This window comes from Panicum virgatum, chromosome 4K (genome assembly GCF_016808335.1).
Source record: "Panicum virgatum strain AP13 chromosome 4K, P.virgatum_v5, whole genome shotgun sequence".
Classification (NCBI taxonomy): Eukaryota; Viridiplantae; Streptophyta; class Magnoliopsida; order Poales; family Poaceae; genus Panicum; species Panicum virgatum.
In genome coordinates, this window is record NC_053139.1 from 38714216 (window position 1) to 38783859 (window position 69644).

Here is a 69644-nt window from a genome sequence, read left to right on the forward strand (position 1 = left end):
CATGTCAGAACATACCTTTGACCCACTCGTACGGCGCCAGGCTACTTCAACACTACAGAGTGACGACCTTGTCACATGTGGACGCTTTCAAGGGAAATAAATAAATTTAAAATTGATTCTCCAAATAATGGCGCGCCAACCCGTTGACATTTAGAGTCCAAAACCCTATTATCTTTGTTATTACTTGACAGTGATGATTCCATTGTTTACTATCTGGAGATTTATTGATGAGTTAAATCTATTTTATAGCACGCCCTGAGCGCGCTCGCATACTTTAGCTATATAAGATTTGATCAACTCCCATGGGAACCAAGATAAAGATGTTCTGTATATATGGACTGGGTGATGTGTCACATCTAGAAGAACAGTTTGTACTTACCTACTAATATCAATATAGTTACAGTATCACATATGAGGTAACCAACAGTTTAACACAGTCAATGAAGATTCAGGAACGGTGGTCAATTCAACATGCGATATATATAGCTAGCATGACCGCCGCAGCTGGCCGGCCGGGGGATATCTGGTAGGTACACATTAGGTAGATTTTGTGAAATCCTAAAGAAGAAGCTGTAGGTTACTACATCAGGGCAGCATGATCTATATCTGACTAAGAATGTTTAATTATTTGTAAGCTATAGTCCTGATGACTACTAGGATTATTTGAGATCAAGTCAAGTTTATGACTTTATGTGACGGGTATATGTATGTAAAACATCCGGTGCCTGATAGAGATAGAGGCATACGCACGCACGCACGGGCCCGCATGTTGGTGCACCGACAATGCATACTCATGGCACTGGAGACTTTTCTGCCCCCCGTTTTTTTTGTATGACTAGTTCGCCACCATGTCCAGCATTTTGTTGCCTAGCTAGCTCACGTTGGTGTGACTAAATTTCGAATCAAGTTTTAGGTTTCAAAGATCCACTCCGATCCGATCCACGACGTGTTCATCTCTCTCTCTCTCTCTCTGTGTACATACATGTGTATATATATATACACATGTTCAATTTAAAGTGGGGTTGGCTAGCTAGGTTCAGTTATCATTTTCCCATTGAACAGGAAGTCTCCTATGAAAGTAGGAGAGGGACACCATCAGTAATTAACTATCAGCACGAACATCACGCAAAAGCGCTAGATTTCTTTCGGTCTAAAAGAAACAAGATTTCGGGAGCCCCCTTGCACTTCCACTCTTTCTTTGAGCCGTTCACCGTACTTTATTTTCTGTGGAGAATTTTAACTCCATCATTTTCTATGTTTCTTGTTCTCATCAGCATATTCCAGTGGGCATCCCACTGGTGTGTCCCCCCCCCCCCCCTCTTTCCCGTTTCATGCGTCAAAATAGGCCCTCAATTTTTTTTACTTTACTTCATGCTTTACCACTCATGTTTTTTCAAACATCACCACATTGTAGTGCTACTTCCTCCGTCCCAGAATATAGCTATGCTTAGACTTTAAAGTACAATATTTTCAATTTTAACTACAAATAGAAAAATAATCATAGAGGCTAATAACATTGAAATTATGTTCATAGATTTATTGTGAAACCAACTATTATAACATGTAATAATATTTTGTGTTTGAAATAATTTATTTTTAGAGATATTGTTGGTCAAAGTTAAAAAAATATGACTTTAAAAAGTCTAAATGTAGCTATATTCTGGGGGTGGAGGGAGTTTTTTTTTATAGAAATTTTACAATGGTTGAAAAAAATAGGAGCCGTCCATTTGATAAAACTCCACGGTGGTGAAGGTAGGAAGTACCCAGAAATACCTAGAGTAAAGTACCTGGTATTTACAAAATGTGGGACCAAATACTAATTTAATTTAATTTTTATAAATATTTTCCATAGATCAATGGCTAGAAAAAATTTAAGATAAAAGTACATGAAAGTACCCTTTGGTACTTTATAATCATTGTAAAAGAGCTTTTTTTTACGTAACGAGAAATTAATTGAGGCATGTGTTATTGGTGCTATGGCTGACCTAGTAGGAGGTTCGGAGAATCGAAGAGATGGCGGTCAATTGTCAATCTTCTAGTACCTCGTCCACTACCAGCAGTGTATGCTAACATGCTATGTACGTGTCACTACGCAACCAACATCTCACAGTCACTAGCTAATTATTGTATTCCCATTGATAAATAATAATGTCACCTTCTTGACCTGTTTCATCAATACCCTTTTTATGATATGTTTTTTTTTGAAGAAAACCTTTTTATGATATGGTTCGCCACAAACCTTAGTGCCTGAAGTAAAAAAAAAACTTTATTTGAAATCTTTGGGTGTAGATAGTGTTTACAGGATTTACAGTAGAAGTATATATAGACGTATATATAGTGAGGTTAATTTGCACGCGGCAAAGAGTGGCACGTCCAAAGTGAATATCGCAGGGGTCGAGCAGGGCAACCCCCCACCCCCACTAAGGAAACATGCATGTGTGCATCTTTTTGTGCTGTCAAAACCCAAACCCAAACTAATATATACACGGAAGAAATCTTAGCAACTCAACCAAAAAGGGGCTAGTAGCTATCTAACGAGACATTGAAACAAATAAAGTGAAATGCGTAAAGAGATAAAAGGGACCAAAATTTAACATGTGCAAGATCATATATATCAGTCACCAATTCAAGATTATTCATGGCTGAAAATATAGATTTACAGTAAGACAGGGTATCGATAAAAACGAAAAAAAAATGTTTTAGCAATCAAAGGTATCTGGGAAACATAGCACGATCGAAAGTCCCTTTCGCCACTGTCCACACCACTTGTCTGCTATCCTTGGCACTACTCGACCGTCCTCCTTGCAACATCAAACTCTTTGTATATTGCAAGTGCCGACATGCCTTTACCCCCATTATCTTTTCCAATTTAAAATTGATATCGAGGCGGATAATAAAAAACAATAATATTTTCTAGGCTTTTGTTATTTACATTTAGGGTCATCATAAGGAAAATGCCACTATTAAATTAATTTATTCTAAAAGTTACTTTTATATATGGTTATTGCAACTGAATAAAAACTTGAGCTTTGTTACAATGATTGTAAAGTATCGATTGGGTACTTTCAAATACTTTTGCCTTGATTTTTTTTCTGGCCGTTGATTAATGCAAGGTATTTATAAAAATTAAATTAGTATCCGATCACATTTTTTGGTACTTGGTCCCACATTTTTTATCACCAGATACTTTAGTCTAGGTACTTCATACTTTGACCACCGTATGATTCTATTAGATGGACAACTCTTATTTTTTCAATCATCATAAAAATTCTCTAAAAACTTTTGAGAAACAAAATAAGTGCTTAACTAACATAGTTCAGATTGATATCCATTCACCCCCAACCTGCGCTTAAACACTTCGATATGACAAATTAGGTCTTGTTTAGTTCGAAATTTTTTTTGGGTTTTGGCACTGTAGCACTTTTCGTTGTTATTTGGTAATTAATGTCCAATTATAGACTAATTAGGCTTAAAATATTCGTCTCGTGCTAATCAGTTAGATTGTATAATTAGTTATTTTTTTCAACTACATTTAATACTCCATGCATATGTCCAAAAATTCGATGTGACAGGTACTGTAGGAAATTTTTTTGGAACTAAACAGGGCCGTATTCCGTGCTTATGCATGGCTCGCCCCTATTGAACTGAACATTATGTTTCAACACAAATTAATCAATACTACATGGATTTCTGACTGCTAACAGTTAGTTGCACATGCAAGAAACTTAAATTTAATTACTGTTAAAATTCTTGCAAATATTTGGCCAAATAATGTAGCCAAAGGCGGCACCGGTCAAGAGGTCCCACGCACCAGTCAAAGCAAGAATTTGCCATGCGCTAGCTAGTGGCAATCCAAGTACAACTTCCAACCACAGGTTAGTTTGCACTAGAAAAAAATATTCTGCGGGGTGCACGCTGCTACCTGAAGCCAAAGGCCTGTCTCAGGCTGTGGCAACAGGCAGCCCGCCTGTCAAGGTGAACTAGTATTTATATATTAACCAAAATAAAGAGAACAGGACTTGTAGACACTCAAATTAAGTACACAAACAAGCAAAGCAATTAACAACCACAGTGATTATTTAACCACCAAGGCAATCTATGACTTAACTTGCAAAAGCTGCTGCCCAAAAAGGTCAGCTTTGGTATCCCACTACACAAAGCAAAAGTGGCCTATCTAGACAATATACATGATGCATACATGTAGTATCGTCACAACTTGTTTCCCCTTCATCACTCCTTTTTCTATCTTTATTATTATTTATTTATTTACTTATTAATTTATTTATGACAGCACGCCATAATTCGTATGATTTTTAATTCGTATCATATACTTCGAATATAGGTTTTTTACTTTCGTGAATAATGGTCAAAGTGTGTGCCGTGTCGTCGATGTCCAAAACATCGCTCTTCTGAAAGTGGGCCCAATCTGTGTTACTTAGTAGCCTCCTTGCTGACTCCATCTTCTCGTCTGAAACTCTCTCTCTCTCTCTCTCTCTCTCTCTCTCTCTCTCTCTCTCTCTCTCTCTCTAGGTGGGACACAGCAACATGCATGTAACGGTAGCATGATGCATGCGAGCTTGTCATGGTGCCACATCATCTAGCCTATCTTCTTCTCTGTGATTATCTCTGTTTGAGCTTGTTTAGGACTTGATGCATGCATGTGCACGTTATAGTACTACCCGTCTAACTTATTGCTTTGTCGCGGTGCAAATTTTAGTGATTGGTATGATTACACACTTGAATATTTTTTCCATCTTGCCATTTTCACTACGCATGCATAGGATGACTTGGTGTTGGTGTATTTTTTTAATTTGGTACTATATCTATAGCTAAATTTTACAGGAGTTCATGCATGTTTGTTTCAACGTCCGTGTGGTGTAAGTTTTGTCTTTGGTCAATGAATTATTGCAGGGAGAATATTTGGTTCCCATGCTGATGCTTCCATGGGAATTGAAGAATTCATGCTTCCAAGTCCCAAGGTTTTTCACCATGCATTTACTACTGAGTACAGCATCCTGATTCATCAGTGTGAGCTCCTCAAACCTTTGGTTTTGTTCCTACTCGCCATCAACCTTGATCGATCTTTTTCTCTCTCTGCTGTCAGCCAGGTGCGATCACTGATCTTTCTCTCTCTAGAGAACTTCCCTTTCATCCACGCTACAACCTCATTTACACCTTTAGGGCTGCAAGCACACGCCTCTCTCTCTCTCTCTCTCTCTCTCTCTCTCTCCATGTAGCTAGTAAGTGTACAGCAGCGGCTGCAGCCCCTTCTCTCTCTATAATAGTTCCTCCTCTCCCTCCCATCCACACCTCTTCTTCTCTATCTTCAGCTCCACTCCAGTCCAGCTGCCTCCACCATGGGAGACCCCTACACCAATTTCCTCAGAGGCTACTACTCCTCCCACTTCCCTCCCTCCAACCCTCCCTCCTTCCCCACCAGCGGCAGCTACGCCTCCTCCTACCTCCACCCGCCTCCCCCCTCCCCTCCCATCAGGGAAGCCCTCCCGCTCCTCAGCACCCTCACGCCATCGTCGTCGTCGGCGGCCACCAACCACCAGCAGCACCACGACGACGTCGCCGCCCGAGATCACAAGGCCGCCTGCAGGCGCGCCGCCTCCTGCAGCGGCCAAGACGACACGGCCGATCAGGCCTCCGGGGAGGTCACCGTGGCCTTGCACATCGGCCTGCCCAGCCCCGGCCCCTCCGAGTCCGCGGCGGGCGGCAGCGAGAGCCGAGAACCGGCGGCGGAAGGGAGCAGCAGCCTGCAGCAGCCAGGGGACGGCCATGAAGGAGGAGGGGACGAGGAGGACGGCGACGACGCGGAGGACGCCGCCATGGCGGTCGGCTGCGCGTCCATCGGCATCGGGAGGCTGACGAAAGGGCAGTACTGGATCCCCACCCCGTCGCAGATCCTCATTGGGCCCACCCAGTTCTCCTGCCCCGTCTGCTACAAGACCTTCAACCGATACAACAACATGCAGGTCTGCTCATCGGCATCGATCTATCTGCTGTTCTTGCTCTCTGCCTGATTCTGATCGATCTGCTGGGTTTCGTTCTTGTTCATCATGATTGCCATCACCTGCACGATGATCATCCACTATATATCTTGGTGTTTTATTTGATCCGTCTGAATTTCTTCTCTGATTATTTTCTTTGTGTTTGCACGCGTGCTTCATGGATTAGACCATGAGAGAATTGCATGCATCGATCAGAAGAGAAGCTTACGACTTTCGTGTGTGCCGTGGAGTGGTGGATCTAGGAGGGAGTGCCGCTGCTGTAGGAGTACTACACCTGCAGCTTTCTCTGATCCCTTCCCTCTGATCCGGTGTACGGTGTGAGCCATATCTTTGATTTGATTGAACCGAGCAGGAGCAGCGGCGGCAGAGGGTCATGCAGTAATGGCTGCCGTGCCGAACGGCCATTGACATGGGGACGAACTCTGAGCCTGAAGCTATTGCTACCTAGTATAGTGTTCTTGGAGTCTGCGCTCATGGCGCCTTTTCAATTCGCGTCGCAGCGTGTGAGGACGCAGAGACCAGGCCGCAGAGAGAAAGAGGTGAGAGAGAGAGAGAGAGAGAGAGATCTGGGAAGAAAGATCTGGCAAAAAGGCATCTTTTCTTTCGCCGATCAGTTCCTTCAGGCTTACACAGATGTGCATCTCAAGCAACAAATAAACGCTTCTGTCTGCCTCTCTCTAAAATTCTCCCCCTCTCTGAAATTCTCCCTCCTCTCACACTCTCTCTCTAAAGTTCTCTCCCTCGGCTGCAGCGCAACAACAAACCCCACCACGAGCAGTGCCCCTCAGTGTTGCACAGTCCCTTTGCTCAGACCCCTTCCGTAACATCCCTTTTGCTTGCTCGATTCATCAATCGCCTGCCCCTCTCTCTCTCTTCGAGGGATGCAAGTGGGTCCACATATAGATTAAATTTTCATAGATTATTGCGGCAACCCATTTAATTAAGTCTATATGTAGATTTTGCGGGCTGCCGCTTGCATCCCTTCTCTCTCATAGATTGACGCATCTATGAGTGTAAACGTACTCGCTCCAAGGTAGCCATGCTAGTACTTGAGTAGCCTCAGCCAGTGTTATTCAACAAATTGTCCAATTGTCCATGCTGCTTGCAGCTACCCTAGCATGGAACTCGATCGATGATCATTCATGTCGATCATTCATGCTGATGGAGTAGTACAGTACTGATGGGTATTAACTAACTAACTAATTCTAATTGCATATATCATGTATATGCAGATGCACATGTGGGGCCACGGGTCCCAGTACCGCAAGGGCCCCGAGTCGCTGCGCGGCACGCAGCCGACGGCGATGCTCCGGCTGCCGTGCTACTGCTGCGCGGCGGGGTGCCGGAACCACATCGACCACCCGCGGGCGCGCCCCCTCAAGGACTTCCGCACCCTGCAGACGCACTACCGCCGCAAGCACGGCATCAAGCCCTTCATGTGCCGCAAGTGCAGCAAGGCCTTCGCCGTCCGCGGCGACTGGCGCACCCACGAGAAGAACTGCGGCAAGTTCTGGTACTGCGCCTGCGGCTCCGACTTCAAGCACAAGCGCTCGCTCAAGGACCACATCCGGGCCTTCGGCAGGGGCCACGCCGCATGCGGGATCGACTGCTTCGACGACGGCCTCGACGACGACGACGGCGACGGCCGAGACGACCGCGACCCGTCCATCTCGTCGGAGGTCATCGACCACGCCGCCGGTGGTGGCGGTACTGCTGCTGCTGCCAACCGTAGCAACACTGCGGCTAGCGCCGCCGCTACTGCCACCGGCGCCGCCAGCAGCTCTTACCGCCACCGCCACTGGAAGCCGCCGCCGCCGCCGCCGCCGCCGTCGAGAGGCTCCGGCGGGCTGCTATAGGGTGAGTACGCACGTACGGTACAACAATATCGTGGGTCGTCCATCTGATCTACTGTAGCCAGATGCAAACGTATACTAGCTACTTGTGCGTGTAACAACAGCCGTCTGATGTGCGTGTGTTGCCGGGGAGCTAGACAGCTGATTTAATTAGTAGCAAGGGTTTCCGGCCATTAATCAATCGATGAACTGAACATACACATGATATATATATATATATATATATATATATATATATATATATATATATATATATATATTAAGCATGAAGCAGGAAGGGTTGATGTGTGTGAATGGTTAATTAAGGTTCTAATCCTCTCAGCTGGGGGTAGCCCGTAGCCTAGCTAGCTAGCTTCATTGTATGTGTGTAGACTCTCCATATCTCTGGTACATTGTGAACACGGTGAAATATACAGGTTGTCAATGTTAATAACTTAACTTGAGGTAATAACAATAATCGTGCACCATATTCATGCATATGCATGCAAGTGGTGATGAAGACACATTTTTCTTCTTTTAATTGTTTTATTTAACATGTTAATTTGGGGTGTCATGCATGGTACATATTGTGTTGTGAAGTTATTGGGAAGAATGGATCCTTATTTATCATACTATTTTCTTTATAGATGAAGTGTTTTGGTTTCATTGGGGGATATATATATATATATATATATATATATATATATATATATATATATATATATATATATATATATATTGCGGTATGTGATGGATTGGTTATTTTAAATTGTAGCAAATTAATTTCTTTATATTTTTACTTCTTTTCCTATGTCGGAACAATTGAACGCATATATACCAGATATAAAGCAAGATGTTAATTTGAGGTTTTGTTTGTAAATTCGTGCAGATAGAAGATAGTTTTAACCTGTGCATGACTACAAAGCGTGAACCAGTTTGGTCCCTGGAACACTAAAGTTTATACCATGGTCATTTTGATGTAATTACATAAATTTGCTGAAAATTATATATGTCATTTCTGCTTCGTTGAGAGGAATTATACAGGACAACAAACGTTTGTGTCTGCTCCCACGCATCATTGTTGTCTTGAGTTTATGTGCTCATTTTTTTTCTTAAGAAAAGTAATTGGTTTTCAATGCCTTTGAGAATATATTTCTATTGAGCACATGAAACTACATACGTTTGGTAGAGTCCATAAATATTTTGAACATGCTATTATTTTTTCCAGGTTTTCAACAAACAAATTAGGATGCACATTGGCTTTTTTGGGACATCAAAATGGAAATTGATTTTTTGAAGTTTTCTTCTAGGTCATATCAGTATCCAGAACTACTAATTTTACCTGCTGTTTGGAGAATTTAAAAAAAAAACAGACTTTGGAGCGCACAAAGATAAGGAGATTTTTAATATTATATTTCTACAAATCATAACCAACCATTCCTTTATTACCAATACCCTGCAAAGTGTAAGTTTTTTGTCTCGCCGTGGTAGGTTTTTCTTGCGGCAAGTCAGGGGTGAACTAATTTCTACATATATATCCGCTTAAATTTATTAAAAATTAATAATATGCCTGTAGTTAAAATTGTATTGAGATTTGATTTTTTTTTAAAAAAAGAATTTTTTACAACGACTGAAAAATGAGAGAAAAAGGTTTGCTGAAGTTACATAAGGAGAAAGCAATTTTTATTTTTAAAAAATTGAGTTTGTATAGGAAAATTAAGTAACTAGCCACTTATATGAACGAAGGATGAAATTAAAATGCATGTGTGTGATTAACAAATAAAAGTGTCCAATGGAAACAAATAATTCACATACAACCATTTTTGTACCGTTCAAGTACAACGAACCATATGCATGCATCGATGAATTTTCATCTTGGTAACTTGAACCGTTAGATGATCTTGAGCTCTATTTCAATTTCAACTTGGTGGTTCAGTGCATGCGGAAACAGGTTGTCTGAACATGCAGAACACCTGGTGGATCCCAATGCATGGGAATCTCATAGCTAGTTTTGCTTTAATCCTCTCATCTTTTGCACAAAGATGTGTGTGCTTTGCTAAAGTTTATCCCTTTGAGCAACCTCCCCCCTATGCCTGGGATAACCCTAGCTTTCAAGACTGTGAAGCCCATGCATGCTTTGCCACCAATGGCAAATGCATTGTGCTTTCCAGCATGTTAAGAAGAATCACGAGAGAGAAGGGTCTATTTATCCGTGCCTAATAATATGGTCCCTGGATTTGATTTTTAATTAACTACAAAGGGACGAGGAAAAGGTAATGATTATACGAAATCTAATGGACGATATGCGAACTATGCTTGTCGATCCTACAGCTAGCTAGTAGTTTCTTTCATCTGCAGTTTGCCTACCCCTGATTACGTTCACCATGCAATGATCAAAGTAACAAAAGAAGGCTTAAAGTTTGCCCTTTTTTGCTATTGCCTGAAACCTTAACCTTTGGTTTCTTTACGTCGCCTTTAGCTTTGCTAGGTACCTTTCTCGTTTTTCAGCTGAAATTAGTTTCTGGAGATATAAATATTACAGTTGAGCTTTCTTGGATCCATATTAACTTTATCATAAGTTTGGATCCCTAGTAACTTTATCATAAGTTTAAACTTACTGCTGCATATTAATTAATGTGTGGAGTATACTCTCCCCTCCGTTCTGGTCAGCTTTGTTCGAAGTCAAACAAACTAATATATGTTTGACCAAGTATATAAAAAAGTGCTAATACATATATAATACCAAATAAGTATCATTAGATTTAATTGTTTACCTATTCGATGTCATAAATGTTGTTGATGCTATGATCTTCTTTATAAATTTGGTCAAATTTAAGATAGTTTGAATTAGGATGAAGTTAAAAGAGCGCTCTTTTAGGACAGAGAGAATATACATGTAGATGCATTGATTAGCTAGCATGTTATATATTGCTTACAATCATGGTTAAAAAAAAGATTCAATAGTACTTTTTGACAAAATGGTTTTTCCAAAGAAATGTACTAGACTAACTGTATATCCCCAGTGGAAACCTGTTTACTTGTCGGCCGCCAGATGATGACGAATGAAATGGCAATGTATAGTGGTAGGGGCTGGTCCTATAAAATTTCTCATGATAGCATTTGATTGCTGGCCTTTAGTTGCTCTTTTATGACTCAATGACTGCATGGCTGCATATAGTATACGTCTACGGCCAGCTCGATCTATTTACGTACTGCTTCGTTGTATCAACTTTTTTTTTTGACGAACAGATAAAGCCTTCTAGAGGGAGTAGGCATTATATGTCTCGAGGCTCATGCTTCTTTCAATTTTGAGGCCATGAGGCAGGGCCAAAATTAAATTCAATCCAAATCTGGCTAAAATCATTCTCTTGATCTCGAATTTTGTTTTACTTTTTTTTTTAAAAATGTTATCACATATAAGATTACTTGCAAACAATATTTTCCTCTAAAAATATAATGTTATCACACTAATAACTGCTGCTTCTAATTATTGGTGTGATATAACTATCTCTTGCCAAGTACTTTGGGCACTAGAGCAAACATGGAAAGTCCTATTAACGCTGTTGCAGGTGCATAACATATACTCCCTCCGTTGCAAAATGTAGGTCATTTTGACTTTTTTAGATTCATATATTTTGCTATGTATCTAGACATATGTTATATCTAGATGCTTAGCAAGCACTATGAATCTAGAAAAGCCAAAATGACCTGCATTTTGGAACAGAGGGAGTAGCATTTAAATAGATCATCGATCGTTTGTTCAAATACTCATAAATAAACAAACCAGAATACAGTGTTTTGTGAAAGGATCTCTAGACTAGTGCTTCTGGGTAGCACCCAGCAGCGTATTTATAGGGCTGGTGTTAAAAAAAATCCTTTCGTCGCAAAAGTCAGCGTTCGGGGATTTTCTTGATCCGTGATCAAGGTTGTCTTCTACCTTAATTCGGGGAGGTCATCCCCCGGCGGATCAAGTTTTTTTTATAATGCAGTGTTTTCCGTTGCTGCATTTCGTTTACTTGAATCTTTTCTATTATAAATAAACTGGAAATACAAAGTGCCAAATAATATCAGTTAACAAGCCAAATACCCCATTTATTTCCTGCTCCATCATATAGCCGAGTTCACAAATCAATGCAAGGCAGTCTGAATAGAAATTGTTGCCATCGATATATAAGATCATGTGTGCTCATTTCCTATCCAATTTTAGTTCCCAAAATTTTTTCTGCGCTACAGTAACTTCGAATGTTTGATCACTAATTAGGAGTATTAAATGTGGATAACTGACAAAACGTATTCCACAACTCCTTGGTGAAATTGTGAGATGAATCTTTTAAGTCTAATTGGACCATAATTAGATAATGTCGTGCTACAGGAAACAAACTCTAATGACGGATTAATTAGACTTAATAGATTCATTTCATGATTTCCCGTCCGTCCATATATAATTAGTTTAATAATTAGATTATGTTTAGTCTTTCTAATCTTCGATTGAAAATTGCTACAGTAAATTTTATCTGAATTTTTCCATGATCTAAACCAGTTCTATCCACCACTCTACTCGTCCCTTTTGCTATTGCTTCTTCCATGATCAGTCACTAGATTCTTTCAGACAAGGCCAAGTACATGTCATAATTACCTGAGCACACAGGTAGAAACTTTTTCTTACAACCAATATACAGAAAGCTACCCTCCATACTCATTTCTCTGCCCCATTTCTTTTCTTGAGCGCAACAAGTTAGCACTTTCAACCTGCTCAATTACACTCCCTTCTGTTCCTATGCTTGTTTCTTCCATATGTCAGCCAGCGCCACACCCTACAGTACAATGGTGTCAGGGAGGGAGGGAGAGAGAGAGAGAGAGGCGAGGTATATGGTGTCAGCATACCTCTCTCTCTAGCCCCCCAGCAGCAGATGCAGTGCAGGTGATTGTGGCTTTTCAACCCTTCTGCCTCGCGAAGCATTGATGCCAAGGCAATGGGCAATGGCAGCTTTTTTTATTATTCTTGCTGCTTCTGCAGCTTTATTAGCATGAGTTCTGGCTGGATGCAAAGCTTTCTATTAGATGCAAAATGTGTGCAGCACATACATAAAGTATTGAATTTAGATGAAATAAAAAACTAATTGCATTTTTTTTTAAAATTACGAGACGAATCTAATAAGTCTAATTGGGCTATGATTATAGACTTAATTTGCTACACTAAACATGTGCTAATAACAGATTAATTATTTTTAATAAATTCATCTTGTAATTTACAGATGAGTTCTGTAATTAGTTTTATAATTAATTTATGTTGAAAACTTCGAATATGAAAATATTTTCTTTCAAAAATTTACACGGTGCATCTAAACAAGGCAAGCTGTGTCGTTTGCTTGTGACGGTGAATCCTTTTTTTGCTCAATCGAGACATCGAGTTCTTTGTTTTCAGAGTGTGTGCTTGGCTGCTTTGCATAGTAGATCAGCAACTCAGCAGTCATGCAATATTAAAATTCGAATGATTAGCTTGCCTGAAGGATAAACTAGTCATTCCTGCAGACAGAACGAGAGTGGCACAACAACTAATGTGTCTACATGGTATACCAAGTACTCCTATATACGTACCAGCAGCATACATGCATGACAGCTTTACTGTTCACTAGTAAATTTGTCTGGTTGGTGGGTGCTAGTAAATGCTGGCTCAAATATTCATCCGTTTCACTATAGTACGTAGAATATATTGCTTTGTTCTACGTACTATAGTTTCTAGCAGTTCTGGTCTCCAACAGCTTTGCACGTACGAATATAATTACATCCTGGCCCTGCGGTAAATTTCATCCTCGCGGCCGGATGATCTCGATGTGTCGTGAGCACTGCTAGTGATTAGGACAGAGCTAGGCTGAGGTCATTTGAGGCCAGGGATATGCAAGTCGATCAGTGAGCTGCTGCTGCTCCCTACGCTCAGACTCTAGTTCTTTACATGTAAAGTCAAAAACACCGTAAACGCATTATTTTATAATGGAATCTTGCTAATTTGAAGCACTAAATGAAGTCTATTTATAAAACTTTTTGTATGGATGGGCTGTAAATCGCGAGACGAATCTAATGAGCCTACTTAATCCATAATTTGCAACAGTGATGCTACAGTACCATCCGTTAATTATTGATTAAACATGGATTAATTAGCATCATTAGATTCGTCTCACGATTTACAACCCATCTATGTAAAAAATTTTATAAATAGACTTCATTTAGTACTTCAAATGACCAAGATTCCTTTACAATTTTTTTTTTACAAAATGAACTAAACAAACCATTTAGTACTTCAACTAGCATTCTTTGGACACGTCACACGTCCTATCAGACCAGAACAATGATACATCCATGTCGATGGTCAATGGATGCGGTCAGGGCTGGATCGAGCTGTGTAGTCTGTAGTGTAGTCGTGTAGGGCAGTGTGGATGCCATTTGTCTAACAAAAAACAATATATTTTGTTTAGCTAAAAAGAACATTCCATTATAGTACAGTCACTTCTTTGAAGTCAAATAGCAGCCTAGGCCCACAGGCAAAAGCCATACTCATGGTCACGCAAAATGGCCCTGTTTGATTTGTACTACGCTAGAAAAATAGTAATTTTGATCATTAATTAGAAATATTAAATAAAAATAGTTTGTAAAACTAACTTCACAACCCCTGCACTACTTCGCGAGACGAATCTAATGAGGCCTTTGACCGTACAATTAATGTGAGTGTGTGCGTGTGTATGAGAATGCAATATGTGATTGTGCTGTCTCAAATATGGTTTTGTGAAAAATATGTTTTAAAGCGTATGTAATTTTACAAAATGGAGATAGATGATGGAATGTTGTTTTTTTAAAAGAGGAAAGTTTAATATTAGCTTGCAGATATAAATTAGAGAAAAATAAGTTAAAATTAAGTATATAGCAATTAAATTTCAGTGGCAGTGTGCCACTTCAGCACCTTTAATTTGTATGTGATGCGTACGCTTCACATATATAATACTATTTACCATCCTAAAATAGGAGTAATGGAGAGTGCAAAGAAATGTCTGTTGGTGGTAGTGTTCCAAAGCCTTTTTCAGTTTTCCAAGGATAGTACATATAGTCTACAAGTATAAATCTTATTATGTCAATCTAATAGAAACATTTAAAATTTGATAGTCAAAGATTAAAAATGTTTGACTTATGACTAAGCTACAACAACGTACAGCTTGTGGAATGAAGAGAGTACGACAAAATAGGGATAAACGAACTAAGAAATGTGCAATTTTATCTAAAAATTGTTTTCGTGTGGTCAAAGCTGATTTCATCTCAATGAACCCGCATGACTTTCTTTGTAGAAGTAAGGGGAAAAGTTGATCCAACCAAGTTGTATCTGGTTGAAAAGTTACCGTGTCTCATTTAAAGGACTTATAAGCGGGTGTTTGAAGAAAACTTAGATACCAAAAGTATGAGTAGCTTTCGCAAAGATGCAATATAGTACATCTAGATAGAATTAGTGTGAGTTCCTTTTCAAAAAAATCCATTTAAAAAAAATTAGTGTGAGTTGCACACCTTCCTTTTTACTAAGCAAGGGCTTGCGAGGGGCGCTGGTTTTTAATATGCAAAAGCAGTGCACGAGTAAAAGTGGTAGCTTGATGATGAAGCCGGCTTTCATTCCATATATATATGTTTCTTTAAAAAAATAGAAATATGTTCGCATATATTGAGTCTTATATTAATATACATCGAAAACCATGCTATAGTGTCCTAGTAGTCCTCTTATTTTTCTGTCAGTATTTTTCTCTCATACAAAACCAGCACCAGCCACCAGCCAGCCAACAGTAATTTTCTCTTGCAACAAACCAGTACCAGCCACCAGCCGCACCCAGCGGAACAGAGTGATGGATGTTCAGAGGAAATATATAGCAAAATACTTAAACCTGGACTTTACCTTTTGGGTTTAACCGTGCTGCATTCTGAAGCAACGACGGCGACAAAAAACCCTTTTGACCCTTTTCTTTCCCCTACATGACAATGACAGCCCTCCTCAGCTCAGCTATAAGCCTATAGGGCCACGCACAGCATGGCAAGACATACTGTGCAGCAGCAGCAGCTGGCACTACAAGAATCTGGGTTCTCCTTGACAACCTCAGAGGCTCAGATACTACATCCTGACGACGACGACGCCACACCGTCAAGCGAAGAGGACATGGGGACACCAGCTGGGCGCACCCAACTCTTCCATTCGGCAAGCTAGCAGCTTAGGGTTAATCTAATGTCACAGGCCACAGTACACGATCGGCCTTGGAGGTTGAGATCTCGGAGGAGCGAACGAATACCCGCACGCGCGCGCGCGGCGGAGGCGACGAGGCCACGCGTGCGGGCGCGCGCGCGGCCTCGAGAGCAAGCAGGGCCTGCGGCGCGTGCGGGGGCAGGAGCGCGCGATCCGCGGCGCGGCGCGGGCGCGGGGAGCCTTTGCTCCCCCGCTGCCGTGTTGGTAACCGCCGGCCGTGTCGCGCCACCGCCCGGCACCCACCCGGAACAGCAGGTGCGTGCATGCTCGCGGGTGGGCAGCAGGCGGGTGCTCACATCGATGTTTTTTTTTTTGCTTGCCACATTCTCGTGCGTGTGGATGTGGCCCGTCCGCCGATACACACCCCCAGCATGCAAGAGACCCCAACTTGTCTAAAACAGACACATCCTCGTAGGTGTAGTCACTAGTCCTGACAGCTTGGTAATGATCCTTTAATCTTTTTTGTTTCCAAAACACACGGTTCAAACACAAGCAATCTCGTACACGTACTACCATGCACGTACGCACCCATGCTCATTCCGTTGAGCAGAGGCTAGGGTTCTGAACTATTTGGCCATAGCCCGCCGGAACTGGCAAATTTCTTCGGCCCTACACCGGTCCCACCGGTAAATGGACACATAACGGTAAGCCTATATTTTTTCAGAGGATATTCTTTTTTAGATTTTCGTATTTCTATCAAAATTTATCTAAAGTTTGAAAACTGTGGCTAAAGTTCTGGCTGGTTATCGTCCTTCTGATTTTTCCAGTTCTATACGAATTTATATCGTTCGAAACACATGGCCCTTCTGCAGCTGATGAAGTAAAGTATATTTTTTTAGAAATTTCAATATATAATTGTAGAATTTCAAATGACATTTGCATAAAAAGTGGACAATGTTTTGTAAAAAAATTAGCTACCGAGACCACCCGCATTCCTATAAAATTGGGCAACAAAATTCGAAAGAAGTCACATACTAGTATTCTTATAAATAATGAGCGCCATTGTGTGTTCTTTTTTTTTTCATGAGCATTCGATGGTTTTCTGTTTTAAGAAGAGGCTTGAGGGATAGTATGAAAGAAGGGCCGAGGAGATGGGGCCGGGATAGACCAAAGACAAAAGCAAAAGATAATTGAGAAAGGAAAGAGATGTGGCGAGCATTCCTTGCCCTCCCCCTTGCTTTCCACTTTATATCAGGCACAGGCACCATGAATTGAAGGGAAAGAAAGATGGCCAAGGTACGTGGCGCACACGGCCGGGGATCCCTTCTCGCAACAGATCAAGTCACGGGATCCGCTGGCTAGATAGAGTAGGATAACATGTAGCACCAGTAGCAGCTAGCTGCTGCGCTACTTGCAGAGACATGCATGGAGGAGGCCACCAAAAGGAAAAACTTAACAACCATCCAGGCTTATATATGCCTGGGGTCGTATCCACCAAAGCCACCCCGGGTCCGGCCCCAATGTTAAAAGCAAAAGCTATACCGGCATCTTTGAAAAGACCTTAGCTAGCGCTAGTGGGATATATGGCTTTCAGGAGTGATACGTATGTCGGTGTATATACGCGTTTTTCGGGCAAATCGATAATAGTTGTTATGTATGAACAGTTAAATTAGAGTTCAGATTGGAACATGTGGTCTCCTTGTTTATTCTATTTCGATGAACAGTTAAAATCATAATATATAAACATTTCTTCTCGAAGTAAATTGTTTTATAGATATTCTTATCTGAAGTGTCATTTTCAATTGATGGACTCATTTATGTGAAAATAAGAAGTAAATGTGAACAATTAAAATTATAGTTATTACCGTTACAAAATCATATATTCATCTTTCCATTTATGCATCGGGCGGAGCTTCAGGCTATTTTGTGCTTATATTTTTTTCTTCGGCCATTGATGGCACCAGTTCGAAAATAACTCAAAATAATGGAACACATATAGTTTCAGAACAACAGAAACCAGACTCATCTAAATTTAGCATCGATAGAAGAACATAAACAGGGCAATGACGGTTGATGTTTTTTTCTTGAATTAAGTAACTCGGAAGGAGTGGTGCGTGATCGGTGAAATATATGCAAATACATACCACTGTCGATGGTATATCCTGTATACAAGAGAGTTTCAAATTAAACTTTCATTGGGTGATGAAAAGAGAGACTGTATAGAGCTATCTCAAGGCAAGGGAATTTTTTTTTGGTGCATAGTATACCCGTGTTATCATTTCTGTTAATTAGTACGTATTTCGAATTATTAATAGGACGAGTAGATTTAGATTTAAGCCAGCGGTGCATTGGCCGTAGAAGATCCCGGGCATTCACCTGAGTCAAGGAAGAAATTTTACGAATTTTGACCTCTGCCGAAAGGCATCCCATGATCTCTTGTTGTCCAAATCATCGCTCCTGTACAAATGCACCGTGTGGCCCAACGGTTTAGTGGAAGTTACCAGAAAAAATCAAAGTTACTGCAAAGTAGAAAAAAAAAGAGGACACTGACGACGAGCTGTAGCGGTGATAGAATTGCGCCAGCACACACAGTAGTGGTCTTCAAAGCTAGCTGTTTGTCCCTTGATCAGCTAGCGCATATAATCCGTACTTCCGGATCCACGAATACTACTACTATATATGTGCCTTAGAAATATGACGTCAGCTAATTTGGTACTTAACATCTTGTTTTTACTTTTTACTAGCTAGCATTCTACTTAACCAACATATTTAAGTGACAGCAGTTGCTACTATATCTTAGGTGAATTATTCTCATCAGAAAATATATAGAAATCCAAGGACTCATAATATGTTCGGAGAGAGATGACTAAGAGATGCCACCAGCTATATATAACTTGTTTGAGTAGCAAACTTAGTACATGAGATACCGAAAATTCGCTGAACTCTTTATTTCTAAGCTCAGTACGTATGTAACTCTAGGTACAATCTCAACAACCATAAAAAACTTCTTACACCCCGTTTGGATGTCTGAATTGAAGGCTGGAATTTGGTATTGAAATTAGCTGCCTTTAATACCTGGTGTTTGGATGTGCTTGGTATTGGAATTGGGAATTCCCCCAATACCGAGCTCGGCATTAGCCTTCAGCCGCAACCCCTCACTCGATTCGGAGCTCTTACCCTCTATATTCATCGGCATTGGCTCTCATCTCGTCTCCCTCTCGCACCCCTGCTGCCCCGCGCCTTCCACTCCGGCGACCCCTCCCCTTCCACTCCGGCGGCGCCCCTCCCCTTTTCACTGTGGCGGCGACCCCCTTCCTTTCCACCTCGGTGGTGCAAGCCAGAAGCAAGGCGGCGCCCCTTCCACTCCGGCGGCGGCCCCTCCCCTTCCACCTCGACGGCGCAAGCAAGAACCAAGGCGACACCCCCTTCCACTCCGGCTGCGGCCATTCCCCTTCCACACTGGCGGCGCCCCTTCCACTCCGGGAACGATGCAGGTCCGTCCCTCCCCCTCTTCCTCGATCTGGATGCGGTCCGTTCTTCCTCGTAGCCGGTAGCCAACAGAAAATTGATTTGAGTTCTTTCGTAAGATTCTAAACGCCAATGCAATGGCATCCAAACAATAGAATTGGAATCGCATCTCATTTCAATACCACGGCTGATTTGGTATTGAATCCAATTCAATTCCATATCTCCAATTCAGACATCCAAACGGAGCCTTAGAATGAGCAGTTGAGTTTAACATTGTAACTACAATATTTTTTTACTGATGGAGGAAAGGGTGGAACATGGAAGCACGTACTGATGGTTAAAATATATACATTCCTATAGCAATTTACTGATGCTGTTTGCGTGCGTTCATTTTCTTTTGAATAGACATTTGTGCATAGATTAAAATACATATTCCTAGCAATTTACTGATGGTGGAATATTGTGTGTTGTTGAGCAAAGTAGACCAGCAACTTGTAGCACAGTGCCCACCCTAAACTAGATCAGGCCTAATCACCTATTGCAAACGAAGTACTTTGGTCTTGAAAACCTAATGCAAAGGTATACTAAATCAGTAACTTTTTTTATAAATACAGTTTCCTGCGTGTGCCCCTTTTTTTTAAAAAAAATACAACATTCACATTAACATGTGCCGTGTTTTTCATTCCATTATCTGGATTCCAGAAAGACCACTGCTGGGACCATCATGTAGTAGCTAGCAGCCTGTTCGGTTGCATTGGAACGGCTGGGCTGGAGTTACTCTAGCTACAGTAACCACTTATTTTGCCGCTCTATTTTGTTTTAAGCATGCACAGTAACAAGATGCTGCAGTACCAGCTGCTACAATACCCGGTCTCACACAAATTTAGTTGCTACAGTAATGAGCCCAGCCCATCATGTGCAACCGAACATAGGGTCTATTTGGGACCGCGGTCGTAAAAATCGCGATGCGTATAAGCCCAACGCTGCTCCGAGGCCGCTTCTGCGATTCTCGCACACGTAGTTCATTTCTCGGCGTTTTGCGTTGCCGGCAGCTGGCGTACGCGCATTTGTTGCAGGCCGTTCGGCGGGATTATTCTGCGTATTCAGCTCATAAGCGACGCTAACGCGGTCCCAAACAAACAGACCCATAGATTCCTCCGGAGATTTCCCCTGGCGCGTTCCACATGAAACGCCTTGCCCTGCTGCTCGCATTGATTGCGAGCCGTTGCCCTGTCGCCTGAAAAAGGCATGCCGGCCGGCCGGCGCCCGGGGTGGGCGACATGGCGCCGTCGATCGTCGTCGCCCCGGCAGCCTGCGCTCACCGGCGACGCCGCGCCATGCCGTGCATGCACGGAGACGGAGGAGATGGAGGCGCGCTTGGCTCGGCTCCGCAGATTGGCATGGGCACTTTTCCTTGAATGCCATGCGTGATGCGTGCATGCACCGGCCGGCGCCGGCGCCGGCGCCGGGGACGGGGACGAGTGCCCATCCGGCGTGTGCAGTTGTCTCTTTCGCCTCTGGCACATGGCCATGGCCTCCGATCCTGCATGGCTGCATCGTTGCCATGCCATGCTCTTGGCTTCTTCATTCAGACATGGAGAGACGGATTGAGAGTGGAGACAGGGACGTAAGGGAGGGGATCAAGTGAGGAATTTTTTTTTCAGAGAGAGAAGAGGAAGTTTGGATTGAGAAAGCAGTGAGTCGCTTACGTTTTCCAGGCTGTATTAGCGTTGGGCTGAAATGTCAGAAAAGCCCACGCAATGTGGTGTGTGGACCTAGATTGCCGGGCTGATTTTGGCCCAGATCGACCGGAAAAGGCGTCCAGTTTCTTTTCTTTTTTCCGCCCGTTTGTCACTTGTTAGGAGGACACGCAGCAGAATCAATATTCAGACTTTCAGAGTTCAGAGATAACAAAAATCGCCACGACTATATAGACTATATATGGCGCGGGCTGCAAATTGAGGATCCATCGAAAGATGCCGCGCGTGCTCTTCTGAACGATCCCCCGCTGGTGGTAAGAATTAGGCCCAATGTCACTTTTTGTTTTCAATCCTATCATTGATTCTCGCAGCCCAATAAACTGTTAGGGTCTGTTTAGTTCATTTTGCAAAAAAAAATTGTAAAAGAATTTTGGTCATTTGAAATACTAAATGAAGTCTATTTGCAAATTTTTTTGCATAGATGGGTTGTAAATCGCGAGACGAATCTAATGATGCTAATTCCGTTGTAAAATAATGCGTTTACAATATTTTTACGTTTACATATAAAGAACAAAGAACCTGACCTCAACTGATTTTATTGGTCCGCCGGCTCATCCCTGCTCTGCCATTAATTATAGTACGAGTCTAGCCCACTAAACGAGACATGATTGATTTGACGGGAGAGAAGGATGTGCACGTCACATTCTACAGTTTCCATTTTTTTTCTTTTTTTTCGCTCGTTGCTGCTATTCACGTTACTTGTTTCTATTTCTTTTTTAAAAAAATCTCGTTTTCCCCCTCGTTGCTTGTTTTGTTTTCTTCCATTCTTTTCTCTTCCATTACTTGTCCTTTCATTTTTATTTTGATAATATTTTATACTATTTTTATTTTCTATTTATTTTCTCTTATTTACATATTTAATATGTGTATATATGCTTATAAGAATATTTTCTAAATGTAGATATATTGTTTCGTGACTGCGTATAACTAATTTGTTCGTAATGCTAAATTATTTGTTCTCTTTGTAAATTAAATTATTCTACAATGTTGATTCATTTGTTCGCGATATTCATTTTTCGATAGTTATCCTATACAATCAAATGTTCATACCGTTTACTATTTTGTTCGTTGTACATTATTATTTGTTCATGACGTCTAGTTTGTTTGTTCGTAAGAATAATTATTTGTTCGTGGTGTCAAACTATTTGTTCGCATTATTTTAAAATTAATTATTTAGTGTTAATAAATTTTTTTAAAAAAATATCGAGCAAACATAGGCAAGAGTGGTCTTATTTTAAAGATCTTATCATAAAAAAGTTAATGGTGCAATCTAAATTTAATTTGGATGCTCGATTTTATAGTTATAACTTTTTAAGTTTAGATTTACATGCACATAGGTGATGTCAACATTTTATCTATATCTGCATGCATGGCAGATTCTTTTTCCTATCTAGCTGGCAACTTGCCCACGAAAACAGTCAGCAGAAGAGTTAACTCATAGAAAAAAAACTAAATAACCTATACAGCCAAAAAAAACTAAATAACCTATACAGCCCAACATGTCGTTCGGATCTAAGAAAAATTAACCACACGCGCTTCAGGTGATGGTTCCGCTAACTATCACCTGAAGCGATGCATAAATGCGCCCAACAAAAATGAACCCTGAGAGAGGCAGAGGAATTTTTAAAAAAATGACACAAATTCCGAGGCAACGAATCATTCATGAAACAACGGAACAATTCATATATTCATATGGTTAAACAACAAGAAACTGGATACAAATTAAATACATAGACATGATAATATATGTAGTCTATTCAACTGGGTCAACAATTCAGCACATAAGATACGCGCAAAATATATAGATTGAAATAAGATTAAGCAAAGAGCAGCACTGCAATCGCATGCAATTGCACTGCCGCCCATCGATCTCTTCCTCCCAAATGTGCAGCGCAATCCATATAGGTAGCAGAACAACGACGAGAGAGCCGCCCGATCTCGGTCGGTCGACGCGCTTAGTGGAGGTAGTAGGCGAGGAGGGAGACGAGGATGGCGGCGGGCGCGGCGGCGAGCGCGGGCGCGCCGCTGCTGGCGGCGGGGCCGGCGGCTCCGGCGGCGCCGCCAGCCGCGGCGCCGGCGGGGGCGCCGGCGGCCTCGGACGACGCCTCAGAGGCCTCCGGGGCGCCGGCGGCCGCCGCGCCGCCGGCCGCGGCCTCGGAGGCCAGCACGGCGGTGGCCAGGGCGGCGGCGACGAGCGCGGCGAGGAGGATCCTCTTCATCTCCATCTCAGCTGCTCTCCGGGGGGTTAGGCGCGGGACTACGGCGTCGGGAGGGGTACGGCGGCCGGCGGCTTGCTTGCTGATGCCTTGCTGCTGCGGTGTCGTCGGGCGGCGACCTGCCCCTCTCTCTCTATATATACTCGGTCGGGCGGGCAGTGAGGGGTTTATTAGTTTCCTGGCTCTTATTGAAGGCTGGAGCTCTCGGTTGCTTCTGTGGCGTTGGGATGAGGTGGAAGACGAGGGCTTTATAGGACGCGGGGTGGCTGGGCGCGCATGGTTTGGCGCGAGAGTAGGGGGAGGGGAGGGCTAATTTTGGGGTGGTGTTCACCTAGGTGATCGGAGGCTTCTCCACCTGGATGGTGGAGCAGCATTTGCGTCTGCGTTTCGCATTCCGGACCGGAATCCGGTGGCTCTTCGAATTTTAGGCAAGCAGCAAGGAAAACCCATGGAGCGCAAGGAGATCATTGGACGACGACAAGGCGTGTGTGAACAGTCTTGGATGATCCCGCTCATGTTCTTGTTTCCATATGCTGATCTCTGAGGATTACCAACAGCGGTGAAACTGGAGAGAAAATTAAAAAAGCTAGATAAATGGAATACGCAATTTTATCCTCAAATTTCAGCCGAGGCATAATTTCGTCCACAGTCTTTCAAAATGGTAATTTTAATCCTCAAACTTCTCCATCCGGCTCAATTTAAACCTTTTCCTATATGCCATACCATGCTGTCACGCCTTGTCATATCTAGTCAGCTATGCTTATTTAAAAATTAATATTTTTATAAATTTGATCATTATAAATGTTCCATCTTAACGATACTACAATAATGTGTAGTTTTTAAGAAAGGGAGTTGATACAAATGTATTTGTTATACATGTACAAAAAATTCTTTTATAAAAAAATTTAAATAGACACAAGTAAAAGTTTTGTTGTAGTGTCTTTAAGTAGGGAATGTATCAGGTGCAAACCAATCTATCCGTGAAAACTATATAAACTTTAATCTGGGTCATCAGATCAACATTCAAGAGGCATAGAGATGAGATAATTTTATAATTAACTGCCCGCCCTTGGATTAGGTAATCACTAATCACACTTTTGCAAATCTCTCCTCCCACCCCCTGTGCCCTCCCCTTGGATGTTGATCTGGTGGCACAGATTGAAGTTTGCATAGTTTCCACGGATAGGTTGGTTTGCATCTGATATGCTCTCCTTTAAGTATGTGTGAACTAACATACATTTTTGCTAAAAAATAAAAACACTTGGATGCTGACATAGCATGCTAACGTGGCAAGACACATAGAACGAATGACTAAATTGAGCTGCCTATAAAAGGTTGAGAACTGAAATGATTATTTTAAAAGTTTAAGGATGAGATTGATCTCCAATATTTTTTTAGGAAAATAGGCTATTCTACCAAATAAAAAACATACTTTATTTTAATTTTGCATTGATTTTATATAGAAATTTAATGTAATTTTATCAACAAATTATATGTTATGCAGTGATTTTCTAAAAAATTACTTATTCTATCAGAGGTATAAATTTCGCACGCTGCCTAGGAGGCTAGGACTGAGATGGCACATGAACCACCGGCCCAATCCACGTGAAATGGGCGTCCTCGCATCTGAGTCGCACGCATATATCGGTCGTCCTCGGACCTCGGTGTCGCCCAGTCTCGCACAGACCTGAGAGAGAGAGAGAGAGGAGAGGTGGCAGCGAGAGGGACAAAACCCTTCCCCGTCGCCGTCCGCCTCGCGCCGCCGGCGATCCAGCCCGCCGGGCTCGGCTCCGAGGTCGTTCCACACCGACCCGTCCTCCCCGCCCCGTCGGAGATCCGGGCCGCCGGAGCCGCCCCCGGTCTAGGTTCGGGGCTCGCTGCCCCCACCGCCGCCTCCGGCCCAGGGTTTTGGAGCTGCCGGGTCTCAAATCGCGGAGGTATCAGGTATGCATCCCGGCCTCCCCGCCCCCGTACCTACATGCTTAGTGGTCGCGACGTGGTTTGATCGGGAATTTAGGGTTTCGTCGTAAGTTGGTTCATCAGGCAGGCTGTAGCAAAAAAAAAAAAGACTCCTGCGATTTCGCCCCGTGATTTGTGCGTGGAGGGAGCGAGGCGTTGCCCGCTTAGATCTCTTGTGGAGGATTGCGGCTGATTAGTTCGACCTGCTTCATTTTTAGGGCCTTCTCGTGCTTGAGTAGCTTTTTTTCTTCTTGGGTGCGGGAATAGATGTGTCATTTAGTGGCACCTTTGTGATGTCTAGGCCTTGTAGCAATTTAGTGAAATAGTGATTTGCCATTCTGGCGATATGTGCTCCATTTCGCTTGTTGACGATGCCTAAGTCATGGCGTGCAGTGCGGTGGCTTGCTGGATTTTTTTCTTCTGTTTCTCTGTTTTATGTATGATATGATGATTTTATAAGCCACTACAGTGTTTGTCAATCATTCTTGATTTCCCTGGCCAGTGCCCGCTCGCTTGTTTATCTCTTGTCTAGTGCCTGTGCCACTGCTTTGTCGCTTAGCTATGCGGAGGCGGGCTTGTTGCTGCATGGTATTATTTATTGCATGAGAAAGTTTCCTTTGGTGGTCCTTAATGTGTCCGTTTCAGCTTCGGAGATGTAAATATCATTTCATTCACTCCACTTCTATTTGGTTTCTGTGTAGCTTTGTAATGTTGTTGGGTAGCTTCCCTACATGGATTACCTTCCAGAGTTTCAATTAATATAGTAATTGGCTAGAAAATTTTAGCTTTAGTATGTAGATTCCCTCTAAGAGTCTACGCGCTGTTTTCCTTCAGTTAGGTAATGTAGTTGGCTAGCTTTGTCTTGATGACCTGCCATAACCTATTTCATTGGAAATAGAAAGAAAGGCAATCTTTATTTCTATTAAAGAAATTGGTTACTATTGATATTTGTTAACCACTTAACCATGATAGTGTTGATATCTATTCTCACTTGATTCTCTTGCTTGTTTATCTCGTGTCTCATGGCGCCTCCTCTGCATTTTGGTATTTCTTTGTTACATAGCTATATGGTTGTGGTGTTATTACTGCATCGTATTATTTATTGCACAAAAAAGTTTCCATTGGCATTGATTAGTGTGTCCATTTCAACCAGTATAATTTCTTTTGCTCCTCCTGTATTTGGTTTCTGTGCAGCTTAGTAATGTTGTTGGGTAGCTTCACTACATGGATTGCTTGCTTTAATTTTAATTTATAATAAATAGCTAGACAATTTCAACTTTATTATGTCCGTTGCTAATATTAGTTCGCTTTGTGTAAGTTTCCACTCAATTAACTAGCTGGCTAGCTTCACCACTTAATGACCTGCCATTTCTTTTGCCACTGTAAATAGAAAGCACGGTTATTTTTGGTTCTGTTAATGAAATCTGTTAATATTGTTATGCTGTTTTCTGTGGTATATTGTTTTTATTTAGCTCTGTGATGCAGTTATCTAGTCTTGGTAACCATTGTTCTTAAGCCCGTCACCTAGGTAACAAGGTGCTCCAGGAGGGCTGGGCGTCCCGGACACCTTGCCAAAAGCAGTGAGGATTGACGCCTATGCAGCAGTCCATTTCGGATTGCGGACGAATTGGAAGGGGGCGGCTGGTGGAGATAGTGCAGTGAGTGGCGGAGGGATGAGGCGTAGTGGTTGGCGACATCACACAGGAGAGGGAAAGATGTGGGGGGGGGGGCACCAAGCAAGGTAGAGTTGCAGTGCTGTTGTGGAGACAGAGGAAGGATTAGCGCTGCTGGAGTGATAGGAAGATCGGCGTTGCTGCTTCTGGCGAGCCTGGAGTGGCACTTGATCAAATCTTATCAATTGGAAGAGTAGGGATGTATGAGCTGTTAGGTGTGTCGGGCCATCAACATTCCTTTTAGGTTCACTCTTTTCTCCTTTTTCTTTTCCTTTCTTCTTCTCCACTACCTTTTTCAGTTTCTGAGATTAGTACAGCGCTGCCTCGCCTCATAAGCGCCTAGGCTTTTGACAGGGGTGTCCAGCATGCCTCGCCTTAGTGCCTTAAGAAACTGTTGTTACCTTAATACTCCATCCTATGTATTATTTGTCATAGTTGACTAGGCCATGCCATCTATAGGTTTTATTAATGTATACACCTGGAATATACTAGTAATTCATTGGTTCACGCATATACTGTTTTATATGCTGCGTGTAGGGTTGAAAATGGATGGAAATATTCCCGTTCCGACCCGTTCCGTTTTCTATTTTTGTCCGTCCGTTTCCGTATTTGTGGGATTCCGTTTCCGTATTTACGGAAGTGGAAATGAGGTTTCTCCGTCCGTTTCCGAGAAATCCCGTTTTTACATGGAATTGACCCGTATTTATTCCGTTTTTCATCCCGTTTTTAATCTACATAAGATATGTCTAAAAATTGATATGTTCAAAAACATACCAATCACTAAGTATGCATGTTAACATGTTAACACATGGCATACTAGTGAATATTGGACTAATAACTTCGTACGTGTATATTATTTTGTGACTTTGTTAATGTATACTCGAGAATATTTGATCGCGTTATTCTTTCCGTCTCAACGTCCGTATTGATTCGTTTGCGTACTTCCGCGTAACCGATCCCGTTTCCGTACCCGTATTTTCCGAACCCGATCCCGTTTCCGCCAAAAAATATAGAAACAAAAGTAGAAATGAGGTTTTTCCGTCCGTTTTCATCGCTAGCTGCGTGATAGCAACTAATCGGGTTAGGCGACAGCGAGGTTCAAAAAAATGTTATTAAATGTTGTTTAATCGAGATTATACGCTAAATGGAGGCCTAACGTCTACGTTTAACCTTCGTAGGCGCTAGGCAATAGGCTAGCACCTGCCTAGTGCCTAGCGTTTTCTTGAACATTGGGCGACAGATAGGTAAAAGGCAGGAGGTTGCCTGGGCTTGCTAGGTACTGGCCTTTCAGATTATTGATGTTGTCTTTTGTACTGATGTGGTTCACTATATTTTGCTTCATTTGTTAGCTGCCATTATATTTTTCTGTTGTATATTTCAAATGTTCATCTCCCTGATTTCTTTCAACTCCGAATAGTAGGTGAACATGTTCTGTATCTATATATCAGTCTGCTATTGTGCTGAAACACTGAAGGTTTTTTGGTTGCATGATTTATGAGCAGACCACTATGGTGCAGTAAAGCACTTGCCACATGTCCCAGCCTGAAACTTTTGATCTGACAGAAGTTTTTTTTCTTGCCACACTTTTCACGACACATTTCTGTGGTTGTGAATGAAGCAGTTCCATGTAGGGATGTGGCCAACAATACATTATTTAGATTCTTTTTGCTAATTTTCAGTACTTCTCTTATGGTTAGAACTTAGGAAATATTTTTACAGAGTTTTTATTTGGAACTATATTATGCAAGTTGTTTGAATAGTTTATAAGATGTAGTGCACTGTTAGCTCAATATTTTTCTTTAAATGTGCAATGCATTCATGTTGTGAGTGTAGAGTGACTGCCATGCATTGGTAACTTGCTGTCTTATCATCAAGTTTTTGCAAAGTGTACTTAATCGCTTCCTGAATAGTCTACATGCAAATTCATATTGTTGGATTTCTGTTTTCAGCACTTGGGCATATTTAGCATGTAAGCTTATGCATTTATTTGTGCAGGCTTGACATTTGACTGGCAGAATTTAGCAAGTTTTAGCAATGGGTTTTGATAATGAGTGTATCTCGAATATTCAATCCCTTCCTGGTGAATATTTCTGCCCTGTTTGCCGGACACTCGTATATCCCAATGAGGCTGTACAAACTCAGTGCACACATCTCTATTGCAAACCCTGCTTGACTTATGTAGTGGCAACCACCAAAGCTTGCCCTTATGATGGCTACTTGGTGACAGAAGCTGATTCCAAGGTATGCTTATTCAATGTTCACATATATGAAGTAGCAGTGCTCCTCTTACAGCCTATTTTGCAATATGCAGACCCTGATGGAATCAAATAAAACCCTTGCTGAGACAATTGGCAAAGTCACAGTCCATTGCCTGTATCATAAGAGTGGCTGCCAATGGCATGGAACGCTATCTGCCTGTGTCACACATGGTACTACTTGTGCATATGGGAACTCCCCTGTTATTTGTAATCGTTGTGGGACACAAATCGTGCATCGCCAAGTGCAAGAGCATGCTCAACTCTGCCACGTATGTCCATGTCTTCAATAACTTTGTATGCATGTCTAGAACTGTGTTGATAGTGATAGTTTCTTTTTATTTAACTTTTTTGTTATTTGCAGGGCTTACAATCTCAAACTCAACAAGCTGATGGTACTCAAGCACAGCCAGTGGCAGCAACTCAGGCAGTCATCCAAGATCCATCACCTGCCTCAGCAGGATCTGCTGCAGCTACAGCCACAACCCTGCCATTTTCAAGTACAGCCACAGCTGTAACAGATTATGCATCAGCAACAGGAGGGGCAGCTACATCAGGTTCTGCTTCACAAACTCCTACAGCTCAGCAGTCTTACCAGCTACAGCAGCTCCAATACTCACAGTACTACCAGCAGCAGCACCCTGGAAGCAACCCTTACATGCAGCAATATCAGCAGTATGGCCAATACCAGCAGGTGTATCAGCAATATCCGCAACCTCCATTGCAAGTACTGTCCCAGAACATGATGCAAGGATCTGCACAACCTGCTTCATATGTTCAGCCTCAAGTGCAGTCCACCCAATCACAGTACATGATGCAATCCCAACCCCAAAGTCAGCCCCAGCTGCAACCATCGACAGGTCATCCACAGCTTCAGCAGCATCCAGTTCAATCCCAACCCCAAAGTCAGGCCCATCTTCCCCATCTTCAAGTACCTGCAGGTCAGTCACAGCCTCATCAACCAATTCAGCCAGCACTTCAAGTTCCACAACTGCAACCACAAAGTCAAGTATCTGTCCAAATGTCTGCTCCCCAAGTACAACCTGCAGCACATACACCAGCTCCTACTCCAGTTGGTAATCAGCAATTTGCTAATACCTCTACTCAGGCAATGACTCATCATGTGCCGCCACATGTACAAGCCCAACCTCCACAACAGCAACAACATGCACATCTGCAAGCTTTACCTCCACAGCAAAATCTTCAATCTCAGATGCAGCTAAACTCTCAAGCCCAGCTTGAAACTCCACAAGTGCAGCAGCAATCTTACCCACAACCACAGGCCTATGCTCAGCAAACACATCATATGCATCCACAGAATGCTTCATACCCGCAGCAGCAGATGCCACATGGTGCTCTATTGCAACAACCTGTACATGCATCCCACCAACAAGCACATGTTTCTCAGCATCCTGCACTGATGCGCCTTCCATTGCCAGGTCAACAGCCAGGTATGCTGCCTCCTCAGGGAGTCCAGCATGCAACACAAAATCAACAGAATATTGGGTACTATGCGCAGTGGCCGCCTATGCATTCCAATATCCCTTGCCAGGCACCACAGCAAGGATTGCCTCCACACTCATCTGTTACCTCACAATCAGTTCAACCATACCAGCAAGGAATGCCCTTATCACAACAGCAGGTGCATTCTCAACCTGGTCAGCCTTATACACAACAGCATGTTCCTGGCAATACTGGGCATCATGTTCAAACTTCAGCTGGCAGACCCACAAGTCATCTTGCACCGCCACAGCAATTTCAACATCAACAGTTAACAACGCATAGAACTGAGTCGCCTGCTGCTGGAAAACCTATTGGGCAGGGTTCTTTAGATCTTGAAACACATGCTTCAAAATCAGGGAAGTCAGAAAACACAAGTAATGCTGCTGATAATACTGCTGTTAGCGAAAATAAAATTAATGGTGCTGAATCAGCTGTCATGAGACCTACAACGTCGCAGTCATTTGGTGATGAAAACATGAATAGACAGAGTTTTGGTAGTGTTAGAAAAGATGTAGGGCAAACTGGTATTGCATCACACGGTGTAGATGGTTCAATTGGTAGGGATGGAATTTCGGACCGGGTAGGCAATTTTCATGGTCCAGTTATGCAGGGAGGTAAAGACCATAAGGCTTCAGATGCATCTACTAATCATGGGAAGGGAGGATCATTTAAGCAGATTTCACAGAAAAATGCAGGGCCACTGGGCTCTTATGTGCCCCCAGGCATGGGACCACAGAATCCATCTGGACCAGATAGAATGCTTCCTCAGCACATGATGCCTCCTGGTCATAAGCATGGTTTCTCTGAAAATATTCGGCCTCCATTGCAGCAACCGTATGGTTTGTTTCATTCTGGAATGACACCAAGGCCATTGGGAGAGAACCAGATTCAGATGCCAATGTCACAGCCTGGGGGTATCGATGGTATGATTCGGCCGAACATGGTTGGCCCATTAGCTGGTCATCATGACGCAATGCTGCCTCCTTTTGTTGAAAATTTGGGCCATCCACCTGTAAGTGGAAGGGCTTTACATGAAGAGGTGTTCAACACTTCAGGGGAACATCTCAGGTCACGTGCAGCATATCCTGGTAGACATGACAATATGGAAGATTGTCTAAAGCAATTTCCAGGGCCAGCCCATCTGGATGGTCAGGGCCTGCAAAGTGGTCCTAGACCTTTTGAGAGAGGTTTAGGTAGACCTGATGGTTTCCTTGATTCATTACCAGGGAGGCCTCCATTTCCAAACCCGAGAGGTCCATTTCCTGTAGGATTGCATGAGGATTTTTCAAGGAAACCAAATGCTACTGTTAGTCACCCTGCACATGGTGCCGAATTTGATCATCACAGGACTGACGGAATGCCTATTTTCAGAAACCCAGGTATGGATTTGAAATGATATGCATAATTTGTGCTTGATTTATTAACTTAAAAGTGTGGGAGACTTCAAAGACGGCAGGTATTTTGGTTCCATGCATGATATGTCAATGATGGTCTATATTGAATGTGAATGGTTTTCAGGTCCATTACAAGGGATGAGTGGTGGTCCTCATGGTCCTCGAAAAGAACAGCTTGGATCTGGTACCCTTCCTGGGAATTTGCAGCATTCTTTTGGGGGTCCAGAGTTCCCTCCTACTCGTTTCAACCCTGGTGATTCTTTTCCTTCCACAAACCTATGTGTTGCTGGTTGGGTGTGGGGAACCCTATGGACATGGCCATTGCATTTAACTGAATCTTCTAGCCACCATTTTGCAGGTCACATGCATCCAGGTGATCCTAATCTTGTTGCTGACTATGATCATCATGGATTTCCTACAGAATCAGCACACTTTGGTTTGGTGGGTCATTAGAGCTAGTACATGAATTTTTTTTGTTAAAATTCACTACCACTTACCATTTGCTATTATTATCACTGATTATTTATTATTTGACCGCTAAGCTGTTGTTCTTTGTTCTTTCTAGGCTGGACCCTTTATAAACAGGAATGTTGGTTGGTGCAGAATATGCATGTTTAACTGTGGGAGTGCAGAGAACTTGGATCTGCATGTACAAACAATGGAACATCAGCAATGTGCGATGGACATCGTCCTGAAAATGAAGCAAGATGTTGCAAAGAGGCAAAAGCTGTGAGTTTTTTTTTAACTAATCTGATTTTGAGTATTGAAAATTAAGCATCTCCCTGTTTATAAACGCTGAATTCACCTCATACTCAGGAATTATGGGGGTGCCAAGTCATTCCACAACAAAAAGGTAGCTGGGAAGGGGCACTTTCGTGGAAATAGGCGTTAGCTGGTTCAGCGCTTGATGTGATTTTGAAGGTGAGTTGTTTCCGTGTGATCCACAAGGACAAGCCATTTTGTCCCTTTGGTTTAGTTGGTTACTTGAAAATCTTTTTTGCCAGGTTGCTGCTGATGCTTATGGACGTTTTAAAGGCAAATGAGGATTGAGATCTCTTCAGACTTGTTGTCCATGCAGTTCAGCACATTTGAAGTGGAACTTGTAATGGTCCCAAACTTTTGTTGCCATGTTGGTCTGTAGAGTTCACATGCCTTTATGGTTTCTGTGGTTACCATTTTGGATGTTCTGGGAATGGTTAAGTTGCTAGTATCTTTTACTCTGCTATATGTGTGATAATATATGACTACTGTGTCTTTCAACTAGACTCTGGTTTCAATGATGGCAACTTCATACTAGTACACCACACTGAAAATTTTGCAAAAAGATTGGTAAATGAATTAATTTTCAGACAACCATAAAATGGTAGTTTTTTGTTGAAAATTTTTGGTAAGGGGCTTATGGAAAATGGTTTCTAGTGGTTCCATTGCCTGAAATTTTGACTAGTTTTGCATAGATTAGATCCCAAAACCTGAATCATATAATTTTAAGGATTGAATGCTGTATACTGTCGTAATGAATTACTTATCACGGAATCAGCTATGTTGCCAAAAAAAAGGAGGACAATCTGCTCCAATCCTGGTTAAAACGTGGACTAGAGCTATTGACATGTCTATGTCATTGCACAACAATAATATAGCTGCCCCAAGCATTAGTCTCATTGAATTTGTTACTTAATTCTTTTTGCCCATGAGGGCATCCCTTAGTGTTAAAGGGACGCTTAGAAGGGTGGAAGGAAATACAAATATGAAGAGGTTTGAGCTGGGACTAGTAGCTTAAATGTTAGCCTGGTAGGGGTGGGAGACCTGTAAGAGAGAATCGATGTCTGATTGAAATCAAATTCGGAACCAAAAATTGCACATGCAGTTGTAATGTTCTTAAAAGAGAGGATATAAAAAAATGCTTGGTTTTCATATGAATCCTGGCGAGTGAATCATGTATGCAGAGCTTATCCATACTAATGCTGGAGTTGTTGTGTCCCCTTCTAGTTAGTTGCTTAGTTCCTGGTGGTAGTGATGGTTTTGGGTTCATATGAATCCTGGCGAGTGAATCATGTTTTGGTTTTGAATCATGTATTATGGTTTTGGGTTCAGAATGGGATCTGACTAGAATCCTATGGACACTAAATGCTATGGGTGAAATACTTAAGTTTGTAATTCACTCCAGCAGGACACATGGCTTGTTCAGTTATGTTTGATGTGATTGTTCACATGTGATATTTTTTTCCTTCTGGTGGCCTCTTTTTCTAGATCGTTTCTTCCGTGGCGATCATTAAATCATTTGTCTTTGCTGTTTGTTTGCTAAGCAGAAACTGGAAAGTGTAGGATAATTTCCAGCCGAGGGGTCTTCTGTCATACTTGCATGCTTTCCTAATGATGGTTACGATGGCATGGTTTCCTAACGATGGTAAGGATGACATGCTTTGATAATGATGGTAAGGAAAGATATGTATTGAGCTTTTGTTACAATGCACTTTGAACTTTCGACAAGAGTTTTCTGTTGTAGATTATGGCTGAAGTACTTAAGCCAGTCTATTGCCTGTCATTTATTGGACATTAATGGCTGCACTTTATGTACTTGTGTGAGGCCATCATGAACTGCTATGCTTGTATGATTTATATTAAAATATGCTCATTCCATGTAAGGAGTGACACTAGGACTTGCTTAAACTTATTTAATGAGATTGCCATTTTGTTCTAGTGTGTCCCAGTGTATCATTTGATCACTTTCCAGCCTTTAGTTAGCTTGCCTGATAGTATTGGCCATAGAAGATTTCCCCCCAAACAAAGTTGCTTGGAATCAATTTTTCCAAACTCAGGTTGCTTTGGATTAAACTTGTTATAAATTTTCTTCATGTGCTTATGGGTTTTATCCAAACTACTCAGTAGGTAGCCCACACGTGCATCTTCTTTGACATACTTTACTGTGATTTCATAGAAGTGTAGTCGGACTTTAAGGTTATTTAGCAAGTTGATTGTAGTGCTCAGAACTGAAAGCTTAAGGTTATTTAGCAAGTTGATTGTATTGCTCATAACAACTTAGAGCTTTCTACTCTATACTATACTTGATTGTAGCTGCTATTAGTTTGGATATCATCAAGCTATTGAAAAGGCCCCATCCTTTCCCTTTTGCCGCATGCATAATTTGGTGATCAGCTGTCTGCAAATGAATTGGCCAGAGATTTACTCCCTCTGTACAAAGTTACACGGCATATTTTGCTTTGCACAAAGACCAAGAATTCTTTAAGATGGCTCCACTAGTACACTACCCCACATTACTATGAAAAAGGCTGATTAGATGTGGTTGATTACCATGATAACTTGGCAATCGGCACGCTGAACTCTGGGTTAACCAATGTTTTGGTATTACAGAATGGTGAGTGAAATTCGAAAACCTGGCTGCCACATTTGAACTAAAAGATTGGTCTGTTATAATCCTTGAGTTTGAAGTTGATGCATATTTGATCTTTTGGGTGTAGACTAGAACTAAAAAGAAAACTAGTGGTAACCACTGGTATAGACTTAGAGCTAAATACAAGCATTTTTTGTAGTAGATATTCTAAGGAGGTTTAGAAGGCATGAAGTTGGGAGGGTACCCACTACCCACCCGTTTTGCCACAATCCAGTCGATACCACTGGTTTTCTTGAACCTGGGCCTCCCTCCTGTTTAGATTTGAACTGTAGGATGGTTGGGTGCTGGTGCCATTTCTCACTAGTGCCAACAGTATTAAGGAATAATGTATGTTGAAACGTTATTGTATCAATTGGGTAGTTACTATTAACCTGTAGGACAATTATTATCCACTGAATTCTATGTACTAATAACAATAGACAACTTGGTGATCTTGTTTGTTGTTCCATATCAATATAGATCTATGTTTCTTTGGCATCTATTTTGTTTTGTGTTACTTTGGGATTCTTGTAGTAACTCAACTGATGCGGATGGATGTGCCTGCGTACCCACTGCGTTGCAACTGACTGCGCCTTTGCTCATTTTCTGCCTGCATCCGATGTTTTTGACGCCACTGCACGTCATATTCCGGATGCTGACTTTTTTTTATGTAAAATGCTGTGTTTTGAACGCCCAACTATGTAAACATTTTTTTAATGGATTAAAACTTTCTTTCTGATGAAGTGCGCCTACTAATTAATGTACCTGCTGATGTAAAAGGATATTCTTGTAATGTATTCTTAAACATTTCTCAACTAGTGTCTGCCTTCTAATTAATGCATCCAGCGGTTTAAATAAATGCTTGCAGTATTCTGCAAAATTCTTGTAACAGTTTGTTATTTAACATACATAAGTTCCTTCAGGGATGTATTCCTACTATTTAGTGGACTGCTGATGTAAGTAAATTATTATAATATATTGGAGAAAGCTAATCAAGTTCGATTCTTGAAGGGCTCTTAGACACTTTTTTGGCTGTTGCTGCTGCGCCATGCAGCTCAAGCCTTCAGGTCATCTTCCTCGACAAGTATCCAGCCGGGCTTTGCGTGGTGGCAGGCGGTGGTTGCATCGGAGCTGCTGAGATAGGAGCAGACCAGGTGGGCTGAGCGGCAAGGTTTGCTAAGAAGCGGAGCTGCTGGGACGGGAGCGCAAGCGGGTGGAGTGGGGATGTGAGCAACTGCATTGAAGGGAGGTAAAGACGGCTGGGATCTCACTGGGGATGCAAGTGGGTATTTATTGGTGTTTTTAGGTTTCTCATTTTATTAATTTTTGGTGTAAGAGCAACTTTTGAGTTGACTCAATGACCAAAAAATGTGGAACTTGCATCCCTAGATCTCACTTCTCAGTCAGCTGGCTCAAAAGTTGAGTGACAGGCGATGGAAACGTCCGAGCGTGGTCTAGACCAGGGTTTTTTTACCGACCGGTCCGACGAAACTGCCGTCCTCCGGTTTCGGTAAACCGGACCGGTTTGATCGGTTATCGGAAAAAACCAGTCAAATTCAAATTTCAAACAAAAAACGGCAGTTCAACCGGTTTCCACCGGTTAGCTCGGTTTCTTGGTTCGGTTTGACTGGTTACCGGTCGGTTTGAGTGGTAACCGACCAAATTCAAAAAAAAAAAATGGTTTAAATTCAAATGCCCGTAAAGTATACTAAATGAATGTTTGTATAACATGTTTTAGCCTAAATGAACCCTCCAACCCTCTTTTGTACTACTTTTACATTAATACAATGTATAACATGTTTTATATTATATTTGTATACTTTTGTATGCGTGTTTTTTTTGTTTAACTTCAAATGCTCGCAAATTATACTAAATGAATGAATATTTAAAAAATTTGACACCATTAAATTCGTCGCAACTTGAAGTATTTTTAGAAATTTTTCATTTTTTTAATTTAAATTTGAATTTTAAATTTGGGCTGGTTTGAAACCGACCCAAACTGGAACCGGTTCGACCGGTTTGATCAGTAACCGCGGTTTTCGGACCGGTTCTGGTCGGTTTTTTTAACCCTGGTCTAGACAACCTGTATTTATTGCAAAGGGCATAGTAGATGAAATTTTCTACTCCCTTCCCATAATATAAGCAATAGTCAAAGTCAAGCTTGTTCAACTTTGACTATATATAATAATTATTTTATAAAGATTTATAAGATAAAAATAATATTACTAGATTAGTTATGAAAGCAATTTTCATAATACATAAATGTTTATATTTAAAATAATTTATTCATAAGAATATTGATGGTCAAAGTTGAACAAATTTGACTTTGACTAAATCTAGAAATGCTTATATTATGGGGCGGAGGGAGTATATTCTTACTGTTTCTATTAATTTTTGTTAGTTTGCAGTGTTTTAGCCCTATACTGTGCGATTTTATTTCAAAAAAATATGTCTGTGCGTTTTTATGGAATGTAGGAGGGCTGCGCTTCCACTGTGGCTGACAGACACATCACAACAAAATAGGAGGGCTGCAACTAGTAAATGGAGTTTCCATGGAAGAACACTGCTACTTTTTTTTTGAGAAAACCGGGATTTCATTCATTCATAATATTTGGTGATTACAGCCCAAAATGCAAAGACACCCTTAAAAGAAATAGAAAATACATTCCAGTCCTTGTGCACTCCTGATGTTCTCGCTGGTGGCGGCCGGAGCTCCCAGCTTGATTCCGACCTCCTCCCTGGTGAAGAATAAGGTTTTTTGGTGCTATCTTGAGTAGCATATCAGGATTGACATGCTGAACGAACCGGCAAACAATCGATGGGCAACGGCAAACAATCGACGGGCAACAAGGGATCCGACGCCTCAAGGACCTCCAGGAATCTCAAATTGTCGGGCGATGAAGAACCCAAAAGGGTAGCTGAACCACCAAAGGTGGGAACAAGCAACCAACTTGAATTCGATTCGAAGCTGGGACATAAAACTCCTTCGATGAACGAAGGAGTAACAGCAACATCTTTCGATGAACACATCACCGGCAAAAGCACTGAAACTCCACCAAGCAGCAGGCCTGTTGTATAACAGATTTTGCGCCGCCAAAGACATGGGAAGCACAGGCAACCCAAGAAAGAACACAGAGGATTTGAACATCAGCACAGAAAAAAGGAACCAAGAAAAACTCGCGGAAGAACGCTGCTATTGACGTTTGACAACACAAAACAGAGCACTAGAGCTCTATATACAGAATCTACTTAGCACTTTGAAGTCCTTGATTAAAAAAAATCAGATGATGTACTCATCTGGAGTGGCATGGAACTGATTCAGCTTTGCTTCATTCTGACAAACTTTGTTTCACAATTACATTTATGATTAAACAATTGATCCCTTCTTTCAGCAATCTGGTTTTGAGCCTCAAGTTAGACAAATGCAGTCTGAACTTCACTATAACACTATATTTGCTGCATCAGCATCCACAAGAGCTTTGAGTGATTTTGCTACACTTGAAAACTCCAAAGCAAAAACATTATCCTCAGAAACCATCCTTTTGCGACCAGCTGCATATCTGCTTCCCGTTGATAGGTTGTTACCATGGCATCACTGTTGAAAATGAGAATGGACAGAACTTTCAGTTTGGTGGGTTGCCTCAATCATTTGCAGAAGAATGTTCGTCATGCACTTTTAATGGATCCCCAGGGCTTTTTAGCCTTGGCTCCTTTTACTAAATCACTAGCATAGATCTCACAGATCTTATCATAGTTCAGCTTTGTTGCTTATAGGGGAAAACGACACTTAAATTTGCAGGAAAGCCGAAAATGATATATGTCGATATTTGTCTGGAGGTAATGGAGAATTGGAGGGTCAAGGTATCATCAGCCCAGAGCTTGATGACCATGAGGAAAATACTTCTTTGACAACACAAAGCATGAAGCAGCCATCACCGTTCTTTTTTTTGGGTTTTTTTTGGGGTGGGGGTGGGGGGAGCAAGGAGCATGAATCACCATTATAGTCTCATCATGTTAAGTAGCATCAAATTTTAATATAAAAAAGAATCAAAATAGTATAATACCATTAATGGAGTTGCCAATGGATATCAAGTTGGGACATTGAGCTTTTCACCGATCAGAGTTGCAGTCGTGCCATCTACAGATGTCCGTGATGGATCCTCACGCTCTCCTTTGCTAGTTGTGAATATCCCTGCGCATTTTGCAATAAAAAAGGAACAATGATACCATCCTAACTCTTGCATTAAGAAAGTATGCGTATCATGTCTGGCTGACAGTTGACACTTGACAATGATATGTATTAGCATGCAAACCTGATATGTCATCCTTCTGGAATATAAAGATCAGTATCACCTTTTTTATGGGAAAATTAAAATAAACTAGTACTATGGGAAAAATAAAAGAAAAAGATTCAGAAAGAAACAAAGAAACCTTACAGCACTGACATGAAGACCTAGTGGTCCAACCAGAAGCATGGTTGATTGCAAAGATGAGCCATGGTTCAATGCTGCTGATCTTTCTGCAGGAATAGTAGCAGCCCTGTAAGAACATAATAATACAACAATTGTGCAGAGATGTGGGCACAATCCAAGTAAAAAAATACTCAGTAGTCAGTACTGCTCAATTTCAGTGTCACTAAGATTACCAGTATACTATACAGCTGATACATGACATTATTGAATCTACCAGTCGGCAGTCGCCTCCGTTCACTGTCTTCCAGTGCCTCTGAATAGTGTGATTCCGTTCTTCACATGGTTGCTGAAGTAGTTGATCATCCACACCACATCAAGACCTTTCTTATTGTCAACGTATACTGATCAAGAAGTCCCTGCATAATGGATGCTCAAAAAAAAAAGAAGTCCCTGCATAATCTGCTAGAACACCAAAGCGTCAGAGATTTAAAGGACAAGTACTTTTTGGGAACTTTCGTGTGACAAGTCATGCATGCACTCTACAGATTATCAAATGGTAATTGCTGTTGGAGTATATTGAGCCCTTGTGTATAAAGGCTCATCTAGAGACCCATGTATAGGTATTATATATACCCCACCCTTCTAGGGTGGAGGAATACAAGCCATTATTATCTCCTACTCTCTCTCTCTCTCATGGTATCAGATGCCCCTTTCCTGGGCAGGCGCCGCCTCCTGCTTCTGTAGGCGCCGCCGGCGCCGCCGTCCTTGCGGCCATGGACGGCCGGCCCCGCCACCTCCACCCCTCTCCTCCTTCCTTCCCCTTCCTTCCTCTGGCGCTGCTCTTTCCTCTGTTTCTGCCGCCGCCTCCTCTGTTTCTGCTATTCTGCGCGCGCGGACCCCGGCCGCCACCGCCGCCGCCTCTACTGCTGGCTCGGCGCACGCAGGCGGCCCCCTCCCCTGCTCGACCTCTCCCAGCGCGGCATAGATTCGGACACCGCCGCGTAGGACGCCCGCGGCTCCTCCTTCGCCGCCGCTGCTGCATGCTCGGCGCGTGCGGGCGGCCCCCCTGCTGCTACGCAGGTCGCCGCCGTGTAGACCGCAGGGCGCGGCCCTTCCTCCGCCGCGCCGCCCACGGCCGGCCTGCCCGCGGCCTTGCCGCAGCACGGCCCCCTGGGCGCCACCGTCGCCGTTGTTGCATGCCTGGCGCGAGCAGGGGCCGGCGCGCCGTCGCTAGGCGCAGGCGCACCGCATCCTTTGCCGCCGCGCCCCCAGGACGCCGCCGCCGCCGCTGCACACCTGGCGCAGGGCCTGGCCCAGGTTGCCACCACCGCCGCCGTGGCCGCGGCCCCTGGGAGCACGGCGTGCACCGTGCGCGCCGCGGGCCCTTCCCCCGCCGCTGCCCCTGTGGGCGCACTGGGCGCGTGCCCCCCCGGCCGGCCCCGTGGCCCCGTCTGCTCCGGCCGCGGGCGTGTGGTCTTGCCCGGCTCGTTCTGCCGCCGCTCCTCTGTTACAGGCCGCCGCCCACGTGCCTCCTCCGCTCCAGGGCGCGGGCCGCGCCGCCGCCGCTGCCGCCTACCTCGTCGCTGCGCAGGCTGTCGCGCCCGCCGCGCACGCCGCGCAGGCCGCGCGGGCCGCAGCCTCCCTCGCCGCCGCGCATGCCGCACAGGTCCAGGCCGTCGCGGGCCCTCGTCCTCAGCCCCACCCGGCGGCCATGCTCGCCGCTGCTGCTGCCTTGTTCGCGCCGTTCTGGACACCGCCCGCTCCACCCAGCCAGCAGCCGACCTGGCCTGGGGGGTGGGACCAGGCCGCACTGGCGCAGTCCTTCAGCGCCATAGGGCAGACGCCACCGGTCTGCACCGAGTGGATCGCCGACTCGGGTGCCTCCTTCCACACCACCCCCATGTCGATATTCTCTCATCTGTCCAACCCCCACACCCCTCTTGTCCTTCTTCCATCATGGTTGGTGACGGGTCTTGCCTTCCTGTCGCCGCCGTGGGTTCTGCTCCTGGCTCTTGTTGTCTTTCCAATGTCCTTGTTGCTCCTTAGATGGTTCATAACCTTCTTTCCATTCGTCAGTTTACAACTGACAATTCTTGTTCCATCGAGTTTGATTCTTCTGGCCTCACTGTAAAGGATTCGGCCTCCCGGCGTCCGCTACTCCGGTGTGACAGCACGGGGCCCCTTTACACCCTTCGCCTTCCTTCTTCCGCTGCACCACTCTCGCCTTCTTCTTCGCCCTAGCCGTCTTGGTCTGCCAGTTTTGCCGCGACGCCGTCTTCCACCACCTGGTACCGCCATCTTGGTCACCCTGGCCATGACGTTCTGGCTCAGCTCAGTTGTAGTACCGATGTTCCTGGTACTAGGGCTCCTGCTGAGCCCCTCTGCCATGCGTGCCAGCTCGGTCGTCATGTTCGGCTCCCTTTTTCTTCTTCTTCGCATGCGACGCATGCATTTGACATTGTTCACTGTTACCTGTGGACCTCTCCTGTACTTAGCCTTTCTGGTTATAAGTACTATCTGGTGGTGGTCGACGACTTCTCGCACTACTCTTGGACGTTTCCTTTGCGCGCCAAGTCTGAGACCTTCCCCACCCTCCTCCACTTCTTTGCCTGGGTGTCCACTCAGTTCGGCCTCACCGTTAAGGCCGTCCAGTGTGACAACGGGCGGGAGTTCGATAACTCCACCTCCCGTTCTTTCTTCCACTCTCGGTGTGTTCAGCTGCGTATGTCTTGTCCGTATACCTCTCCTCAGAACGACAACGCTGAGCGGATGATTCGCACGACGAACGACGTCGTGCGCACCCTTCTGATCCAGGCTTCTCTGCCCCCGTGCTTCTGGGCTGAGAGCCTCCACACCGCCACCTACTTGCTCAACCGTCTTCCGCCCACTGCTTCTCCTGCTCCCACTCCACATCACGCTCTTTTCGGTACCCCTCCTCGCTACGACCACCTTCGGGTTTTCGGGTGTGCGTGTTACCCTAACACCTCCGCCACTGCTCCTCACAAGCTGGCGCCCCGCTCGACTCGTTGTGTGTTCCTTGGTTACTCCCCTGACCACAAGGGGTACCGATGCTTTGACCTCACCTCTCGTCGCGTCCTGATCTCCCGACACGTCGTCTTTGATGAGTCGGATTTCCCCTACTCTACCTCCTCTACACCTTCTCCTGACCCCGAGCTGGAGTCTCTGTTTCCGACTGACCCGGTGGTTCAGCCACCATTACCTGCCTGTCCTTTTCCTGCAGGTTTTCCCGGAACGCCGACACCGTATCCGGTGATCCCTGTTGCGCCGAGCGCGGCCCCGGTGCCCGCGGCCGCGTCACGCGCGGTCTCCGGACCTCCGGTCGTGCCACGCGCGGACCCGGTGTCTCCCGTTGTGCCACGCGCGGCCCCGGTGCCTTCACCTGCACCTGCGCGGTACGCTCAGCCGGTGCAGGTGTACCGGCGTCGTTCAGTGCCGACACTGGGGCCGCCTCCTGCTCCAGAGGCTCCTACGACGCCGACGCCGGAGCCGCCGCCGCCGCCTCCTCCGGCTCCCTCTCGAGCCGAGCCGGAGGTATACCACCCGCCAGTCATCCATCGGGATCCTCGGCATATCCATCCCATGGTGACTCGGCGGATGGCGTCTCAGGCCGCGACTCTCTTCGCCACTGAGGGAGAGCCGCGGGTCTCTCCGGTACCCTCCTCTGTCCACGACGCATTGGCAGATCCTCACTGTCATCGCGTGATGGAAGAGGAGTACGCGGCTCTTCTTGCCAACCAGACGTGGGACCTCGTGCCGCGTCCGTCTGGTTGCAATGTGGTGACTGGCAAGTGGATCTGGACGCATAATCGTCGGGCTGATGGCACACTGGAGCGCTACAAGGCTCGCTGGGGGGGGGGGTTCACTCAGCGGCCTGGTGTGGACTATGATGAGACCTTCAGCCCAGTCGTGAAGCCCGCTACGGTGCGCACGGTCCTCTCGCTTGCGCTCTCGCGCTCTTGGCCTGTGCACCAACTGGACGTGAAGAATGCGTTTCTTCACGGCACTCTGTCAGAGACTATCTACTGCTCTCAGCCAGTGGGATTTGTGGATTCGAGTCGTCCGGATATGGTCTGCCGGCTCAACAAGTCTCTCTATGGACTGAAGCAGGCTCCTCGGGCTTGGTACTCTCGTTTTGCCATGTTCTTGCTAATATTGGGGTTCACCGAGGCCAAGTCTGACACGTCTCTCTTCGTCTACCGCCGTGGGGATGAGACTTCCTATCTGCTGCTCTACGTTGATGACATTGTGCTCACAGCCTCTCGTCAGCGGTTGCTTCAGAGTGTCATCTCCTCTCTGCAGCAAGAGTTTGCTATGAAGGATCTTGGTCAGCTCCACCACTTCTTGGGCGTCACTGTTGAGCCTCGCCCGTCTGGTCTTCTCCTGCACCAGCGGCAGTACGCACTCGATATCCTGGAGCGGGCTGGGATGACTGATTGCAAGCCCTGCTCCACTCCTGTCGACACTCATGCGAAGCTGTCCGCTGATCTGGGTGATCCGATGGCGGATCCTACTGCCTACCGGAGTCTGGTTGTTGCTTTGCAGTACCTCACCTTCACCAGGCCGGACCTCACCTACGCTGTCCAGCAGGTCTGTCTCCATATGCATGATCCCCGGGATTCACACCTTGCTGCGCTGAAGCGTCTCCTCCGCTACGTCCGTGGCACTGTGGACCTCGGCCTGGTGCTTCACCGCTCGTCCTCTGTTGAGCTGGTGGTCTACACCGACGCTGACTGGGCTGGCTGCCCGGACACTCGTCGCTCCACTTCCGGCTACGCCGTTTTCCTGGGCGGCAACCTGGTCTCCTGGTCGTCCAAGCGGCAGCCGGTTGTCTCCCGCTCCAGTGCCGAGGCGGAGTACCGGGCTGTCGCTAACGGCGTAGCGGAGGCGTCCTGGCTATGACAGCTCTTGGCGAAGCTCCACAGCCCGCTCGCCAAGAGCACGCTCGTCTACTGCGACAACGTCAGCGCCGTGTATCTCTCCACCAACCCCGTCCAGCATCAGCGGACGAAGCACGTGGAGATCGACCTACACTTCATGCGCGACAGAGTCGCAATCGGCGATGTTCGGGTACTCCATGTCCCGACTACCTCCCAGTTTGCTGACATCTTCACCAAGGGGCTGCCCTCCTCGACCTTCTCGGAGTTTCGATCTAGCCTCAACGTAGCCGGTGGCTGGGGGGGTATTTGCCCTTTGTACTCTCTTCTTGTCCAGTCTTGAACACCGCTGCGTCGGTAGTTCAGACTGCGGCGGGGGGTGTTAGCTTTCTTGTTGTCCAGTTTTGAACACCGCTGCGCCGGTAGTTCAGACTGCCGGGGGGGTGTTGGAGTATATTGAGCCATTGTGTATAGATGCCATCTAGAGGCCCATGTATAGGTATTATATATACCCACCCTTTTAGGGTTGGAGGAATACAAGGCATTATTCTCTCCTACTCTCTCTTTCAATTGCTATTGTACAGTACATATTGAGATGGCTTGTGATTTTTTTTTTGAACATTTGAAGTGCTAGGCACTGCAGGAATTGATACAGAATCATACAAAATGACCCACATCGTAGGCATTAGACTTGGAACACCAAGATTTGCATACAGCTTCGGACCAATGTTTACATCTATTAAAAAAAATTCACCCTCTACTAGAGAAACACCATTTTGAATGAGCTGACACTCTGACTGTAGAATCCACCATTCTTCTGAAGCTGCTTTCTACAAAACCCAGAATACCGCAATTGAAACCGGTACGAACTTTGTAGTAAGGATGTGTTGTTAACGGCCTTCAATCTTTTGGATGGAAATTCTCCAGCCTTCAGTATCTTGGAAGAAACTAAACCACTGCTGCCAAGTGCGCTTGTCATCTGAAGAAAACTGGAGCGTGACCTACCATTCATTCCATGTCCATTACTTTTTTCAAAACTTTGCAGCTTGTTATCGTCTTCTGATATTTGCAGGTTACTACTGTCATCTGAATGATCCGAATTGTCGATCGCATGGCGACCATTGAAGGAACTGTTTGCCTGGTTGGCATTCTCTATCAAACCAATTGCTTTCCATGCATCAGCAACGAGACCGTAGGTGCTTTGCTTTGGCTTGACACCAGTCGCCTGCATCATCTGAAGGACTTCCTCAGCTTTCCATGGTTGCTTCTGTTCACTGTAACCCCAGATCAGAGTCTCAAATGTCCTGAGATTAGGATGGACGCCTGATTTGCACATCTTCTCATAGACTCTCATGGCACTCACCATGTCGGCCACGCTGCACCACCCGCTGATGACAGTCGTGAAGGTGATGACATTTGGGCGGACACCAATCTGACTCATTTGCAGTAGGAGCTCTTCTGCTTTCTCGGGCTGCTGAGCGCGGACGTATCCTTTTGCAAGAATGCTGTACACCTGAGGATCTAGCTCAATGCCTGCCTCAATCATCTTGTCAAACACCTTCATGCTTTTGGCCATGTGGCCTAGTGAGCTGAATGTGTTCAACTGGTGGCTGTATGTGACAATGTCAGCCTTGATGCCAAACTGCTCCATCAGCCCAAGGATCTGCATCACATTAACACAAGATTAAACAATGGATTCTCCTGGCATGTACATGAACAGAAGTGGAATGTTTTGTCCTGAACTCACATTATTTGCTGCAGCCATGTCATTTGCATCGAGGAAGCCCTTGAGCAATGTGTTGAAGATAACGACGTTAGGAATGACTCCTGCGTCCTTCATTTGCCTGACACACCTCAATGCCTCCTCCAACCTGCCCTCCCGGCAGTAACCACCAATGATTATGCCCCATGTTCGCTCGCTGGTGCGCACTCTAGTCTGAATCTCCACAATGAGCTCTTCTGCTCTCCATGTCTCATCATTATTGGCATATGCGCTGGCTATGGTATTGTACGTGACGATATCAGGCTCAACACCGCCTGCTCGCATTTTTCCCACAATGCGCCAGGCCTCCTCAAGATTTCTCTGGTCACACCACGCCTTCACAAGAATGTTGTATGTTGTGAGGTTTGGCCTGACTGATTCTTCAACACCCATCATGTCGAAGACGCGCTGTGATTCTTCGGGTTTGCCTACAATGCCATACCCTTTTATCAGTGTATTGAAGGTGCTTGTTGTTGGATGGCAGCCGGAATGCTTCATTTTCCAGAATGTGTTTATTGCTTCACCCATTCGCTTCGCCTCGACAAATGCATTGATCAAGGCATTGAAGAAGATGGAGTCTGGCCTCAATCCAGCTAGCTCAACTTGAGCAAGCAGTGATGGAATCGACTCAAACATCCTCTGGTTTGTCAGGGCAGTCAGTAGAGTTGTGTATGTGACCAATGAAGGCTTGTGTCCCTCATCCACCAGGTGCTTAAATACAGAGTGCGCTTGGTAAGGCTTCTTTGAGTTGATCAGAGCTCGCATTTGTCTTGTCCGGTTAATGACCGATTGACAAGTATGGCCTTTTGCGCATGTTGTGCACAGCTGCTGCTTCTGGCCTTTTGATGGTTGTAGATCGCCATTATGTTCCTGCTTCTCCTGGAACACAAGGAACATTTTCTTCTTGTTAGAAATAAGTAGGGAGAAAACAGTGAGAAAGATTACAAAGGACATCCTCGAGTGAAACGGATTTGATGAGCTGATGGTGTTCCCACCCACATTTATTTAAGCCCCCAGAAGCCGGAACGAGATCCGCTGCAGTTGAGTGCCCTGCAGTGGTGTCCCTGACACGTGGGCCCCACACATGTAGGCCCACCTGTCAGTGGCCCAACTGCAGGCTGCCGAACTGCAGCGGATCCCTTTCCCCAGAAGCCAGGGACCGAATTTCTGATACACAAGAAAACTTCTGCACAAGAAAAACTGCGATATATCGACACAGTCGGAAACCTTATTGCTACATGCAACCACATGCTGAAAATGGGTATTTCCTTTCATATGATAGGGAGAAGAACAATACAGTGTGCAGACATGAACAGCTGACACAATGCTTTTCGATGCTTACTTTGTCGTGTGACCCATTACTCAGCCCGTCTCCATTGATTTTTGCCTTGCCTGTGCTCTTCAAAGTGGAGGTCAGTGTCAGCTGTACACCGTTCTCTACCATGATACCATGCTTGTAGAAGACCAGTCCTCAACCTGGCTCATGATGTCAGGTTTCACATTCAGTAACTTAAAAGAAGGCAACCAGGAAGACGTTACCTCAAAATCCGTGAGTCCAACAGGTGCCATAACACATGGACTAGGACATATTCAGAACTTGACTTGGTAATTGGTATAACGATCATATTCAGAGATGAAAAGTATCTGACATAATTGAAGAGAACAAGCACCGCTAATGCCAATAAGCACATCATGCCATTGTGTAACACATGGACTAGGACATTACAAGAGTGAGCACGTCAAGAAAAGAGAACGGAATGGGGAATGCCCCTCCTGTTTCCTGAGAGAGAGAGAGAGAGAGAGAGAGAGAGAGAGCACGGATTCACTAGAACATCAAGGACAACAATGGCATCGGCACGAACCGTACGGCAAGAAAAGGTGTGGATTCGAAGGCTCACATACAGGAAAACAAGAGGAAGGCGTAAGAGTTGATCTGAGCAGGCCAAGCAAGCTCAATTCTTACCGAGGGAGGGGCGGAACGGAACGAAGAAGGAAGCAGTGCAAGGCCGGACGGACCTTCCAGCTCAGTTCAGCTGCTCGGGGGGTGGGGGGCAACGAGAGGAGGAGTTGGAGGGAGGGAGCGAGGCGGAGCTTGCAGCGGCGGCCGGCGGGGAGGATGACTGGCTGAGGATGAAAGGAGGGGGTGCTGGCGCGGGCGGGCGGAGAGGGAGGGAGAGCCACAAGAAATTGGCGCTGGGGATGGACATGGACGGAGCCTGTGCGTGGGTCCGAGTAGGCGTGGACCCGTCTACACGGCAGAGTGTGGACGACACGTGACGTGACCATGCTAGCAAAGCTAGAGAATTGGGTATTAAGTACTGGTCAGGAACCCTCTTTAGAAATAAAGAAAAAATTAACAAACATCCCAGTGGCTCGCACACAAGTCACGTGGATTTTTCCTGCGTGCCAGTCGCAAGGATTCAAACCCACTCACGACCTATGGCCTCTCATGTAGCTTCCTTAACTCATGGATTACCATTTAGTATCAGATCAAGACTCCGACTCGTATTAAATATCACCCTTTAGTACCGGTCGGTGTCATAGCCGCATCATTTTAGTACCGGATCAAAACACCAACCGGTACTAAAAGGTGACTGTACTGGGTGATGTTAGAACCCGGTACTAAAATGGCTCCTGGGATTTTTTAAATTTGGACTCGGTACTAAAATGGCTTCGTGTCAACTTTAATACTGAATCAAATTATCACTGGTACTAACATGCAGGGGATATGGCTCTCAAGTAGAAACATCATATCACCCATGACTCTTAAGTTGTGAACAACAAATCACCTCAGATATATAGAATTTTTCCGAACAACCAATGGACAACGAGATCAGAATCTTGCCTGCTTGGAAGGAAGAACCGAAGGGGGTGAAAGAATGGAGAGAGAGAGATGGGGAACGAGGGGAAACAAGAAGAAGACGGCCCCGCCGCCACCCTCCTCGCCGCTCGCCGGACTTCCGGCGAGCAGCCCCGGCGACGGCGGAGGCAGAGAGCAGCGGCGGGGTGGGGTAGGGCGGCGCGGCAGGGGAGCCGCCCGAGCCGCCAAGGAGACGGCGCGGGGGGCAAAAAAAGTAGTGGAGAGTCGCATAGGCCTCTATCAGAATCTTGCCTGCTTGGAAGGAAGAACCGACGGCCAAATCTGCTCTCGTGGCGGCCGGATCTGCGTGCTGGCAGGTCGGATCCGCGCTCCACCTGCCGTTCCGGGCTGGTCTAGGCGTTGGTCGCCTTCGGCCTCGGCGGCGGAGGGCGGGCCCATGGCCAAGCTGTGGTGGCCCTCTGCGGCGGCGGCCATGGTGGCGGAGTGCTGCAAGCCACGGCGGCGCTCGGCTTCCCGCTGTGATGGCGGCGACGGCGGTGGCTTGCGGCTCGGAGGCGCTCGGCTTCCCTGCTGCGACGGCAGCCGCGGCGGTGGGGCTCGCGGCACGGCTGCACCTGGTGACGACGGGATGCCCGTTCTGATCACCTGGGCTACTTTTGCCTGTCGTTCCTCTGGGTCTTGGGTGAGGTGCTGGCGAAAGCTTGGACGACGACATCTGCGGTTGCTGCTCCCTCCCTGGAGGCGTTCTTTTGCACCTCTCCGCCTCCTTCGTGCCGGATTTTGCGGGTGAAAACCCAACCCACCTTGGGTTGGCATCGATGGCGTCTTCAGCGTCGTGACCTTCTTGAAGGCGATGCCAGGCTATTCCGAATGGTGGCGACGGGCATCGACAAGGTGTGCTTGTCTATTCTCTTCCTTTCTTCGTCCTATAAATTAAAAGAAAATTGCTTGTGTTGGGTGGCTCGTGTCGAGCACCCAATCCGACCGGGCATGATGTGCAAAGGCTCTAGTCGACGACCCAATCCGACTTGGACAACAGGGATGACGTGTCTCTAGAGGCTTTTTGTTTGTGCAGATGGTGTAGTGGAGATTCCAGCGACAGCACGACGTAGGTGAGGTTTCAGAGTGGCTCGGTGGTTCTATGTCACCCTCGACAACGAAGTAAGCCCGGATCCTTGGAGAGTCCAGTGGCGGGTGTGGCGAGGCCCCCCGTGCGCTTTAAGGTGGTGTCCGAGGAGTGGTGTGCAGCGGTGGATGTGGCGAGGCCCCCACGCGTTTGAGTTGTGGCCTAGGTCGACGACCCAATCCGACCTAGGCGAGGAGTTGTCTCGGAGTTCTAGGATCCGGCGTGGTGTTTCAGGTGTTTGGGGTGCATGGTGCGGCAGTGGTACTTCGGTGAGGGGTCCTGCATAGCGGTGGCTATTTCGGTGCGGTGCGGCGAGTTCCATTGTTGACTTCTGCCAACGTAAGGCCGGAGTTGGGAGATCGGCGATCGTCTGTGTGTGATCTGAAGATGACGGCGGCACGGTGGAGGAGACGTGGTGGCTACTTTGCTTGCAGCAGACTGCGGCGGCCAGTTCTGCATGGCAGTGGCTGGTTGGCGTGGAACATCGTCGGGAATGACGGCGCTTGCGAGGTTGGCTACTTGGCGGATTCTTCTTGGGTTGTGGTAGTGCGGCGTGGTGTTTTTGTATGGAGTTGAGTTGAGTTCCGCAACCGTGTTTGATGTCCCAATCCAACCGGTTGTTGTTTGAGTCGAGTTCAAGAGGAGTTTTGTGGTCGTGTTGGCTGTGGGTTGTAGTTGTTGTGCTCAATCTGGGCATTATATTTTCTTTTTAATATAATTGACAGCTCTCCTGCCTGGTTCGTTTCAAAAAAAAAAATCTTGTCTGCTTACATTTTTTTTATATAAATGATTTCATACTCGTGCTTGCATCAGGTGCCTCCAGACTTTTTCACTTCTATTCCCCCTTGGGGAAGTTCTTTCAGGCCGTTTGGAGCATGCATGTCACGAGAAAAAGTTCAATTTTTATAGACGAAAAAAAAAATCGCGCTACATTATAGGCCACCTCCAATCCAAACTTTTTTTCCTTGGTGAGAGGTAGCAGAACCTCCATCAACCTCGAGCTGCACTAGTTCAATCTCATCTCCCTGTCACGATCCGAGGTTGAAGTAGACGGTGTAGAACTCGTCCCTCAAGGTGAACAATGGCTCCAGGAGGAAGTTCCTCCGCACCCCCCTGGCGGCGAAGCTCATCGGGTGGTACCGCCGCAGCGGCTCGGCCCGCACGAAGCTCGCCGCCCGCCGGAACCCGTCGCCGCCGCCGCCGCGCTTCCGGACACCGCCGCAGCCGACCTGGACCTTCTCGCCGCCGCCGACCAAGAAGCACCCCGGCCTGGCCCTGAGCTCTAGGGACACCGAGCCGGGCGCGCCGTCGAGCCCCGGCACGACGTCGAGCAGCGCACCCGAGCTCTTCTCCGCCGACACCGTGAGCTTGTCTGTGACCACCATCCCCGGCATGTCCAACGGCTCGAGCGTCACGGAGGCCGTCGAGTTCGTGGCGCCGGCGCCGCCCTGGGGGATGAGCCTGAACGTCGCGTGGACGGCGGTGTCGGTGCCGCCGCTGTCTTTGGGCCGCTCCTGCATCGTCAGGGAGCCATTCACGGCGGAGAGCGCCAAAGCCTTGCTGCCGGATTCTTGCACGAGGGTCACCAGCTGCGAGTCGGACTCCGGAGGGACGGGGGTGATCCAGTCCGAGGGTGCGGCGTCGGCGCCGCCGGTCTTGGCGTCCCAGTCTCCGGTGGTGAGGCCGGCGAGGAGGAACGGCCCGAACAGGACCGCCTGAATAGATGCGTACTCCGGCCGATCATCTGATGTTTCAGTTAACTGTCAGTCTTTCAGGGAAATTCTTATGCTTAAAAAAAACTTCAATTTCGATGTCGCTAGAAAATGAGTGCAGACAATTTTCAAATATTGTCACACGCCAGAGTACTTATATTGTTACCAAATACCAATGTATCGACAAATTCATAGTGCTTCTTGTTGAGATTTCATTGTAAATAACTTTTTTTTAAAAAGGACTGTAAACATTGCTTGAAGTTCACCTTTTATTGCTTCTGTCCGTAGGTGGATAGGTAATTGGAGTGACAAGCGATCACCACTATCCCACTGCTTGCTGATTGTAAGGAATGTCCCTGAGACAAATCGAGATGGTATAAGAAAAAAAATTCCCTGTAATTCATTAAAGATAGTGGTATTTTGAAAAATTCATTTATTTTATTTCTATGCTAATGCTAATGAGCCTACCTGGAGAGGTTAATTCCAGATCTTTGTCATTCAAAGTTGCCTTTGCACCACTCAAAGATGTCCATGATGGTATTCTTACATTCAATGTTGCAAACTGACCGTTTGTCTGGGTGACAGGAATCAAACCAACTCAATACTAAATTTCTGTTGTATAAAGAATCATCCTTGAATCCTTTTTTTTTTTGTAAATTTGATGATCTCTTGTTGACTTACCTTTGAAGATATGGAGAATGAGACCTGGAGATACTGATCTGATGAGCTGAGAGGCTCCAGTTTCTGGGTGATAGTAAGGCCTGCAGTTCTCCAGTTGAACGTGCTCGGTATGAACTGAATAATGTACAGTGCTGGTCTTTCACCTTTCTCCTCAAAGTAGATGGAATCCCCCAGTTTCGAGAAGGATTCTATCCCTGGAAGCACAAATTTTTACATGATTCAGAAATCAGAACTTGCATTCTCATCGCCAGTTTTGGGACAAAGAACTGTATCACTTACCAGTGCCATAGCAACACCAGAATGAGTTAAACTGTGTTCCCCAACCGTGGTAGCTCATTGCCTTTGATCTCCCGGGGCCCTGTGGAAGCATGTAGATCATCACACCGGGATCCCTGCCTCTCTGGATGCTCAGGACGCCGTTGATCAGAGCTCGCTCATAGTAGTCTGCGTATGCGATTTCCTTCGTCCATCTGAATAGATGGCGCGAAACCTGCAAGCTTTGTTGCGCAGATTGTAACATGCATCTAGCCATGAAAAATGCATTAGAAGTTCGCTGAACATGAACTGGAGAAGCTGAAGCACCTTGAGCATATTGTAAGTTGTGCAGGACTCCTCTGTCTCGGTTGTCAGCGCACCAGCTAAACGCTTTGGATCAGACCTGACAAAAACCATTTCAGAATTTCAGACATGGCATGTCTGAAAAAAAGAATTAAACCTTGGAGTTTAGCCAGCTATGACATTACCAGAATTCACTGACAGATGTGCCACCAGTCGCATATGCGTGGGAAGAATTCACTGTGTCCATGAAGAACGTTGCAATTTCCTGGTTGATGAGGTTAGGTTTATGGTCAGCTTGACCTAGGAGTTGCATCAGAACAAGAGGGCAACTATTGGCAGGAAGGCAAAAAATTGTACTCTTTCATTTTAAAAAATTGGAATCATAATGTTTGAGGAAATTATTTTTTCCAAAATGACTTCCCTACCTAAATCTGTGTAGTAATTGAATTACCTTGTAAAGAGGATCACCTGTAACTTCATATCTCATTTGCCCACCAACGACGACCGGAATATGCGTGTTGGCATGGAAATCTGAAAGACTGTCAGCCTGAGAGGAAAAACGATTGGGGCAATAGATCAAGTTATGTTCAGAAATGTGTTTTCATGTCAAAATTATTGAAGAGATGACAATTTATTGTGCTGAATTAGTTGATGTAGTCATTCAGATGTGTCAAGTAACTAGAGAAGATCCGTACAAAATTGTACTGAAAAACAGGGTAGCAAACACACAGAGGACCTCTTCAGATTTCTGACCTGCACTGCAAGCAACCCCAGGAAGCATGGCTTGTCGAAAAGATGGGCGAGCACCAGATGCCTCTGATCATTCTGCCCAAAGATTTCAAGAGGGACGTGCTCAGAATGCGCTTCTGAATCTCTGATGAAGGCTTTCCAAGAGAAACGAAAAGAAGGACGACACTGACAGTACCGTGATGGTGTAGAGCTGGTAGAGCACGTCGTTCATCCCGCCGGTCTCCTCGTTGAGCGACGCCCAGTGCCGCTCGACGCTGTACCTCCGGATGACGCTCCCGACGCGGCCGGCGAAGTAGTCGGCCATGGCGACCGCCATCCCCAGCGCCCTGCCGTCGCCGGCGACGACGTGCTGGTCGAGGAGGCCCTGCATGATCTTGTGGACGGTGTAGTAGGGCGCCCAGACGAGCCTGATGGCCTCGAAGCGGTCGAAGAATTCGGCGGGGAAGGCGGAGAGGTAGCCGGTGCCGGAGGCGCGCTGGCACTCGTGCAGCGCGCCCACCACCGCCGACATTCTGCCGGCGAGCGTGGCGTTGCCCGTGCTCGCCCACATCTTGGCCGCCGCGCTCAGGTAGTGCCCTGCGAAATATTTCCAAGTTTGTTCGAACAGGGCAATTTGGCGCCAAATTTGAATGCAGTAAAGCAACCGAGTTGGGCCGTGTCATGTAGCCCACGTATTGTATATGGGCCAAATTCAATGTGCGGAGGCCCATTCATAGGGCCTAATCGGCTAATCGTACGTGTGGAGGCCCTTCTTAATTAAGCCAGGAAAATGGCGGTGCAGAGAAAAGGTGGTGATGGGAAACTGAAGAAGAAAAAATGCAGAGGAGAAAGAGAAAACCCAACACGCCCTTGTTTCCAGGTGTCCACCACAACTAGGAGGAAGGAATGCACACGGTCAGGGGCGGATCCAGCAGTGGGTCTGAAGGGGCTCGAGCCTCTCATACCGCTGGAAATTCTATGGAGCCCCTTCTAAACCCCTTCTACAAATTTGAGAAAGAAGAATGAGGGATGGAAAGGATAGAGGAGGAAGAAAATGAGGAGAGCCCCTCCTAGGCTCAATCCTGCCTCCGCCAATGCACACGGTCAGTCATTAACTTGAACTCATCTTACTGTACGTTCCAATTGCCACCATACACAAATATCGCGAAGATTTTTTTTTCATGTAAGGTGACTTTGTCGGTGCCTAACTTTACCATAATTAACTCAAGTCAGGCGAAGTATAGTGGCCAAAACAATTGTCACACCAGTGGCAAAGTTAGCTAGGAACGGAGTAATCTACGGTAGGCAGCCATTGATGTAGGTAGGAATAGGAACTGGCTCGTGTTAACAAAGTTGGTAGCCAAACTGCCCGTGCTCCTCGCCTCAAAAAAAAAAAAAACTGCCCGTGCTCGATCTCTTTCCACTCCCGTGTCGGCGCCTCGGCAAGAATTCAAGACGCATCTCCCATGCCCAACCAGACACGAGATCGGATCGGAGCGGCATGCCCTACCCTACACCGCCCGCACAGCCCTTCCACTCCCATGTCGCATCGCCGTCGTGCCAGATCGATCAGAGCCATGTCGACCATTATCGGAACGCACCAAGTAATGGCGAGACCACGAGCTAGCGGCACAGTAATGGCGGCCGGGCGGCCGGCAGGCCGGAGCACCAAGTAATATAATGGCGCGCAGTAATGGCCGCCGTGGCCGGCCGGTGAACGGAGGCGCAACGCGACGCCGCCGCCGGCCGGACGAGAGAAGTGTACGTACCGACGAAGTGGCCCCGGAGCTCGACGTCGGGGCCCTCCCAGCCGCCGTAGGGCTCCCCCGGCGCCGGCAGCCCCGCCTGGGTCCGGAAGCTCCAGACGAGGCGGTCGGGGTCCAGCAGCAGCAGGTACTCGAGGTTGGTGCGCTGCGCGCGCCCGTACGCCGCGTCGCCGTCGGGGTCCAGCCGCACGTCGCGCAGGGGCACCTCCTCCAGGAACGGTCCGGCCGCCGGCGCCGCGCCGCCGGCGGGAAGCCGCTGGCCCTTGAGCGACCGGTACAGCGCCGCCCAGTCGAGCTCCTCATGGACATGGTCATGCTGCGCCCCCGCGGCGGCGCGCGGCGGCGGCATGAGGTCCATCCACGCGGCCTCGTCGGTGGGGTTGAGGTGGTCGTGGAACAGCTCGCGCAGCCGCCACTCCGCCGCCCCCGGCGACGCCTGCAGCCGCGCCCGCACCGTGTGCGACGACAGCTGCGTCGGGATGTTGGTGCACTCCTTGGCGCTCGCCGCCGCCGCCGCCGCCACCACCGCCACCGCCACCGCCACCGCCACCGCCCACGCCGCCATCCCAAGACAGCCCGCCACCACCCGCTCTGGGCTCTGGCGCACACATGCGCCATTCCAAGGACGCGGAGATTTTATAAGCCATTGATGATTTATCCCCTGCGCCCCACGCAGCAGGGCCCCGGGAAACGGCCGCGGGCGCTCACATGTCACCACAGGACATGGGAGGTCGAGAGCTGGCCGTGTCGCGGCCCCCGCCGGTTTCCACCTTGTCACGTTGCGTCCCGTGAGGGAGAAAGGGAGCGCCGGGCGGGCGGCGCCCCCGTCGGCACCTGCGGCTCCTCTAGCCGTGGAAGCATCGCCGACGGCGACGCCGCCGGATCGGGCGGTCGGCGTCAGGAGAGGGACGGCGGTCGGAGATTCCGGGAGCCCCAGCCAAATGCTACACGCTTTACCTCGCCGTCACCTCGTCGCTGTAAAAATTTTTCCTCCTTTCTCATGATCTCACCTCGTGACCACCGTAGTACACTACATGCTATGAGCACTATTTTTTTTTTGAGGGATAGAAAACTAACTCACTGATGAACAGAAATAGTACACTACATGCTATGAGCACTAATAAGCACGAGTGCAGGACGGCACGATCGACAGGCACCAAATTGGGCCGCACGTATTTAAGGTCGCATCACAGGCGCATGTGCCGCCTGCGGTCCACGGATCATCGTTCGGCCCTGTTTGGAAGAAAGGAAGAAAAAAAAAACTGATTCTCGTGCGAAACGAATCATTTGCGGCGAGATTGTAGATTTTGTTCATGTAATTTTTTTTCCGAGTCTAAACGGAGCCTTCGCCCTTCATCGCCATGGGGAATCCAGACCAAGAGGCATCATTTTCATTTTTTTTTGGTGTACAATAATTATTTTCATTGCCGTATTGTTCATGGGGATGCACGGTATCATAATATCATTGTACAGTCCGAGCACAGTGAGTGGCTACTACCAGTGTGATCTGTCGACTGTCCGGACCTCCACCAGCTCACTCACGTGGAGGCAGGCAGCGCGTGGTGCTCCGGCTCCGATCCCGTCAGCTAGACGCCGGCGTCGCCGGAGACGAGGCTGAAGTAGACGGTGTAGAACTCGTCCTGGAGGCTCCGCAGCGGCTCCAGCAGGAATCCCCGCGCCGCGAAGCTCAGCGGGTGGTACCGCCTCAGCGGCGCCGCCCGCGCGAAGCTCGCCGCGCGCCGGAACTCCGCCCCGCCGTCGCCGCTGTCGATGCTCCGGCACCCGACGCCGACCCGCGTGCCGTTTCCGCCGCCGGCCGCCGTCACGAAGCACCCCGGGCGGCTGCCCAGCTCCAGGGACACCGACCCCGGCGCGCCGTCGAGGCCCGGCACGGCGTTGAACAGGGTGTCCCGGCCGCCGCCGCCGCCGCCGGGGCGGCCGACGGCGAGGGCGTTGGTGACAGCCATGCCCGGCCGGTCGAACGGCTCAATCGTCCCGTTCGGCCCTTCCGCCACACCGCCGCCGCCGCCGCCGTAGACGCGGAACGTGGCGTGCACGCACGCGTCGGTCCCAGCGGCGGGCAGCTCCTGCATCGCCAGCCCCCCGCCGGCGATCGACGCCGACAGGACGAGCGTCCGGCCGCCGGCGCTCTGGGTCAGGGTGACCAGCTGCCGGTTGAGCGACCCGGATGCGAGCGGGGTGACCCAGCCGGCGACGGACGAGGCGTCGGTGGCGTTCACTTCCCAGATGCCCGGGGTCAGGCCGTCGTTGGAGTGGTTGCTGTCCGCCACCGGCAGGTTGCCGTGCGTCAGGCCGGCGAGGAGGTGCGGTCCGAACAGCACTGCTTGGATGGATGCATACTCCGGCCTGTCATCTGGAACCAAAACTCACCAGTTCAGCCTCCATGTTCAAACACTCAAATTTATTGCTTCGAAAAAAAAGACACTTAAATTTGCACCGAGACAAATAGTATCAATGCTGATGCTGTCTCAGATTTTATACCTTTGATTGCCTCAGTTGTTAGGGTGATGGGGAATTTTAGGGTCATGGTGTCTTCATCCCAGTGCTTGGTCACTGTGAGGAAACCACCTGCAAGGAGAACACAAAGCATGTATCAAATTGATCTAAAACAGTATCAAGATAGTAGTGAAGTACCATTACTGGAGTTACCAGTGGCTGTCAGGTTGAGCTTTTGGCCATTCAGAATCGCCGTTGCGTCATCAGTGGATGTCCACGATGGGATCCTCACGCTCACCTTTGCTACTTGGGCATCTCCCTGCATGTATGACAGTATGAATGCAGAGTACAAAGTTGATACCATCCTGATTCTTGAATCCAATAATGCAGTCTGAAGATCATGACTGCCCGACAGTGAAATTCAGAAGCAACCGTTGCAGAAATGGCGAGCGAAACTTCAAAATAAGTATCCGTTGAGAAGAGAGGTTTGGCCTGCTGCCTGACAGTGAGGCCTGCGGATTTCCAGTTGAAAATGCTCGGTATGTACTGGATAACGTAGAGCCCTGGCGTTTTACCCTCTTCCAGGAAATAAATGGAATCTCCTAGCTTTGAGAAAGACTCTATCCCTGGCAATGCAGACCAGAAGATTCAGAACCCAGCATGAACAAGAGCACAGCCATGTAAATGTCCAAGAACCATAGCAGCACCAGAAGGTGTCGTTTGGACCTCCCCACCCCCCCGGGTTCATCGGGGGAAGGCCAGAGGGTGGCCGTCCGCTGACACTCTTGGATCGGCCAGGCCCCATGGGAAGGAAGTAGAGCATTACTCCAGGTTGCGTTCCTCTTTGATTGCCCATGATCCCGTTGATGAGTAGCCTCTCGTAGTGGTCTGCGTACTTGGCTTCCTTCGTCCACCGGAACAGGTTCCGTGACACCTGCAGCCTTGCAAGTTCAGGAATGTGTTGTGTGGAATGCAGTCAGAGATGAGGAGGGACACCTTTAGGAGGTTGTAGGTGGCGCAGGTCTCTTCGTTCGAGCTGATCTTGATCTCGTCCACCAGTCGCTTTGGGTCATGCCTGGTTTGCAAAACAAAATTGAAGCAGAAGATTGCCATGGCAGCACGAATTCTCTGAGAAATGTGTCCGGTGATGGTAAGCGTTATGACTCACCAGCGTTCCATGGTAGATGTGCCTCCTGTTGCGAATGTATGAGAAGAGTTTACCACATCAAACAAGTACGTCGAGATGTCCTGTGCCATGGATTTTTTTTAGTACTCAATTACTCAAATTGTAAAGGGAAAAAAATAAATTGTGCATCAGTTTTGATTGCTGATTGAAGAATAGCCCAAGAGAATAGCTAACAGCTTTTTCCATGATGGCAGGTCATATGGTAAAATGATCCAAATAACTTGTTAATTTACCTTGTAAAGATTGTCACCGACGACTTCATATCTCTTCTGTGTGCCAACTAGGACAGGGAGATGGGTATTAGCATGCAAACCTGATATGTCATCCTTCTGAAAGATGAAGATCAACATATAAATATATCACTTAACTGGTACTATAGGAAAGATGAAAGAAAAAAAAGAGAGAAAAGCCGTACTGATATGAAGACCGAGAGGCCCAAGGAAGCATGGTTTATCGAAAAGATGAGCCATCGTCAAATGCTTCTGGTCTTTCTGCAGGGAGCATAGAAGCAACGCTGTAAGAACAACGCATTAAGACAATTGTGATCCAAGTAAAACAAAAATTAGTGCTAATGAAACGGCACGAAGATTACTGTTATAGTATACAGCTGGTACATGACGTCGTTGAATCCGCCGGTCTCTTCGTTCATCGCCTCCCAATGCCTCTGGATAGTGTATCTCTGTATCAGATTCTTCACGCGGTTGCCGAAGTAGTCGGCCATCCACACCACCACATCCAGTGGCGGAGCGGGGGGGGGGGGGGGGTGCTGGGGGTGCTCCAGCCCCCTACTCCCATAGAACCCATGGAGCCCCCCAACATTTTTCAAGCATGAGTGAAGAAGAGGAAGAAGAAAGGAGGAAGAAGAAGAAAAAGAAAGGAGGGAGGAAAAGGAAAGGAAAATGAGTCCCCCCAATTTGAATCCTAGCTCCGCCACTCACCACATCAAGACCTTTTCTGTTCCCTGCCAGTGTACTGATCAAGAAGACCCTGCATAATCTGCCAGAGCACCGACGCATCATCAGAAATCAGCACAAGAACTGATCGATGAACAAGAGGAGAATTTTACAGTTCTCAATACTTGCCAATACAGGATGTGGTTTCAATGGATGGAATCATGGAATCAAATCGCGCGCATTACCTTGTGTGCGGTGTAGTACGGCGACCAGGCCTCGTCCAGCTGCTCGTAGGCGTCGAACATGGCGTCGGGGTAGGCGGCGAGGTAGCCGGTGCCCATCTTCTTCTGGCAGCAGCGGAGGGCGTCCACCACCCTGGCCATCCGGTCCCCGAGGGTGGCGTTGCGGGTGCTCGCCCACATGTGCGCGCTCGCGCTCAGGTAGTGCCCGGCGAAGTGGCCGCGGAGCTGGCCGCCGGGCGCCTCCCAGCCGCCGTAGGGGGCGCCGGCGGTGGGCAGGTCGGCCTGGCGGCGGAATGTCCAGGCGAGGCGGTCGGGGTCGAGGTAGAACAGGTACTCGAGGTTGGTTTGCTGCGCCCGCCAGTACATGGACGAGGACGACGGCGAGCCGGCGTCGAGGCGGACGTCGTGCGGCGGTGCCGGCGACAGCAGCGGTAGAGCGCCAGCCAGTCGAACTGGGCGCGGGCGCCGCCGCCGCGGAGCCGGCGCGGGAGCAACGCCATCCACGTGGCCTCCTCCGTCGGGGTGAGGTGCGGGAGCCCGTCGTCGTGCCGGCCCCGCGTGTCGTTGAACAGCCGGTCCGTGCACAGGTGCAGCGCCGCGCCGCGACCCGCGCACAGCAGCAGCACCGCCGCCGCCGCCACGGCCAATGCCGGCCGAGCCACCACCATGCCGGCTCGATCGGCCGGTTGATGCTACGACTGGAAGGAAGTCCAGGACCAAGAACAGTGGGCGATCCAACAACTCCGAGGAGCCGGCGAGCCACCGGGGTACGGGCGGCGTATATATAGACCGGCGGCATGGTCAGCGAGCGAGAGTCTCGTGTCAGAAGACCAGGTCGGTGAGTGTCAGTGGAGACGACGACGACAGCATGGATGAAACGGCCGGATGGATGGATAAACCTTCAAAACCTCTCGGGTCCACCCAGCCCTAAACCTATCGCAGAAAGGTTTCTAGCTCCGCCCGCGCGCCTTCTTTTTTCTCCCGCGTTTTCTGCGAACGGCCCATTTAACTTTCAGCCCATATATACCCTGGTTTCGTCTTCCATTTTTCCTCCGACGGCTGTTTCCATTTCCCGACTCATGTCTTAGGGTTTCGGCTTGCGATTTTCACTCGCCTTTCAGCGACTCCATTTCGCCGGGGTTGAAAGTTCGTTGCTCATATTCTCCCTTTGTTTTTGCTGTATTCTTCTCCTAATCCATGCACTAATCTTGCGCATTCGTACGAGTTGTTTGTTTTTTTTCGAATCAATTTGTCAGATCCCGCAATCTGTCTTCAGCTCGCCGTAATTTTTGCTAAATACTATTTTACTTCATGATTATATTCGTCTAGATCTCGCTGTAGATGTGTATTTTATCATCTCCACATCCTCCTGGTTTAGGGATTGCTCGTTGTATTTTGCAGTTAATTTTGTTTTCCCTCTGTGTCACTAGTAATTTTCTCTCTCTATTGGATTAACCATTATTATACTCTATTGTTAGATTTCATTTTTATCAGATATTTACTATCATGGTGCAGTAGATTCTCACCAAATTAGTATACGTATATATTTGTGCTTTTCCCTTTGTGTAGTTTTAGTTATCAGATACATTTGTATTCATTTTGATTAAGTAGATTTTTGAATATGGAATACTGATATGCATGGGGGGAATGTTGATGTATTCTTCTCTGTTTTTTTGACAAGATGCCAGTGATACTTGTATATAATCTTAATGTTTTTAAACTGAAATGGTTCTTAATCAATTCATACTAATCAATCTGTGTTTATTTTATATTTTTTTCCTAGCTACGGGGTACAAACATGGATCGTCTGAAGATTCGCTTTTCCAGTAAGCGTTTTACAGAAGTAATTGATTCTCTCTCAGAAGATCAAAAAGCTTTTGTTGTTAAGAATGGATTTCATAATCTTTTGGCTGTTCGGAAGTTCAGTGTACCTCTCCCTCTGCTGGAATGGGTCATGGGCCAGGTTATTGTAGATCACTGTGAGTTTAAGCATAGAACCAAGTCTTTCAAGCTCACCAAATTTATGGTTCATCAAATGCTGGGAATTCCTTCCGGAGACATCCCAATTGTTCTTCATAACCCTGCCCCCAAGATACGTGACCAAGTTGCTCAGCATACTTCTTTGTCTAGGCATGGTGCTAAACTTTCAATTGCCGAAGCTGTTGCTAAACTTCTTGATGACCATGTTGAGGATTCTTTTATGATGATGTTCATGCTTGTGGCCCTTTCTACTATCATTTGCCCGTCCACTCAGAATTTTGTTAACATGAGTTATCTCCCCTTTATCTGTGATGTTGATGGAATTAAACAATATGATTGGTATTCTCACATTCTGAACTATATGTTATCTGAGGTTAAGAAATATCAGGGTTTTATTTCTTCCAAAGATGAGGGGAAAATATACGTTGGGTCCTGCCTGCCTCTTATTGTTGTAAGTTTTTGGTTTCATACGCTACAAAGTTGATAGTATGTTTGTGTGTTTCTTATCTTTGTATTTATCTATTTTTTTTATTCAGATTGCTTACATGGATTCCCTTGACATGACTCGTCATTATGCTAATCATCGTACTTTTGTGTATGATGTTCCAAGATTTTGCAACATATCATCTGATGATTTCATGTTTGTGGCTAATGTGGATAGAGATTTGTCAAACCCTGGTCGCCCTTCTTATGGCATCATCGGGGTTAGTTTTTTCTTCTGAATTTTTTTTCTCTTTGAGACTCACACTACATGTGCAATTAACTCGCTTCTTTTTTTACTCCAGTTTCGTCCTTTCTCATGCTCTCCATATTTTGAGGCCTCTGCTAGTGTTGAATCCTCTGCAACTCGTAACTCTATTGATTCAGATCATATTTCAGACTCATCGCAACAGTCGTTTCAAGTAAGTGTTCACTTGCTGTTGCTCACTTTCTGTCTTTTTTGTTTATTGACAAGCATTCTATTTTTTTATATGTTTTGTTTTTCAAGCCCCTGGTTACCATGCGCGTCTTACATTTTTATTCATTTCTGTGTGGTAGATCTTACCAAGCATTCAAGGTTTAATTGAGAAGCATTGTGATCTACTGAAGTCTGATGTGTCTGATGGCATTCTTCAACAAGGGCAAACCGTTTATTCTGATATTCCAGCTTATCTTCGCCCTGCTTTCTACAATCGTTTGTCATTGCTTTCTGCTGATATACTGTCCTGCCTTCCTTCACCCAACTGTGCTATTGTATCCGATGACATTGGTAACAATGACAATGTTCTAGCAAACAAGGATTCAACTTTTTCATCTGCGCAATCTCTGAGAAATGAACATGTCACACTTGAAAAGGATATCAGCAATGATGATATTAACTATGCATCTTCTCCTATTGCACAACAAAGTTCATGTCCTTTTATTCCAGAATCAATCAGTAGCCCTATTCATTCAGTTTCCGAAGGAAGAGTTTGTGGTACTCCAGCTCATCAAATTTGTGTTAATCCTACATCGATAATCAATTCTGTTCTTGCTGACATTACACATGCAAATACACCAGAGTTGAGTTCTAAAACTGGTTATGATTCTGAAGCATGTATTGATTGTTCTCAAACTATTTCCAAAGGTATTTAAATGTTTTCCCCCCAATTTTTCTGATCTTTTTTTAACTCTTCTCTATTTTTTTTCTTGATGCTTATACTGGCTCTCCCCAAATATTCTGTAGTTAATGGTAAAAGGAATCGGAGAATGGGTTCTAGTACTATTGACAGGAAGCAAAGAAAGAAAAGAGCAGCTATTCCTATAGATGATGGGCAGGACTGTGTCAAAATAAAGTTAACTCATCAAATGGAATGCTCTTATATCAAATATGTTCGTTTGAATCACTTTGCCGAAAATGATGAACAACTGTAAGTTAATTGGGTCTAATGTTGTATCTGTAACAGTTTAATTTTGTAGAAACATCTTTTTGTTAATAATCTATTTATGATAATGTTTTTTTTGCAGCCCTACTTTCATCTCTATTTCTGGTTTTCAGTGCTCTTATGATTCATTTCGTCTCTCCCTTCAGCCTAGAGGCTTTGTGGACAATGATCTGATGTCAGTTTATGTGCAACTCTTCAATCATGAGCATAAGCATATTTCTGGAGGTCGCTTTGATCGTAACAAAATTGCTTTCACCCCCTTCTTAGTGGTATTTGGTTTTTTTATCTTCTTCTGTTACCTCTAATTTTTTTTTGCCTGATCTGTTTTTCAAATTTAATGTATGATATTTCCATCTAGTAAACATATCAATCTTTTTTTAATACAGGACAAACTCGCAGTTGATTATAAGACATATGTCCTTCAGTCTACCGAACCTGAGCTTACTAGGATAAGTCAAGAAATGGAAATGTCTAGTGCTGACTTGGTATTCTGATTTTCTTTCACTCAAACTCCAAAATTATCTTTATTTATTTCATTATTTTATCTATTTCACGATTTCATAGTAACATTTTTTTTGTAGCTTTTGTTCCCTTTGATATTGAATGATCATTGGATTCTTATATGCATCAATTACTTGGCCAAGGAAGTTCAGGTGCTTGATCCCGCAATACGTGTGTCTGAATCTGTGCTCCCCTACAATTCACTGAAACATGTCGTAGATAATGTGGTATATCCCCTAACTTCTTTTTCTATATTTGTGTGTTTTATGCTCTACATTTTTATCTGTTAATAAATCTTTTTTCTGGTGTCTCACGAGATCATTGTTTTTTAAAGGTTTTGAACTTCCAAAGAACATGTAGTGTTGCAGAAATATTTGACAGAGATTTCCTGAAATACACATTCCAAGTACCAAGATGTCCTAAACATAGCAGCTCAATGTTCCAAAAGTATTTATCCCCCCGCCCCCATAAATTTTCACTTTTTTATGCATTTTTTTCTCAGCACTACCGTGGATATTATTTTTTCTTTATAACAATTTTTTCTTTTTTTCCAGGTTTGATTCTGGCATATTTGTGATGATGCTAATGTACCATTGGAATGGATCATTTGCCAAGAAGTTTGCTCATGTAAAGCTGCTCCCCTTTTTGACATGTTTTCTTTTTATTTTTATTCTTGACTTCATTGTTTCTCTCTATTTTCCTTATTTATTTAATGTTTTTTTTTCAGCTTGATGCGTCTAAATTTCGGAAGTTCATTGCTCACAAGTTGATGACCTCAGACCTCAATGAAGCTGCTGATCATTCTACTCCACTAGAAGAAGTGGCAAACTAAATTTTAATTTTCTTTTTGTATCGCAAATCAAAAACTTTAGTCGTGAACCCCCCCGCGGCCTCTTGATGTAAATATCAGTACTATATTGAATACAATTTTCCCTTTTTGATGTACCAATACAATGTTGCGATGGATCAGTATTGTTTTTAGCCCAAGCTCTTCCTGAGTACTTTTATAACATTTCTGCAAGAAAGATAATACAGACTTTATTTTACAAATATGGCAGTCTCATTTCTTATTCAATTGTTATAACCACCCACCTATAACACTTTTTCTGTGCTTAATTCTTATATTTGTTCGAAACAATGCAGAGTTTTTCTCACGTAACTTTAGTATATGTTCTAATAATTTTTTACGGAAGTCTCACACAAATTCTTTCCCATACTCAAACTGTTCCAAGCATAAAACACAAAACGGAACATTCCAACAGTACATACCAAGACATATTTCTTCCGAATTATTCTACAGTACAAGATTCATACAAATAAAAGTACATTCTCAAATCTTTTTAAATGCAAGTACAACCTGCCTCTATCAAATGTGAAGATCTACTATAACATACGAATTTTACATTATCATTTTTTCTCTTCCGAAAACTCATGCTTTTATCTATCAATTCTGTAGCATTCCTCTCTCTATCACATTTGTGTAACATCATCCACTTCTCCATGTGTCTTAGTTGACTTCTTCTTTGCTTTGGTAGCCCCGGTCTTCACACCTATTTTCTTGGTATTTGGTTCTTCAGTCTCATTTTTCTTTCCAGTTGTTTTTGCCTTTTTGGCTGCTTTCTCAGCATCTCTTTTTTCTTTTGCACTCTGTTCAGATGGTCTAACCAATCTATGACCCTTATCCACACTAACAGTTTGTATAACAGGTGGATCTTTGTAACTTCCAACATCACTTTCTTTACCAGCCTCCCCTTGACATCCTATTCTTTCAAATATATTTTCAACCTGCCTCATAAATTCTTCACTCTTTTCTTTGTCCTTGCAAACTTTTGAGCACATATCTGATAATGAATTCATCATCATGGCATGCCTCAGTACTGGTTCATCATTACATTTTCCAAATTGCTCCATTTCTTTCTTTTTTTGTGATCTCAGTTCAGTTTCCAGGTAGTCCTTAGTCCACCTGAGCTTGATATAATTTTCTGGAATTCTGTAAATGCCAAGATGTGTAAAAAGTCTAAGAATATGACAGCACAGTATTCCATCTCTTTGGTACTTTTTGCATATGCAACTGAAAGTATTTGCATCTTTGTCAACTTCTATATAGAATGTTCTTCTGTAAAACTCAATTTTATCATGATCCATCAGCCTATGCACCTTGTACTTCGCCCAACTTTCTTCTTCTTCTAGTGAATATGCTGAAGAATTGTATAACTCCATTTGAAATCTAAGATAAATGTTTCTTGTATATACTTGTGCTGCATGGCGCTCAATCATTTGCATTGTAGCATAAACAGGTTCTTGCACATTCGACTCAAACCTGTCCCTCCTTTCTATTTCAGCCTGTTCCTCTTCATAGATCTGACATTGTTGTAGGAACGTTTCAATTGAATCCTTCCTCATGACATAGTCCTTGAATGATGAATTTGTACTCTCACTTCTTCCAGTAGTCTTAATAAATGGACAAAAGACATCCATAAAGTAAGCTGGAGCCCACATACTTCTACATTTCCACATCAATTTCAGAGTTCCATTTTCTTTTGCGTCATATTTCTCTAAAATCTCTTTCCAACCTTCATCAAACTCTTCTTTACTAATCGATCCATATATTACCCTTTCCAAATCTTCCGCCATTCCAGGTCTTTCCTTCAAATATGTCCCCAAATTCTCCCTTGCATTCCTCATAATGTGCCAGAAACAGTTCCTATGTATATCTGATCCAAAAATTTCTGATATGGCTTTCTTCATAGCAGCATCCTGATCTGTGATTATTAATTCAGGTTTCTTCCCATCCATTGCTTCCAAAAGAGTGTTAAACAACCAAGAGAATGTTTCTGCTTTCTGATTTTCTAATAGAGCATATCCGAACACTATAGTCCTGCCATGCCCATTAATGCCAACAAGCGGAGCAAAAGGCATATTATACTTGTTTGTACTAAATGTTGTATCAAATGAAACAAAATCCCCGTATAACTTGTAGTTTAGCCTTGAAGCTGATGCTGTCCAGAATATGCTTTTAACAGTATTTTCTTCATCTGTCCTCATTGTGTAGTAAAAGCCAGGCTGTTCTTTTTGTAGCTTCTTCACAAAAAGCATGGTGCTATCAATATCTGTGTTTCTAATCTTGTTCTGTCTATCAGCTTGCTTCAAATTCTTTAGTTGCGTCCTCCCAAAATTCATGTACTTGAAATTCCCCTTCATTTTTCTAAATATCTGCATTATTCTCCTGGGTTTTATCCTTGCTTCTTGCAAAATCCTTGAAAATTTCTTCTCCTCTTCAGTCATATACCTATGGTTGATAAAAAATTTTGTCAACGAAGGACTGCTCACCAATGGATGATTATGAACTAAATCCACATTTGTAAACTTCCATCTCATCTGCTCCAACACAACTATTATATGCATTTTGCAGCTGGTCCCCTTAACAACTGACCTCTTCCTTTTTTTGGCTGGGTTCTTAGGTTCTACAGCTCTCTTACTTTTGTTGCACATCAGAAATACTTTCTTGTTTTTGTAGTTCCTTCCTTTGAACACTGAAAACCCATTCAGCTGCCCATATATGTTGACAAATCTATGTGCTTCTTTTAGAGTATCAAAACTCATCCCTACAGCTGGTTTCTTCAAACCTTCTGCTTCATCAGGGTCTGGAAACAAATACTCTTCATCATCAGCAATACCGTCTTCACCTTCATCTTCAGAAATTTCAGTACCACCCTGCATATTAGTGAAAACTTTTCAACACTTTTTATTTTTTCTAATCTCAACAAATGAACATAATATCACCCCTCCCCCCCCTTTTCATTGTTTTTTACCTCTGAATCCGACTCTTCGGGTATATTTTCAAATTGATCCAAGTAGAATTCCGCTTCATTTGCATCATCATCACCATTTAAATTTGAATCCTAATATTTTCCAATACATTGATCAGCAACCAAACTTATTGTTTTATCACACAACCAAGTGATGTATCTCAATTTAGAAAAGATTTTCTTACATCGCTTCTTCTTTTCCCACAATAAAGCATTACAGGCCCAACGTCAATGGTACTTGATTTCACCATATCCAATGTATCTTTTTCTTTTCCATCATCCTGCAGTTAAATTTACTTACATAAGTCTTTCTGGAAGCATTATTTTCAGTTATTCAAACCACTATTCTTGGTATTTTTTGCTTACCAGGTTCTGTTTTCCAGTACTGCTCATAGAATTTTGCGTAGTGCATCTGTTCTCCAAACTCTGCAATAGGAAACATGTACATCTATATGACCATTTTTTTGCATAACAAAGCCATTTTCATTGTTTCAGTTACAACTAAATTCATTCGCAGATTTGATCCATTCTGGATC

General features: G+C 45.4%; 5 protein-coding genes, 1 long non-coding RNA gene and 1 pseudogene across 11 annotated transcripts; 3 read left to right on the forward strand and 4 right to left on the reverse strand.

Moving 5' to 3' along the window:
* Positions 1-5202: 5202 nt before the first annotated feature.
* Positions 5203-8997, forward strand: LOC120703912 (zinc finger protein WIP2-like). Its single transcript, XM_039988115.1, has 3 exons — positions 5203-5981; positions 7250-7874; positions 8739-8997. The coding sequence occupies exons 1-2, from the start codon at positions 5358-5360 to the stop codon at positions 7871-7873; spliced, it is 1248 nt and encodes a 415-aa protein (XP_039844049.1). The 5' UTR covers positions 5203-5357; the 3' UTR covers position 7874; positions 8739-8997.
* Positions 8998-25171: 16174 nt separating this feature from the next.
* On the forward strand, positions 25172-36507 carry LOC120703913 (transcriptional regulator DEF1-like). 4 transcript variants are annotated; one of them, XR_005687308.1, is made up of 10 exons: positions 25172-25446; positions 29130-29375; positions 29446-29661; positions 29754-32271; positions 32411-32539; positions 32645-32727; positions 32852-33015; positions 33103-33207; positions 33291-33388; positions 34593-36507. XR_005687308.1 is itself a non-coding variant. In XM_039988117.1 (9 exons), the coding sequence occupies exons 2-8, from the start codon at positions 29169-29171 to the stop codon at positions 33176-33178; spliced, it is 3393 nt and encodes a 1130-aa protein (XP_039844051.1). In that variant the 5' UTR covers positions 25172-25446; positions 29130-29168; the 3' UTR covers positions 33179-33207; positions 33291-36489. The 4 variants fall into 4 exon arrangements, 2 of the variants coding, with proteins under 2 accessions (XP_039844051.1, XP_039844050.1); XM_039988117.1 differs by having other exon boundaries at positions 33291-36489; XR_005687307.1 differs by having other exon boundaries at positions 25181-25446; positions 32411-32727.
* Positions 36508-38855: 2348 nt separating this feature from the next.
* LOC120703914 lies at positions 38856-40502 on the reverse strand. The gene is made up of 4 exons (XR_005687309.1): positions 40320-40502; positions 40111-40193; positions 39739-39866; positions 38856-39269 (listed from the first exon to the last, which is right to left on the reverse strand). It is a non-coding gene; the product is annotated as an uncharacterized LOC120703914 (long non-coding RNA).
* A 5067-nt stretch (positions 40503-45569) lies between these two features.
* On the reverse strand, positions 45570-48911 carry LOC120703915 (pentatricopeptide repeat-containing protein At5g25630-like). 2 transcript variants are annotated; one of them, XM_039988118.1, is made up of 4 exons: positions 48707-48911; positions 48086-48219; positions 46729-47622; positions 45570-46644 (listed from the first exon to the last, which is right to left on the reverse strand). In XM_039988118.1, exons 2-4 carry the CDS (start codon positions 48185-48187, stop codon positions 45742-45744), a joined length of 1899 nt encoding a protein of 632 aa, XP_039844052.1. In that variant the 5' UTR covers positions 48188-48219; positions 48707-48911; the 3' UTR covers positions 45570-45741. The 2 variants fall into 2 exon arrangements, with proteins under 2 accessions (XP_039844052.1, XP_039844053.1); XM_039988119.1 differs by having other exon boundaries at positions 48283-48911.
* Positions 48912-51515: 2604 nt separating this feature from the next.
* On the reverse strand, positions 51516-56726 carry LOC120703916. Of its 2 annotated transcripts, none has more exons than XM_039988121.1 (11): positions 56140-56726; positions 54567-54967; positions 54395-54466; positions 54093-54188; positions 53827-53906; positions 53666-53741; positions 53363-53573; positions 53084-53277; positions 52871-52976; positions 52669-52758; positions 51516-52434 (listed from the first exon to the last, which is right to left on the reverse strand). In XM_039988121.1, exons 1-11 carry the CDS (start codon positions 56699-56701, stop codon positions 51719-51721), a joined length of 2604 nt encoding a protein of 867 aa, XP_039844055.1. In that variant the 5' UTR covers positions 56702-56726; the 3' UTR covers positions 51516-51718. The 2 variants fall into 2 exon arrangements, with proteins under 2 accessions (XP_039844055.1, XP_039844054.1); XM_039988120.1 differs by having other exon boundaries at positions 53827-53941; positions 54110-54188; positions 56140-56716.
* Positions 56727-57498: 772 nt separating this feature from the next.
* LOC120703917 lies at positions 57499-61582 on the reverse strand (annotated as a pseudogene).
* A 935-nt stretch (positions 61583-62517) lies between these two features.
* LOC120702201 lies at positions 62518-66131 on the forward strand. The gene is made up of 11 exons (XM_039985934.1): positions 62518-63345; positions 63431-63598; positions 63680-63796; positions 63933-64500; positions 64600-64783; positions 64881-65067; positions 65185-65283; positions 65380-65526; positions 65634-65746; positions 65854-65926; positions 66027-66131. The coding sequence occupies exons 1-11, from the start codon at positions 62713-62715 to the stop codon at positions 66129-66131; spliced, it is 2394 nt and encodes a 797-aa protein (XP_039841868.1). The 5' UTR covers positions 62518-62712.
* Positions 66132-69644: the final 3513 nt, after the last annotated feature.

Coding starts and splice junctions, on each gene's coding strand:
- LOC120703912 (XM_039988115.1), top strand. CDS start 5,358: ATGGGAGACCCCTACACCAATTTCCTCAGAGGCTACTACTCCTCCCAC. Junction 5,982..7,249: donor ACCGATACAACAACATGCAG/GTCTGCTCATCG, acceptor ATGTATATGCAG/ATGCACATGTGGGGCCACGG.
- LOC120703913 (XM_039988116.1), top strand. CDS start 29,169: ATGGGTTTTGATAATGAGTGTATCTCGAATATTCAATCCCTTCCTGGT. Junction 29,662..29,753: donor AGCATGCTCAACTCTGCCAC/GTATGTCCATGT, acceptor TGTTATTTGCAG/GGCTTACAATCTCAAACTCA. Junction 33,016..33,102: donor GTTGCAAAGAGGCAAAAGCT/GTGAGTTTTTTT, acceptor CCTCATACTCAG/GAATTATGGGGGTGCCAAGT.
- LOC120703915 (XM_039988118.1), bottom strand. CDS start 48,187: ATGGTAGAGAACGGTGTACAGCTGACACTGACCTCCACTTTGAAGAGC. Junction 47,623..48,085: donor GTAATGGGTCACACGACAAA/GTAAGCATCGAA, acceptor CTTGTGTTCCAG/GAGAAGCAGGAACATAATGG. Junction 46,645..46,728: donor ACATGGCTGCAGCAAATAAT/GTGAGTTCAGGA, acceptor AATGTGATGCAG/ATCCTTGGGCTGATGGAGCA.
- LOC120703916 (XM_039988120.1), bottom strand. CDS start 56,701: ATGGCGGCGTGGGCGGTGGCGGTGGCGGTGGCGGTGGCGGTGGTGGCG. Junction 53,942..54,109: donor AATGAGATATGAAGTTACAG/GTGATCCTCTTT, acceptor TGCAACTCCTAG/GTCAAGCTGACCATAAACCT. Junction 52,759..52,870: donor TCTGGAATTAACCTCTCCAG/GTAGGCTCATTA, acceptor GATTTGTCTCAG/GGACATTCCTTACAATCAGC.
- LOC120702201 (XM_039985934.1), top strand. CDS start 62,713: ATGGATCGTCTGAAGATTCGCTTTTCCAGTAAGCGTTTTACAGAAGTA. Junction 63,346..63,430: donor CCTGCCTGCCTCTTATTGTT/GTAAGTTTTTGG, acceptor TTTTTTATTCAG/ATTGCTTACATGGATTCCCT. Junction 65,747..65,853: donor AGCAGCTCAATGTTCCAAAA/GTATTTATCCCC, acceptor CTTTTTTTCCAG/GTTTGATTCTGGCATATTTG.